A 72,089-nucleotide genomic window follows, 5' to 3' on the forward strand; every position below is an offset into this window, starting at 1 on the left:
CATACCATGGCTCATCAGAAGCATAGAGTTGCCACTCAGCATGCCAAAGAAGCTGAGTGTTTGGCAGCAACTAACTGCCAGATTAATAGCTGCTTTCTACTGCTGCTTGCCTTTTCCTCACAAGCAGAGGTAATTGATGAGGGGAGGAGAAGCTGGGCCTTCTCATCATACCTAAAATTTGGTTACAATTAAAGAAGAGTTCAAAAATTACTGACAGATGAACTGTGAGCAGATAACCTTAGTGCCTTAAAAAACCCCTTGGAGAAGAAAAGAAAAAGTTGTCATGCACAGAGACCCTAAACTGTATAGTGCAGCTGCCGCTGAAGTGATCAACCTGGCGTACATAGAGTATAATCAAGTAAAGTGTTTAAGAGTTTATAATCAGTGCTGTCTATGTCTTGTAGAAATATAGAAACAGCTTTTTTAAAGGTACTTAGAGAAGGAAGGAAAAAAAAAAAAAAGAAAAAAAAAGAAAAAGTCCATGACAAAGTAGTAGAATATAAACCAAATTATTTTGGGGAAGATGGGGAGTATGTAAACCTGTATGACAATTATCTTTACAAATTGCTCTTTCTATTGCTGTATCTTCCTCAGAACTTCTATCATGTGCCTACACTGGATGCTCATCTTCAAATCATTACAAGGTCTTTATGATATTTCTTCCCAATAAATCTAATTTCCATTTGACAGACATGGAAACAGAGGCAGCATGATTTGAATCTATGTAAGGCTGTCTTTGCAGACCACAAAAAGAACTAAACACTTCAGTCCCAGATCTGTGCTATGTTGTGTTACAGGCTACCTTGGCCAAAACACCTACCCTATATGCACTAAAGCTTTTTTTGAAATAAAAAACCTGAAAGTGTAACAAGACATTTTACATTAAGACAACGGGTAGAACAAAAACATGAGCGGGAAGGAATCAACAAACGAGAACAGATACATAGACTCTTCTAGACTAGGAACAGCTGATCTTCTTCCAACATGGTATCACTTTATAAAGCAAGGGAGCCATTTTACCTTCAGCTCTCAGTCTCCTCAGCTCCCCTCCAGTAACAATGTGAATAATTAGCCTGCCTCTTCACAGCAAAAAATACACCACTTGAAAACTCTTGTCCCCCTCCCTCCTGATCACAAAAGACAACAGTCCCAACCAGGCAAAAACAAAAGGAAAAGGCAACTGTAAAATTGCCTTTCATGTTCCACTCAATATCATGCTCCCTTGTACCGTTAGTGCACTTCTTTTCTGCAGCCAGAAGATCATCTGTGACATATTTACTAGCCCATACTACCTACCAAACAGTTTTCTGGGGAAAGCTTGAGCTTCTCTTTGGTGTCCTTTCAGTTACAGATGCCCAAGTGGGTCTTGCTCTGGCAGAAGAGCGAGCTGCCCTCTATCAGTTGCCTCAGTGAAACGGAAAAAAATGTCTTACTGAGGCCAAACACAGTGGGAGGACAGAGATAGCAAGTCCCCTTGTGAAAGAGAGGTTATATTAACAAAACTTAGCAAGAAAATGCACAAGCTTTCCTCAAACTAACTTTTACAGTATGGAAGAGTACTCTTCAATCAGGAATGTATTTGTCACGTAAACTAAACTAATGCCACTGCTTACTAGAGCTGCTCTGAAAAATGAATTTTTGATCTCAGGGAAAGACTAGAATTAAAGGGCTTTTGTTTTGCCTTTACTTTCCTTGAATTATAACTAAGCATTGCTGCTGAAGAATTTCTCATGGAATAGAAATTCCAAAGCATTTAATTCAGAGCTATCAAAATATATTGATTCAGCAGTGTCAGAACAAGTTCTGTTATGATCCCAAATAGAATTAATTACTTAAAATAAAGCATTACCATTTCCTCTATTGATGGAAGCATTTCCAGAAAAGCCAGCACATACACAACCAATCAAAAATCTGATCATCTCAAAATCTGAGTTGCAGTACCTGTTGACTGAATCTACATAGCATTGTGTAAGTGACCTTAAGATCAAAAAGTTCCATGCTATTTACCCTCAGAAACACAAGTGTAAGACCCAGTGTGAATGAATTTGTATGCACAAAGGGAAAACTCAGAGCACGCCCTGCATTTTAAAGCACATTCTGTTACCTGCCATCTAGGTAGGCTTCCAGAATGCATGATCATGTACTCCTATCCATCTTTTCTGACACCTTCATGTGATCAATATCAAGCCAAAAAAACATCCTTCATGTAAATGCCCAAACATCCTTTGCTGCGAGGGCAAGTGGGATTTCAGTCTTCTTGCAAAAGTAATACGATAGCTGGAGCTGTGTCTTGGCAGTGGGACTCTCCAGCCCAGAGACATTATAGAGATAACCAACTTGTAAGCAAACACTCACTTATGTACCATAACAGTATATTTTTTAAAAAACTACCAACTAAAATATACTTAGCCACTCTTTCTGGAACAGTGATACTTGAAACAATTATAAGGGCAGAGCAGAGAGAAACACCACATTTCAATAACCTTTCCAAGCCACGTTTCATCGTGTAAACAGAACTCATGGCGAAAGTCACCTATAGCTAATGACTTAACTGTAAAATTGATGCTACGTTTAATCCTAATTTATAAGATAGCTGCTCTCCTGAGGTACATCATAGAATGCACACACACACGAGCTTGTAGGAATTGCACACCATTTCTGAAGGGAAGGAAGGAAGAAAGGACACCATGATTCTGCACAGTTGACACAGAAGTTTTGATAGAGATTCAGAAGAAAAAAAGAGAATTGAACCTTTCACCCTTAGCCTATGGATAACCACAGTAACTGCTGCCATTGACACTGGAAGAAATTTCATCTTAGTTTTAGAAGTGAATCTTCAAGCACATTATTGCACTTCAAATCAATACCGCACAGTTGATAGTCCTTCGTATGACATAGCTTGAACTAGAGTAAAAAGAGAGCAACTTTAACAAGACCGAAAAGGAATTGCAATTGTGTTTAACAGTACCCTTTGAATTGAATACTTCTGCAGTCGCTCCTTGACGATGAACTGTCGTCCTTCATCTTGTTTCTCAAGGCCTGAATATTAATCCAGTGCACAACAGGAGGAATAACAGATGTGTTGCAGGATGACACACTGTACCCACTGAAAGTCACAGGTGACACAACCCCAGGAGCAAGTTCAGAGGGGAAACTGGAGGACCATCAAGTGTGTCCTCAAATTATACAAATCAGTGTCCACCAACTCAGAGAAATTGTCAATGTTGCATAAACTGTGGTTTCAGTGACAGAATGACTGCATCTATGTCTGACTGAAGTGGGTGAACAGGACCATAAATAAATAAATGAAACTGTTCAATTCTCAGTGTTAAATGAAAAGTGTCTTGTGAGAACTGTTTATTCCTGCAAGTTATATGAAGGACAAGGGAATATGACTAACTGGAAAACAGAAATTTGATTTTGAAAAAATTATCCATAACTTGACAACTTTTCTTCTTTTTTCTGCCTCTTTGTGAAACAGACAAGGGAAAAACACACCAAAATACCCCACACCAATCACTTACACTTTCAGGGTTGTTTTGGAGTTGTGGGTTTGGGCAATTGGGTTTGGGGGAGGATGGAAGGTATCAGAGGAAATGGAGGATGAAGGGGGGAGGGATAAAAAAAAGAAGATAAAATATTTTATTTCCACCCAAAAAAATCCTTCAATACATTATGGAAGTGGCAAACCAAGATTAAAACTTTGAATATGGCAGAACTGTTTTCTTCCACCCTGGAGCACGACTTATCCCCCACACTATTGGATTATTACAAGAGAATGAGCAATCTTTCCACATCCTTTCTGACAATATCTTTATCATGAATGACATTGCTACAGATGGTGATATTTCTCTTTATGATCATATTTAACTAGAAAGCTGATAATGTTAGAGTTAAAAGGCAAATGTTTGGCACAGAGTCAAAAAGTAAAACAGAAGTTTCAGGGCATCTGAAATGTGCTAAAGTTAATTAAAGAAAAGAAAGAGGAAAGTGGTGTATCTGACTATCATAATACAATGGCTTTGATTTCCACAACACTATTATTCTACCTTCTGCTCTGTCTCACACCACCATCACTACCTTTTTTTTCCCTCTTCTAAGTTTTTGTACTGCCTTTTAAATTGCAAGTAAGAAGGATATATATGCTGCTTCTTTAAATGCATCACAAGTCTCAGGTGGGGAGAATGAAGAGGGACTAGGGAGGAAACTCTTCTACATGGTAACAAGCAGCTTTTCAAATAATGTTACTTTCACTTGCAGAAAACACTTATCATTCTTCAACACTGAAGTGCATTGTGAAATTGTCATCACTGATTTAATGTATGTTGTATACTTGCTGCACACTTGACAGCAGTTGAGGGCTACCTTTGGACCAGATGACAATATCAACAATTCTGATAATTATACTGTAAATCTCAAAATATTTGGTGTTCTTCGTAAAAACTCAGCTCACTGAAACAGTGTTTACATGACAGTATCATTTAAAACAAAAATAAGTTTCTAGTCCTTATGCTGCAGAGAAAAGCTTCAAAACATGATTAGAATCTATTATACTACTTCAAAATAAGTTAAAAAAAAGCTCTCAAAAGCCAATATTAAAAATGTGTTCTTCAAATCTACCTTGAGATTTTATCATACCCTGCTTAGTTTCAGGTCACTAGATCTGTAGACTACTCTTGAAATTCAGTGCAACAGAAGTAGTAATTAAAAATTATAATCTAGATATTTTGTCTTACTCATTTTTATTTTTTATTTTTTATTTTTATAGGAATTTTTCCATTTGTCAGTTTTGTTTTCTCCCACGTATGCATTTCTCCCAGCAATGTCAAAAGATATTTGTGGTATTTTCATTGAAGAAGTTGGGGACCAGGAGAAGGAAAGAGACTGAAAGATGTGATGTATTATCATTCATCAGCCATTTAGAATTTAGGGGGGTGGTGGTGATGGAAATAAATTAAATCAGAAGCATTGCTACTATCCCACAGATTCACATCTTATTTATGATGGGGGAAAATCACCAATACTGTGGTATAGTCTGGTAATGGAACTCTGACATTGCAAAAGATGAAAGAAAAGGTGCCATTTGCTTCAGTTAGCAAAAAGCACTGATTTTTTTTTAACAGCATGCAAGATGCATTCTGTGAGACTGAACATAGAGTGAGCAGTACAGGAATTTGATCCATCACCTCCTTTTTATGGTGAGTCACTACTGTAAAACTGGAACCCTGTAGAAACCAAGGAGAATTAAGATATATAAATTCCTACAGAATCATGCTTTTATACTACAGATGCTTTTACAGAAGGATTTAATTAGCAGAGGACTGCCAGGACCTCTAAACACAGAGGGTGTCAGAGATTCACTGCAGGGTCAGCTTTCTTGACTCCTCATCTTAATCAAGACAAAATGCCTGATGCCATTTTGAATGACAAGCCTCTTGGTAATATCTTTGCTAATGGGGATTTATTGTGAAAGCAGCATGATGAATTGAACAATTCTGAAGTCAGTTGTAAGCACAAAGGCCAGTAATTAGTGCTTCCAACTTCTGACTCTAAGAAATTTACATAGTCATTGAGCTGGCATTCAAGCTTTCATGACTGAATTAAAATTAAACATTTACAATGAGGTTGTTTTGCATATAAGGCAAAAATTAGAGTTTCTTATAAAAATCTATTTACTTGTAAAGTGAAAAAGACCATAAAGCAATTTGGTTTAGGCTATCACTTTGCATTTTCATCAGTCATATACAATTGGCTGCTCTCCCCCAGGATAAAGGCTTTCCACAGTTACAAGCTGCCAGAAAACTACAGTAATGGCTTAACTTCCCTAGTAAAACCAGTGTGTAAAAGCTAGTGTACTAGTTACTTGAAAAATAATCTTTTCAGATTACATAAACAATTTTTTGCCTTTTTGCCATTATTACAGTATCTATTTAGGATTATCACAGTAAGTATGAACTTTAATGTAGTCTTGACATCACCTCTATGTCAGCACAAGTTTAGACCAAAACGTCAATATTAGTCTGTCATGATATCAAAATAAATGAAAAAAAGAAATTCACTCGGTCACAAGCTATGTTTAGATAGTAAAGTATATGATTAATGCAAAACTTCAGATTAATTGTTTTCAGAGGTCTTATTTGTAAGTGAGACACATTAAGATTTTTTATAGAACCAAGAACAAAACTGGCCTTGGGACAATAGTGCTGAAAAGCGAGTATTTAACAGGTCTTTACAAAATGCAGAATCATAGAAGCAGTATCAACCCAGAAGAAGTAACTAAAAAGCAAAATTGAGAAAACTCTCTGGTTTTCAGTACAGTTGTCAGACAGAACAGCCCAAGCATTACAGCCTTTGATAACAGCAAGAGAGGAGGCAATAGCCATCTTAGGGATGGATATCGGAGCAAGAGGAGAGGAACTAAACATTTCCATGACAGACATGCTTCTCTTTGGCCTTCTCACCCCTATTCTACTACAGTTTAAAAAAAAAAAAATCCAAAAAAAAGTTTCTTCAAAAGGGACTTTTAGCATGTTTTTTTTACATGTGGAAAGCTGTCAGCAACAAGACAACTAAAAAGGTTTTCACCCAACTCCAAGAGCAGACAACTGCTTATGAAAACTCCTTACAAGTACTCCCAAGGATGCTTGCAACATCTACCATTAACATGCAATCCTCAGCTGTTTTAGAGTTACAGTCTAGAAGTACTTGGCTCACTAGACAGTTTATCATGTTCATGCTACTCAGTAAAATGTATTACTTCTCCTTTTTCTAAGGCCACTATGATCCTCAAAGGAGATGGTTAAGGACACTTCAATACAAAAGTATCAAGATGCATTGAAGAAAGAACCTTCATGTAGGAATGCATGAAACCTATTTCATTAACTTCATCTGGATTTTTTTGACTGAGCGTCATTGATTTTATCCTGATGAAAACTATTTTTGAATCTCAAGCGTTGTAAGATGTTAAAGCAATTCCTCATAAACATTCACTGAAGTTGCACAAATATCTCCAAACACTTTCTGAATTTTGAATAGCAACAAAAAATACATCATCTGTTTAAAAGGCTCCCTTAGGAAATAAGCCAACAAATTCAAGAGAAGCACATATGAGTACCCTGTAAGTTATGTAGCAGAAAAGACCTTTTAGAAAAATTCTAAAGTAGTAAATTATATCAAGTAAAACAGGCAAGGATTGAATTGCCAAAGTGATAGCCTGTAACACAGTCAAATCACCCCTTCCACAAATTAATTTGACATTTTGAAGCATAGCTTACAGGTTTTTTGCTGACTACTGGTGTCTTGATAAAGACAGAAAGATAAAATATTTTCACATGTAATGGGATCCTGAACACAGTTCTCCTGTATAGATAATATGCATCACATCAACTTGATAACAACTCACATAGAATGTCCCTTTTTCTTTATTAATTTACATATATTGTATTATTCAAAATATACTCTAGATTAGAGAATTGCATATTACAAACTTGATGACACATCTACTTTAATATATATATTTCTATAACACCTGGATACCATTTTACATAAAACAACACAGTATATCAAAAAACCTGACACATTTATGTGCTAGTAGTATTGACAAGAATCAAGTAACAGCACACAAATACAGAGCACTACCTTGCCTCAAAGAGAGTAGTTCAGAAATCGGACGCAACAGCAAATTGAGGGTTCCTAATATCTGACACAAAGAAATTTGCATTTTCCTCTGCTGGCGCTCAAGTTTAATGTGTGAATGAAAAAAAGAAATTAATAGTGCCATTTTACATACACAAAACACCACAGCTGCCTACCCTCACCCAAACCACGCCAAACCAACCCATGCATCTCTTATTGCCCTGTACATGCCTTGGCTCTCATCCCCTTTGCTCTGGGGCAGATGGCCAGGCAGGTGGTGGGCCATTCCAGCTACAGAGAGAGTGCAGGGAACACTGGAAGCCGGCTGTGACCCTCCTGAACATAAAGAGCACATATTCTCTGCAAAGTGAGGTGAACAGATACAGTGCAAGCAGAGGGAGGTAACCACAGTGCAGATGAAAATGGGCGAGCTAGTAGTGAATAAATGATCCAGGTGCTTGTTCTGTCTCAACACGCAGAAAGAATTCAATTTGAGTCATCAATTACAAATGAAAAAAGATTCTTAAAATTATTTTACTTCATCCTAATGCAATTTCCCATGCACACTGGGAATTTCTGAATTGTTCCTGATGCCTCTAATTGCACTGGATCAAAAGATTCAGTCAAAAAAGGTTCTCCCTTCACTGTTCAAAATATACATCCTAATGGTGAAATGTAATATATATTATTAATTTCAACTGTAGCTGTGAATATGTGTCATAGTGGAAAGGCAGTCTTCCTGAAGATGCCACAGAACACAATTCTGTTTATTTAAAGTCTTCGGCCACTTCACCATCATGGAATAATTAGAAATATGTGATATAATTAATGCCTAAGTCAAATATGTTAAGCCATGATGAGAATGATGCATCTAGATTCAGATCACATAAATGAATGGAAGAAAACCTGCATGCCAATCTCAAGACAGCCAGAAAAAGGCATTTTTTTTAAACAAGTCTTCCAGACTGCTGAATTATCAACAAATTCTCTTCCTGGATCACATTATAAAATAAACTTTCCTAAACTGGTATGCCTGCATGATCCTAATGTTCCTCGTTAAAGAGATAATACAGACTGCTGGATATGACCTAGATGACATTTGTCTAAAGGCCTTCACAAAACTGGTATAACACAGAAAAAGTCAAGCAAAATCAGTGTTCTGTTTCACCTCTACACTCTTACTTTTGAGGGATAACCATTCTTTTTACAACACAAATTGACTGAGGGCATTTTTTTCCACTCATGTAGAAGCTGTTAGGGCCAAACTTTCCTCAAATTATTTCTATCTCCTCTAGAGACACATTTTCAGTCTCATTGTATTGCTGGATTAGGTTTCATAAAGAAAATAAAAAACAAAAGCAAAATCATATTTGCCAATCCTCTTCCTTCACCTTCCACCCTTCCCTCCAGCAGTACCCTTAAACTCCTCTTGCATTTCTTTCTCCTTGTTCTTCCAAACGCAACATAAGATGTTTTAGTTTTTCATTTAACAATTGTCAAAGCATAATTTCCCATAACTGCATGACAATGTATGAACATATACATTATCTAAGGCAAGGCAGTTATGTGCTTTATGTTACGTCATTCTTTATCACATACATAAGACCGACTAGGCACCTCCTGAAGATAAATATCTTGTAAAGCTCGTTATACTATACCTGTCTTGCTATATTAGGAAGACATTAACTGAAGCATATTATATATCTTTGCAACCAAGAATAACTTTAATATAAACCAAACTATGCTGAATAGGATGGACTCTAATGAAATAAGTCGGGACTGTTACTTGTATAGTCAGTTCCTTAAGGGATGACTGAGGTTTAAAATGGCTTCTCCTAATGTAAAAGGACTTCTAGCACCATCATGAGGTTAATGGCTTTACTGGTAAGTAACATTGTGTCATTAAAGTATCTCTGTACATGTCCCACAGGTTATATGGCATTGCTTCATTTATATGGCATCGCTTCATTTTTGGTTCATATGTTAATCTTCGGCAATCCTCCTTTTTCATCTGCCTGTATATACACTCAAACATCTGCCTGCGAATATTGCTAACTTTTTCAGACAAAGAGAATAATCACACACTTTCAATTATTTTCAAATTAAAAAAAAAAAATCACAATAAAAAAGAAATGGCATTGAAAGGGGAGAGATTTGTCTTCGTTTTCCATATATTTCTGAACCCTCATTACTATAATAGCTAAATACCTCACAGATCTTAACAAGTTTGTCTTCACAACACCACTCTAAAATAAAGCAGTGATATGATTTCTATTTAACAGCTGGGGAGCCAGGGCACAGAAACTCTACACAACTTTGCCATAGCACTGTGTCAGATTAAGAGAGGATTCAAGTCTTCATTGCCACTGGTAAACACCCTCCTGGATCTCTAGCAAACTAGTTATCTGCCTTACCAAATAGCAAGACAAGCACGTAGGTGGAATCTTAAAGCAAAGCCCACAGAATGACAAATGAGAAGTGAAACTTCACACAACAATAATTTGTTTTACAACAAAAGCTTTCTGAAAAGGTGTTTTATCCACATGGCTCCACAACTCTTACCAAAGAGGCCATGCACATATTAAATAAGCCAAAGATTGAACTTTTACTTTACCATACGTCCAGTTTATCTTATACACATGCCTTCTTTTCCTTAGTCTTGAACATATAAAGGGAACATATGGGGAAGACTGGGAAGTCTGCAGTTTTTAAAGGCATCAAGAGCAAACAAAAGGAAGCCAATTTTGTGTCTGGGTATCAATCACCAACACCCACAAATGCCACATGAACAGCTCCATATACATAGGGCCCTAAAAGCCTGCTAAGTGCCACTGAAAAAAAGATGGTAAAAATTTCTTTCTGGTAGTTTGGAGGAATAAAAATAATTAGAAAATGGCATCAGTTAAGGGAGGCTTGTTATTCAGAGCTCATAATCCTAGATTGTTTTTTTTTTTCAATCTGCATTGCAATACTGCATGCAAACAGCAACAAATCTTCCACCTACATGTGGCCAGGAGACATATGATATCGCTGTTGCAACACTGTTTTCAAGAATGAGAACAGGACTGAAAAAGATGTAAGATGTTCAAAATGCGGCACCTCGCTTATCTTCCTATGTAATCTAGGATGATTTTAGCATCCTGTCCATGACATTCTCAATGTTAACCTGTCTCTTCACTGAATACCAAGTAAAATTTAGACTTACCCATAATTTTCAGCCTCGTGACTGCTAAAACTTTCACCAATAATCCCTCTATCAAGACACATACTCAGAGAAAATATATTACTTTGTTTAGCTCTTCTGTAAGTCAATGTGACAGAGAATTAATATATCTGAAGAAGAAAAAAAATATTAATCTCTTCCTCATTCAGAAAATTCTTTTTGTGAACACTTCAAGAGCTTGCCAACAAAATAAACACTTCCTACCAAAACAATTTAGTAGAAAATCCAAATAACTTCTGAAAAAAAAAGCTTGACTGAAAATTTTGGTATTTTCCAATCTATTTGATATGAATGCTTTCATATGCTAAAGATTTAAGCCTTAAAAATTAAGAAAGGTTTTAGATTTTGAAAATGGTATCAGTGATACTTCCCCTGGAAATGGCTGAAAATCTGATATATCTTTCTGGCTGGCATAACTGATTTTAGGCAACATACAGCGTAACAAGGCACATAAAGATATCTCCAGGCTGATTTTGGAGCACTTTGTTCTAGAAAGAGACAACCTGAAGTGTAGAGTGAAGGAGAAGTTTGAAAGTGAGTTGAGGAAGTAAAAAAACAGCAAAAAGCTATCCTGGCACCTGAGCTCCTGGAGAAGAGCCCTTCTCTACAGGTTGTTGTTTCACCCATCCGGGCCTGTACACAAGTAAAGGGCACAGCTTCTGCCTCCTCGTACGTAGTAGTCCCCTCAAATGGAACTTGCATGAGCAGTACTTGAAAAGGTTAGCACATTCAAGGTTAGCCCTTATGTAGGACATATGAAAATGAAGCAAATTTCTTGGGCTTCCTTTACTTCTTACCTCCCATGAACTGACAGAGAGCAGAACCACAATCTGCTGCTCCTTTGGGAGGAAGCTTAAAAGTCAACTTCAAACTTCAGTAGTAAGCACCTGCTGTGTGTATGCTGTAAAATACTTATCACATGAAACCAGTTTCAGTAGATTGAGGTTTAAGGTGTAAGCACACTGAGTGGGAACAGATTGCTCACAGCTATGTTTATTTCTGTTTCAATGTCTTTTGATTACTTTTGCTTAATACAAAATTAGAGACTGCATTGCTCTTTGCAACAGCACCCTGAGGACCTGCTCTTTCATTCTTACTGTATTAGTCCAATTTGTTCTTTGAACCAATTGAAAGCCTAACCTTTCCATTTGTGTCAAATTATAAGCAAGATGCATCTTCTTTTACCTGTCATTGGGAAATGTTTTCTTTGGTCCTGATTCTAAAGAAGTCCTAAACTCCAAAACAGATGCTTCATTATATGACACCTGTATAATTTTTCCCATGTTGCTATGGGAAACACAGCTTCTAATACCTTTGAAATAATTAGGACTCAAGCAATAAGTTTGCTTATCATAAAGCCTGGTTGAGTAATGTTTGTTAAAAAATTTGATGAATTGTGCCATAATAATCATTTGCATGAGCTTAGGGTTGCTGGAATTCTTATTTGTTGAAGTGTGACAACCAATACAGTATCATAAAAATAGACAATTATGACAGTCTGTGGTGCAAAAGCTTAGATCAGGGAGATCAAAAGTAGGAGAAGAAAAAATAGTGCTGAGGGAGCAAGTTGCTCACTTTGTAATACAGAAAAGATCACGATAATTTTAATTTGTATGATATATTTACTGTTTTTAAGATTACACAATTTGAGTAAAAGATTACTACAAAAGGACAGATTCAAAAGTATGATGCTTAAAAAAGAAACCAGTCGCTATGGTTTTATTTATTTTTTTCAAAAGGTCTACAAGACTTAGTTCATTCCAAAGGTAAGTCAAGGGGAAAGATGCCTACCTCCTTTACTTCATCATTGAAAATGCCACCTGTACCTCAACCACAAAATCAAATGTTTCATTGCCACACAGTCATGAATCTGACCAGTGGACATTGCTGTGATTTGTCTTCTCCATTTAGGAGCTCTGAACACCCTCTTACAAAATCATGAAGTTGTGATTACACAGTCTTTGGATTTTTGTTTTTTCATTGGTGAATATTTTCTTCAGTTATCATTAATGGATTTTGATCAACATCCTTTGTTATTCTTTACCACTGTTTGGATGAAGATGATCCTTTACCTTCAGTTGCAGAAACTATAATTTGTATCAATGTAGCAAGCTACCTCTCTATAAGTTAGCCCAGCACTGGCACAGTAGCTGCCTAAGTAGAATCATAGAATCATTAAGGCTGGAAAAGACCTCTAGGATCATCAAGTCCAACCAGCAACGTGACACCGCCATGTCTCCTAAACCATGCCCTGAACTGCCACATCTACATATCTCTTAAACACCTCCAGGGATGGAGACTCAACCACCTCTCTGGGCAGCCTGTTCCAATGCCTGACCACTCTTTCAGTAAAGAAATTTTTCCTAATATCCAATATAAACCTCACCTGACGCAGCTTGAGGCCATTTCCTCTCATTCTATTGCTAGTAACTTGGGAGAAGAGACCAACAGCCACCTTGCTACAACCTCCTTTCAGGTAATTGTAGAGAGTGATAAGGTCTCCCCTTAGCCTCCTCTTCTCCAGGCTAAACAACCCCAGTTCCCTCAGCCGCTCCTCATAAGACTTGTTCTCCAGATCCTTCACCATCTTTGTTGCCCTTCTCTGGACACGGTCCAGCAACAGAATGTCCTTCCTGTACTGAGAGGCTCAAAACGGAACACAGTACTTCAGGTGTGGCCTCAGCAGTGCCAAGTACAGGGGCACTATCACCTCCCTGCTCCTGCTGGCCCCACTATTCCTGACACAAGCCAGGATGCTGTTGGCCTTCTTGACCACCTGGACATGCTGCTGGCTCATGTTCAGCTGGCTGTCAACCAGTACCCCCAGGTCCTTTTCCTCCAGGCAGCTCGCCAGCCACTCCTCCCCAAGCCTGTAGCGTTGCATGGGGTTGTTGTGACCCAAGTGCAGGACCTGGCACTTAGCCTTGTTGAATCTCATACCGTTGGCTCTGGCCCATTGATGTAGCCTGTCCAGGTCCCTCTGTAGGGGCTTTCTACCATTAAGCAGATCAACACCCCTGCCCAGCTTGGTGTCATCTGCAAACTTACTGAGGGTGCACTCAATCCCCTCATCCAGATCATTGATAAAGATATTAAACAAGACTGGGCTCAAAACTGAGCCCTGGGGAACCCCACTCATGACCAGCTGCCAACTGGATTTAGCTCCATTCACCACAACTCTCTGGGCTCGGCCCCCTAGACATTTTTTTACCCAGCGAAGAGTATGCCCATTGAAGACATGAGCTGCCAACTTCTCTAGGAGGATGCTGTGGGAGACAGTGTCAAAGTCTTTACTAAAGTCCAAGTAGACAACATGCACAGCCTTTTCCTCATCCACCAGGTGGGTCATCCTGTCATAGAAGGTGATCAGGTTGGTCAGGCAAGACCTGCCTTTCATGAAGCCATGCTGGCTGGCTGAATCCCCTTGTTGTCCTGCTCTTGCCTGGTGATCTCACTCAAGATGTATTGCTCCATAATTTTCCCCGGCACTGAGGTCAGGCTGCCTGGCCTGTAGTTTTCCAGATCACCCTTCTGGCCCTTCTTGTAGATGGGCATCACATTGGCAAGCCTCCTGTTGTCTAGGACCTCCCCTTTAACCTGCTGATTAATGATAGAGAGTGGCTTGGTAAGCTCCTCTGCCAGTTCCCTCAGTACTCTTGGGTGGATCCCATCCAGCCCCATAGACTTGTGAGTGTCCAGGTGCTCAGCAGGTTGTAAACTGATCCTTCCTGGATTATGGGGGGCTTATTCTGCTTCCTGTCCCTGCCTTCCAGCTCAGGGAGATGAACACCCTGGGGATAACTGGTCTGACTGTTAAAGACTGAGGCAAAGAAGGCATTAAGTACCTCAGGCTTTTCCTCATCCTCGGTGGCAATGCTCCTCTCCGCATCAAATAGAGGATGGACATTCTCTTTGGTTCTTTTTTTGCTGTTAATGTATTTGTAAAACCATTTTTTTTTTGTTATCCCTTACAGCAGTGTCCAGGTTTAGTTCTAGTTGGGCTTTTTCTTGCTTGCCTGATTTTCTCTCTGCAATAGTGGCTCAGGATACCAGGAAGATTTTGTTACCTGGGTCAATCCCAATTGGATTCCATATCAAGATACAGATTCAATCCCTGGGTTTTCCACAGATTTCTTCTGCGAAACCAAGTAAGCAATTTCATTCTGACTGTTCAACTGTTCTTCATCAGCAGATGGGAGGGATAATAACCTCCTAGTATCAGTTGACTGCTTATTTCTTATTATACTACATCTAGAGCAATTGAACACATATGGCTGATACACATATAAGCTTACAATAGTATTAATGACATTATTGACATTATTAGAGTAACTGCATTGGAGGACTTCATTCTCTGGAACTGTCAATCAAGAACTTTTCATCAACATTAAATTAATGTTGAAAAAACCCCTAAATATAGCAAGAACACTGATTTTGTTCTTGAAGGAAACATGAATCTAGGCTCTTTTCTTTCACTAGGGCTACTGAAAGTAGCACAGACATTTATCATCAGCCCTGACAATATCTCAGGGAAAAATCAATGTATCTGTAATCTTGTTTTTGAACAACTGAGAAGGATTTTTATGAAAAGCAAATGGTGAACATGCTTCAAATCTTGAAAGATTTCCAAAGATGACAACACTAGCTTATTTACTACTCAACTAATTGATTTTCTGTAAGGATTCTAAATAGACTTAAAACTAATGTTAAAATCCAATATAGATAACAAACTTGAGTGGAGGAAAAAGACATAGACTAAAGCATAAAAATCTATGGAGGAATATAAAGGAAGGCTTATGCAATTAATATCATAGAAGACAAAACCCCCAAGACCCCCCGAACATCAAAGAAACAGCAAAGGGACCCTTTTGAGACCAAATTTTGTAACCAGTTTTGTGGGTTGACAGCTGTATGAGAGGAGTATTGAATACCTATTGTATTGAATAAAGCAGTCTAATAAAGCAATCAAATAAAGCAGCAATAGAATAATATTAAGAAACAAGAATGCAGTCTGGTAGTTCACCCTTCTCCTTCCTCTTGATCAGTAGAGGAAATGATGAGTCTTTCTCATTTTGACCTTAAAAGTTGGGTAGGCCGTGCAGATTGTTTTCCCTCATACATCAGACTGCATCAAAAGAAATGATGTTCAAAGTCACATTTTTTTCTCTAGGTATAGTTGAACCTTAATCCTGGATATTACACTTCTTGTTTCTGCAGTTTAAAAATTTCCATTGCCATTTACTGATACAAAGTACAAAGAGAAAAATTACTCTGGCTTCACAATTCTTCCTAAGTGTTTACACATGGTATTCATTTGCATGTAAATAATATTTTATCAATTACCAGGAGATTAGGAATCCTAAAGGCTTCCTTATACAAAAAAACCCCACCCCTAACCCTCCCCCACCAAAAAAACCCACAACCAAATGACAAAAAAGGTGAATAAAGACTGAAAAACTGGATTGATAGCTAAGCATCAAGACAAATTAGCGAGCTAAAAGGATAAAGGTGTTTTTAGTGTCAATTTAATTTGTATGAATTTACACTGAATCATTCAGGACATAGATTTTAAGTGTTGTCGACTAATTTGTAAGCTGAATCACAAGTTTATGTCATGATTTTTTTAATTATTACTGTTAGACGTGCATTGTAGTTTTTATATTTCTCTGGGAATTTTAATCCATTTTTCTTTTTAGCTTTATTCAATGGGTACTAAATGCTTCTTGGAAAAATGAACATACGCTCTAAGAATTAATTTTATATAGTTACTAATTTGATCCTTTCATTGCACCTACTTAAATAACAGAAAAAGTTGTGGAATAAAAGATTATTTATTTTTTCTTCTTTACTCACGTATGGATTACAGGTATCTAATTACACCACTTCAACTTGTCTCAGGTTTTTCCTTAAAGAATATAAACAGAACAATATAGTTCACTTAAAAAAGAGAAGCAGAATATGAAAAAAATGTTTACAGACTAATGAAAAATAAAGTTAATTAACTTGAAAATGGCTCATGCTAAAAATAACAGAGAACATAAAAAGCACTCTACCAGTTATCCCAAGTAACAGGGACATATTCTGAGTGGGCAAATTAAAAAAAAAAAAATCCTCTAATCAAACTCAGTTTTAATAATATCTAAAAACTTTTGCCTTATTTTGATCTTCCTTTTCATTGCTGCTTTGGTTTCAGTCTTTTTCATAGAAATGTATGTCTGGTTAATGAGGCTGGGTAATGTTTTTGCATTAAAAGCATCTTTCTGCTTCCTGGAATATAGCTCTTCAAGATATTGGTTTATAATTGCACATGAATTTTTTTTAATTTAAGTTTGCACTTTCATTCCTGGTAGGAGTGTGTTTTTCTAATGTGGCTAATGTCTGTTTATCTGTTGCTCTTATGCTGGCCTATTGCTGATGAGATTTTCTGTTTTCATTTCTTGTGGCTTTCTTTCAATGTAGAATGCACTCTTCTTAAAAAATATACATTTAGAAATTCTTATACTGAATAAATACTTGCAGGTCAAATCCTCAAAAATGCTGTGGTCTTAGAGAAGAAACTCGTGAAGGGGAGCTTTTTCCCAGTATGCTCACTTTTCAGGGCAATTAATGCCAGGAAAGTAAAGTGAAAGCTCTTCAGGCACAACATTGCCTGAAACCATGAAGGCTCAAAAACCTGAGCATGCTAAAGCTACTTTTGCAAAACATAACTGGAAAATGTACAGTTTCCCCTTTAAAATTTCCCAAGTTGTCCTACTTGAAAGGTTTTACTTTTCTATGAAAAGGAATAACATAATGAATCAATGAAATTTGGAAGTACTACTTAGAAGTACATTGTGGTTCCTTGTAAGAAGTGAAACTAGGATCCCTCCTGACTTCATACTTCATAAAATCCCATTCTTAATCACATTTATTTCCCATAATGCATCCTGATCTGGCCATTGAAAAGATGAAGCAGCAGATATTTTTCACAGTTTTTCCTTATATATTAAAAAAGAGAGGCTCAAAAAAACATTTAGATTTCTTAAAAAAAAACTCATGCAAACATGTATTTTTTAAAAGCAGCAATCTCACCTATTTCCTGTAGTTTAAACCTTAAGAAGATTCAACCCCAAAGTGGCATCCCTCTTTCAAAAATAATTGGAGGTACAGATTACAGTCCAGGCGAGAGAAATGCAAATTCTTTCTAGGAAATAAACTACTTTCCAAAATAAGCAATTGTGAACATTATACAGCTAGTTCATTCAGTTATTGGAGACTTCTGAGATACAAATCCAAATTGTACCTTTCCAAACAAAGTAATGTCATATTTCTAAATTGAGGTTTGGTGTATGAGATACCACCATTCCCTTGTCTTAGATACAGTTGTACTTTTCATGAAATACTCTAATATTTTCATCAGAGATCAGACTCTACAATCTAATGAATAAGCTGTTTACCTACCTGGAGATCTGAACTGCATGTCCTGATTTAAAGTGATAGTTAAGTGTCCCATTAAATATACAATTTCAACCAAATAAAGGGTGAGCATCCCTGTTCCAAAATACTGCTCTACAAACAGTTGGCTGAAGTCTCACAATCTATAGCTCCTGTTCTCGTGGGACACTTCAACTTACCAGATATTTGCTGGAAATACAACACAGCAGAGAGAAAGCACTCTCGGAGGTTCCTGGAGTGTGTGGGAGATAAATTCCTGATGCAACTGGTAAGCGAGCCAACCAGGGGAGGTGCCCCGCTGGACCTGCTATTTACAGAGAAGGCCTGGTGGGTGATGTGGTGGTTGGAGGCTGTCTTGGGCTCAGCGACCATGACATGATAGAGTTCTCAATTCTTGGAGAAGTACGGAAGAGGGTCAGCAAAACCGCTACCCTGAACTTCAGAAGGGCAGACCTTGGATTGTTAAGGCGTCTGGTTAACAGAGTCCCTTGGGAGGCAGCCCTGAAGGGCAAAGGGGTCCAGGAAGGATGGATGTTATTAAAGAAGGAAGTCTCAAAGACGCAGGAGCAGGCCGTCCCTGTGTGCCGTAAGTCGAGCAGGCAGGGGAGAAGAACGTCTTGGCTGAACAGTGAGCTTTGGCTGGAACTCAAGAAAAAAAGGAGAGCTTACTGCCTTTGGAAGAAGGGGCAGGTGACTCAGGAGGACTGCAAGGATGTTGTGAGTTTACGCAGGGAAAAGATAAGAAGGTGAAGGCCCAGCTGGAAGTTAAACTGGCCGCCACCGTTAAAGATAACAAAAAATATTTTTATAAATACATCAGTGACAAAAGGAGGGCCAGGGAGAATCTCCCTCCTTTCTTGGATGCGGAAGGTAAGCTTGGCAGGAAAGATGAGAAGGCGGCTGAGGTACTTAATACTTACTTTGCCTCAGCCTTTAATAGTCAGATTAGTCATCCTCAGGGTTGTCAGGCCCCTGTGCTGGGAAACTGAGCTAGTATGCAGAATGAAGTCCCAGTTCTTGAAGAGGTGGCAGTCACTGACTTACTCCTCCACCTGGATGTTCACAAGTCCATGGGGCTGGATGGGATCCACCCAAGGATACTGAGGGAGCTGGTAGAGGAGCTTGCCAAGCCACTGTCCATCATTTATCAGCAGTCCTGGTCAACCGGGGAGGTCCCAGATGACTGGAAACTAGCGAATGTGACACCCCTATACAAGAAGGGTTGGAAGGAGGATCTGGGGATCTACAGGCCTCTCAGCCTGACCTCGGTGCCAGGAAAGGTCATGGAGCAGATCATCATGAATGCCATTGCTTTCCACATGCGGGACACCCAGGGGATCGGGCTCAGCCAGCATGGGTTTATGAAAGAGAGGTCCTGCCTCACTAACCTGGCCTCCTATGATAGGGTGACACGCTTAGTGGATGAGGTGAAGGCTGTGGACATTTCTTATGTGGACTTTAGTAAGGCCTTTGACACTGTCTCCCACAGCATTCTCCTGGAGAAGCTGGCTGCTCACAGCTTGGACAAGTGCACTCTGCACTGGGTTAAAAACTGGCTGGACAGCCGAGCCTAGAGAGTAGTACTCAATGGAGTCAAATACAGTTGGCAGCTGGTCATGAATGATGTTCCCCAGGGCTCAGTGTTGGGTCCGGTCCTGTTCAGTATCTTCACTGATGATCTGGATGAAGGGATTGAGTGCACCCTCAGTAAGTTTGCAGATGACACCAAGCTGGGTGGAGGTGTCAGTCTGCTGGAGGGCAGGAAGGCCCTACAGAGGGACCTGGACAGGCTACATCAATGGGCCAGAGCCAACGGTATGAGGTTTAACAAGGCTAAGTGCCAGGTCCTGCACTTGGGTCACAACAACCCCATGCAACGCTACAGGCTTGGGGAGGAGTGGCTGGCGAGCTGCCTGGAGGAAAAGGACCTGGGGGTACTGGTTGACAGCCAGCTGAACATGAGCCAGCAGCATGTCCAGGTGGTCAAGAAGGCCAACAGCATCCTGGCTTGTGTCAGGAATAGTGGGGCCAGCAGGAGCAGGGAGGTGATAGTGCCCCTGTACTTGGCACTGCTGAGGCCACACCTGAAGTACTGTGTTCCGTTTTGAGCCTCTCAGTACAGGAAGGACATTCTGTTGCTGGACCGTGTCCAGAGAAGGGCAACAAAGATGGTGAAGGATCTGGAGAACAAGTCTTATGAGGAGCGGCTGAGGGAACTGGGGTTGTTTAGCCTGGAGAAGAGGAGGCTAAGGGGAGACCTTATCACTCTCTACAATTACCTGAAAGGAGGTTGTAGCAAGGTGGCTGTTGGTCTCTTCTCCCAAGTTACTAGCAATAGAATGAGAGGAAATGGCCTCAAGCTGCGTCAGGTGAGGTTTATGTTGGATATTAGGAAAAACTTCTTCACCGAAAGGGTTGTCAGGCATTGGAACAGGCTGTCCAGAGAGGTGGTTGAGTCTCCATCCCTGGAGGTATTTAAAAGAAGGGTAGATGTAGTGCTTGAGGATATGGTTTAGTGGTGGACTTGGCAGTGATAGGTTACCGGTTGGACTTGATGATCCTAGAGGTCTTTTCCAGCCTTAACAACTCTATGATTCTATAATTCAGACACACAATGGGTTTGAAAGGTGTCTTCCACAACATGAGTTACCGAACTACTAGACTAATAGGAAAAAGCCAGAAATTTATTATAGAGCAAACAAAGTTTAGGCTCCTCATTTCCACCGTCTGTCTTCTACTGAAAGTGCCTTAAATAAAATGCATAAGCTTGTTTCATGTTAAATAAAGCCTATTTGCAGTATGAAGTTAATTTATTAATGTATCCATTTCAGTAGGGGCACTCCTTTCCCGCCCAGATTCTTCCCTTCAGCTCACAATCTCATAGAAAACTGGTATCCATCCCATAATCCTAGTTAGAGGCACCAGAACTGAGGGTGGTTTTGTAGCTGTTCAGAAACTGTCAAGGTGAAACTGTTTTACAGCTTGCTGCTGCTTTGTGTCCAAGCTCGCTTGATTTTGTTCTTTGCCAGCTTATAGCATGTTGAACAACATGGCTTAACATGTTATACTCAGCATTTGTGTCTGTTTCTCCTGTTCATTTTCACTCCCTTACTGTCTCCTCATGCTGCAGTGTCCCATTTCTCATACAGCTCAATCTACACGGCTGTGGACACAATATATTTTCATGTGCAGTAGTACACTCCAGTGCTGCATCAGCAATAAGATCACACAAACATGCATTATAGTATTATTTTATCTTCACAGGTTTCTGATCATTATTTCACAAGAAGAACATACAATGAAAATAGGATACTCAGCTGAGGAGGGATTCCAGACAAAATGGATATGCAACAGTCTACACCAAAATTTGAGTACTGAGTTGAGACAAAGTGTTATTTATTTTTTTCTTTTTCAACAAAAGGATGGGTAGAGAACCAAAAAGCTCATCCCATCTGTGCTGTTCTTTCTTCTTCTGTGTTCCTAGTGAATGGAATTGAATGTCACAGTACTGTCAGAGGTTCTTAGGATTCAGGGACCTTGTTTTTCCTTCCTAGTCAACATCATTTTAGATGTTAATTTTGTACAACTTTTTAATAAAAACTTTTGTGTTCCCTAGCAAACATAGATGTTCCATACTAAAAGTACAAATTCAAAGAAATGAGTTAAATACCTTCACTTTTCTTCTTCTCTCCAAAAGAGATGCCTCTTAAATTGGCAGTGATAGGTTGATGGCACAACACATGCATACATTTATTCGGTGAAAAGATCTGGCATAGCATTTGGCGAGAAAGTAATTACAAACTGTGTTAACAAAATATGCATGGTATGCTACTGATTGAACACTGAGTTATGTTTGATGTCAGTCATTTCTGGATTTTTTTCCTCCTTCACTGACTGCATATATTACAAAAATGTTGGGGGGAGTGTGGGGTGGCACGGGGAAAGAAAGGAAAAGAAGATGGTCAGGAATTTTTTTATATAGATAGCAGAAGTTTTGTGGTTCTTTTCTTCAGATTACCCATTTAAGGCAGGGATAAAAAGTATTGTTAAAAGTGGTAGTATGTTAAGTAATATTTAACTATTTTGTCTGGAAGATTTATTCAACAAATGCAATCCCAAGACATTATCCTAATGGAGGAGGCATCCCATTGTGAGTCACTCTAATACTTTTTTGTTTCCCAACCTCACATGTAGCAAGGGCTTGTAGCTGGAACACTTTGCAATAATTCTCTAAATCCTGGGACCAAGGTTGCAGGGGTACCATTTCTAGCACTTCAGAATGCAATATGAGATTTTCTTGGAATCGTTACCTTCATACTCGTTCCTTTAAGATTTTAATTATTAACAGATTTCAAACAATGTCTTTTTACTAGTAGGCACACTTCTGGCAGCACCCATTTATTTTATCCAGATTATTTTATCTGGTTGTTTCATGATGAAAAAAACATCATACACACCCACTATTTTGACATTGAATAAGTTTTCAAAGTGACAATTTCAAATGATGGGGAAAAAATCACCAAAACTAAAGCATCTGTCAGTTTATTTCAACTGAGTCCTGGTTCATATTTGTTCATAACAGATGAGGATGTTTAATACTATGTACCTTTTCAAGTTTCATATTGTTTAGACCAACTAAGTCTCTTCAGAGGTTTCAGGGTTACAGTTGCTTTCTTAACTATTATCAATACCTTTGTGGCCAGCTCATTCTCTAAGGATGTGTGATGACCTAAGAGTGGATATACTGAAAGCTAATGCCTTTTTTTATGACTGAGATGGTGACATGGTTTATGGTAACATTAACAAAACATCTCTGAAATCTGATATTATTGGAAAAAATTTTTTTTTCTTACATAAAGAGATGTGGGATTTTTCTCCTATAAACCTCTTTTTAATAAAAATATCCTTTGGAAACTAAGTGTCTGAAACACACTACAAAATCCTTAATTCTTTTTGTACTCCCAATAATGTGGCTTTTAAGCAACCAGGTCCAATCCCCTACCACTTGAAAAGTCCTTCAAGACTCCTTGGCCAGTTACCATTGCTATTTTTCCCATATAATGGGATTTCTTGTGTATCACTAAACTCCATATCCCTTAAGACAGTCTCATGGGACACAGGGTTCTTTCTGCATTTTTTTGCTATAACCAGGCATTTCTCCAAATATTTAGCAGAGAAGATTTTCAGACTTTCAGGAAAACAACTACTGAGCATACTTTCATAACAGTCCTGAGCATGTGCAGAACATACAGTGAAACTGACTGCACATTCTCACTTTTCACATAACATATAGTTCATCCACCCTATGCAGAGAACAGAAGTCCCAATGCTGTGCCCAGGACATCCAAAAGTCTTCAGATAAATTTGTTTCATTTTCAACAATTAAGATTTATGATTATTCCTGGTTCTCAAAATAAATCATGTGTAATTCAACAGAAAATAGACATATCTGTATAAATGCAGAACTTCTAGGATGCTCCTAAAAGGTGAGTTATTTCTCAGATTATTCATCTTTGGTAACAGCACATTGTCTAGAGTTATATACATACACTGGGGTTTGAGGTCACTGCTAGGAGATATGGAACACGGATTTGTGTTGTCTTCCGAATACTTGTGCATGAAGACTGAAGTGTACTGTGGTTGACTGTTAATTGATCTTATCAGCAACATTACTGTTCAAAAACTCAGTGCCTCTGATCTTGCAGTTCCATTTGTTGGAAAGATGGGTGGAGAAGGGTAGTAGATTTGGCTATTCAAGCATAGTAATAAGCAGCTTTTTCTGGCACACTGCATTAACGTTTTTTCTGGACAGTTTATTTCCTTCCATTTCCTGCATTTCCTGTACATACACTGCTACTATGTTGTAGCCTGTCACAGTAATTCTTCTGTCTTGTAGAACAGAATGCATTTCAGAAATGTGTATCAGAACACTACAAATGCCGAGAGCTATACAATTTTGTTTTTCTTGGACCAAGCATTGTATCTCTACTACAATTGTACTTGCCTCCCTCACTCTGAGACCAGTATGACACATGGCTGTTTTTCTCAGACTTACCTTTTCCTTCACACTATTTTTCTTACTGTTTACTCATCATTTGGCTATGACTTTAAAAAGATGGAGCCTCAGCTGTTGTTGAAGGCCATATTCAAGCTGACCCCTTGAAAATACTTGATTTTAAACTCTGAATATTCTATTTTGGGATGTGATGAAATTCCAAGGATAATTACAAGACACCTAGCAAGAAACTAAGTACTTTATCTGAATGACCACTGTCTGGAGCTTCACAAATCTTTTTTCTACCATAGATAGAGTAGCTCTTTATTATGCTTAGAAATACTACTGATTGAGAAATTATTCTGCTTCTTGAGAGACTAATACATATCCGTACTGATCAGAAACTGTTGAGATTTGGATACCTTTGCACAGCATGATACCAAATTGGCACAATGTTTAAAAAAAGGATATATTTGTTTAGCCTACTATCAATTTCTGTACTAACAGTAGTGGAACAGTCCATAACTCAAAAAGTGGCTGTAATGCTATTAATGACTTGTGTTTTAGGTGAACTTAAGAACTTTCATGTTTCATTCTTTCATTGTCTAACAACAGAGCGCTGTGGAATAAAGAATGGCAAATAGGGGTTTGAAAGTTCTAGTGAAAATCATGTCAATAGACTATTTTTAACGCAAAGCTTTAGCTCACACATCTTTATATGCTTTTCTATTGTTTAGTGTTTTAAATATTTTAAATTTATGATATGGTTTTCATACCTTCATCTCTATTTTTTAACAAAACATACATATATTATCGTCAGCAAGGACATTCTGAAACATCACTGCTTATGTAGTTGTCACTGCTATAGAGATCATGAACTTCTATCAACAAGGATTATTTGATCCATTAGGATCAAAGGGTTCAGATTCGAGAGAGCTCCCAAAAAGCCAAAGGTAGTGTCTGTGTTACCTATTAAATTTGAATCTTAACTTGTTTAAACACAACAAAAAGTAAATAAGAAGCTAAGCCACTACATTTTATCTCAAGCCTCCATGAAAGTCTCAGCTTCTTCAGCAGCCCCAGGTCATTGTTCATGAATGATGCTGAGACATTTCTACCTGCAGCAAAACCTAAGCTGTTAACAGTGAGTTTAGACACATATTCATCTTTTCATGTTTTCCAGATATATAAAATGTGGATAGGAAGGACAAATTGTGGAAAGGAGGTAAGAACATAAAAAAAAGGGACACGGAATTAATAACTGAGTAGAAATAAATGCTACAGAAGACAGATTTTGGATCATCAAGACTTATTGAGAGTGTAAGAGAGAAAAAGAACATGTGGAAGGAAAGAAATTTATAATGGACAGGGATGCGTTGTTGAAATATAATTTCAATTCAGTTTGACTTCAGAGAGTCTGGTCCAATGGTACCTTATCTCACTCTGTTTTCTTGCATTCAAAAATATAAAATACATCAAAACACCCAGCTAAATATTTCTAATGGATAGGTTCATTACTATAAATCCTATCCCCAATTGTGCATATATTTGGGTTTGTGTTCTGTACTGTTATAATAAAATTAATATGAGAATTTTATGCACAAAAGAAACACACACAAATCTTCATACTGAAGATGGAAAGCATTGGAAATAAGGACCCAATTTGCCTAGACGGGGATTAACTTTATACTTGTATGCTGTGCAAAAGAGCCGTCCTCACCTTCAAGGTGTTGACTATAATTTGTATTGTGTAGGAACTTTTAAGTGCACATGCATGTGTCTTAGAAACATGTGTACATACTTAATTATAGATATGTATGGAAGACAGGAAGCAAGTGTGGTTGCGTAAATACCCAGAAGTGGTAATGGCATTATGGTGTTATGTTTACCATCTATTTTAAAAGATTCATCTAGGCTTCCCTGTGTCACTTCAATGCATGGTGCAAGAATGTACACGCATATAAACAATATTAAAGGTGAAAGTGCTGAGGCGAGCAGCTCTGGTGCTGGCACAATTCACAGGGGAGTGCTCCGGTGCAGTTCACAGGGCTTTTCCTGAACTGGGGGAAGCTTCAGGGGGAGCAGAAAGATCTACCAGGGTCCTGCAGCTTGCATGAGAGCAGGCGATGAGACCTGGGTGGGGCCAGGAGCAATGGCAGCCAAACCACACCCCACATATTAAAGAAACCCCTGAGGAGCACTAGTGACCAGGAGTGCTGCGACAAGGATGGGCAAACAGGGTGAGGGTGTGTGTATAAGCAAGGGAGAGGCACAACAGTTTGCATGGCAGTTTGCATGGAAGGACGTGCAGGAAGGGTGCTGAAGCTCTGCCAGCTCAACCAGGGAGCAATGGTATCCACCCAGCAGAAGGCCACGTCTTCTCTAAATTCTGCACCTGCCATGACTGATGCAGCTTCCCAGACAGAGCTCCAATAAGAACATGCTGCCACCCAGGTGTCAGGATGCAGGGGGTGCCCTGCTTTTATGCCAGGACCTGACGGCAACAGTGAGCACACCTGTGGGAGGTGCGCCCAGGTAGAGGAACTCCTCAGCTTAGTGTCAGAGCTCTGGGAGGAGGTGAGTAGGCTGAGGAGTACCAGGGAGTGTGAGAGAGAGACAGACTGGGGCAGGCCCAGCAGGCAGACAGGACACATGATGCAGACGACTCCCAGTCCTTTCTCTGCCTGGTGGAACCCAGTAACTTAAGGGATAGGGGACAACGGCAACAAGTTCCTGCCCGGTGCAGCAGGCAAATCTTGTCCATGACTACCCCACCTTCATGGGTGCCCTTGCCTAACAGTTATGAAGCTCTGCAAGTGGAACAGAACAATGGCAAGGACAATGGTTCATCTAGGTTGGAGGTGTTGCTGAAGTTAAGTTGGCCTGCACCCTGCACCAAAACCACTTCCATAAAGAAAAAAAGACGGGTCACTGTCATAGGAGGACTCTTTTCTGAGGGGAACAGAAGGCCCAATGTGCAGACTGGACCTGCTTCTTAGGGAGATCTGCGCCCTTCCTGGGGCCTGGGTTAAAGATGTGAAAAGAAAGCTTCCTACTTTAGTATGGCCCTCAGATTATTATCCGTTATTGATTTTTCAGGTAGGCAGCAATGAAGTTGCAATAAGACATACAAGGTCAATCAAGAGAAATTTCAGGGCCTTGGGATGACTGGTTAAGGGATCAGGAGCACAAGTAGCATTCTCTACTCTTCCAGTTGCAGGGAATGGTGACAGAGAAACAGGAAGAGCTAGTAGATCAACACCTGGCTCCAAGCCTGGTGTCACTGGCAGAATTTTGGTTTTTTTTGATTATGGGTTGGTCTACATGACACCAGGCCTGCTGGTGACAGAGAGGGTACATGTATCTCAAAGGGGGAAAAGGATTTTTGCACAGGAGTTAGCAGGGCTCATCGAAAGAGCTTTGAAATAGATTTGAAGGGGGAAAAGGATAAATCCAGATTCACTAGAGATAAGCGTGGGAGCAGCATGCCAATATTTGAGGGACAGTGTGCTAGCAAGGTCCTTCGTTCTGCCATCTCAGTGGAGGGGATGGAGATCCATGTGGCAGCAAAGATGCAGTGGTTATTGATGTGTTAGAAAACATGGAAGCACATGAGAATGGTCACATAGGAATTAGGGCTTCTTCTCCCAAAAGGGTGGCAGGGTCAATAGGCCAACTGAAGTGTATTTACACTAATGCACACAGCATGGGCAACAAATGGGAGGAGCTGGAAGCCATTTTGCAGCTGGAAAACTATTATATAGTTGCTATCACAGAAACCTGGTGGGATGAGTAGCACAACTGGAGTGCTGCAATGGATGTCTATAAACTCTTCAGAAGGGATAGCCAAAGAAGGAGAGGTGGTGGAGAAGCCCTGTATGTTAAGGAGTGTTTTGATTGTCTAAAGCTTAATGATGGTGACAATAGTGTTGAGTATTTATAGGTAAGAATCAGGGTGAATGCCAACAAGGCAGATATCATGGTTGGAATTTGTTATAGAACACTAAATCAGGATGAAAAGGCAGATGAAATATTCTATAAGCAGCTGGTAGAAGTCTCAAAATTGTTAGCCCTTGTTCTCGTGGGGGACTTCAATTTACGAGATGTATGCTGGAAATATAATACAGCAGAGAGGGAACAGTCCAGGAGGTTCCTGGAGTGTGTGGAAGATGACTTTCTGACACAGTTGATGAGTGAAGCAAGTAGGGAAAGCACACTGCTGGACCTGTTGCTTGCAAACAGAGAAGGACTTGGTGGTGGTATGGTGGTTGGAGGCCATCTTGAGCATGGTGATCACAAAATGATAGTTTTCGATTCTTGGAGAAGTAAGAAGGGGGTCAGCAGAACTGCTACCTTAAAATTCCAGAGGGCAGACTTTGGCCTGTTTAGGAGACTGGTTGACAGAGTCCTTTGGGAAGCAGTCCTGAAGGGAAAAGGAGTCCACGAATGCTGGACATTCTTCAAGAATGAAATCTTAAAAGTGGAGGAGGAGGCTGTCCCCGTGTGCTGAAAGGCAAGCCGGTGGGGAAGAAGACTGGCCTGGCTGAATAAAGAGTTTTGGCTGGAACTCAGGAAAAAAAAGAGTTTATGACCTTTGGAGGAAGGGTGCAGGCCATTCAGGAGGACTACAAATATGTCATGAGATTATACAGGGAGAAAATTAGAAGGGCCAAAGCCCAGATAGAACTTAATCTGGCTACTGCTGTAAAAGATGATTAAAAAATGTTTCTATAAATACAATAACAACAAAAGGAGGGCTGAGGAGAGTCTCCATCCTTTATTGGATGTGGGGGCAAACATAGTGACAAAAGGATGAGGAAAAGGCTGAAGTACTTCATGCCTTCTTTGCCTCAGCCTTTAAGAGTAAGACAACTTGTTCTCAAGGTACCCAGCCCCTTGAGCTGAAAGAGAGGGATGGGGAGCAGAATGCAGCCCCCATGATCCAAAGGGAAATGGTTAGTGACCTGCTACACCACTTAGACACACACAAGTCTATAGGGCTGGATGGGATCCTCCCAAGGGTACTGAGGGAACTGGTACAAGTGCTTACCAAGCCACTTTCAATCATTTATCAGAAGTCTTGGCTAACCTGGGAGGTCCCAGATGACTGGAAACTAGCGAATGTGACACCCCTATACAAGAAGGGCCAGAAGAAGGGTCTGGGGAACTACAGGCCAGTCAGCCTGACCTTGGTGCTGGGCAAGATTATGGAGCAGATTGTCCTGAGTGCCATCACATGGCATGTACAGGACAACCAGCTGATCAGGCCCAGCCAGCACGGGTTCATGAAAGACAGGTCCTTCTTGACTAACCTGATCTCCTATGATGAGGTGACCCGCCTAGTGGATAAGGCAAAAGCTGTGGATGATATCTACGTGGACTTCAGTAAACCCTTTGTCATCAGTTCCCAAAGCATCCTCCTGGAGAAACTGGCTGTTCAAGGCTTGGATGGGTGTAGTCTTCGCTGGGTAAAACACCGTCTGGGTGGCCGAGCCCAGAGAGTTGTGGTGAATGGAGCTAAATCCAGTTGGCAGCTGGTCATGAGTGGGGTTCCCCAGGGCTCAGTTTTGAGCCCAGTCTTGTTTAATATCTTTATCAATGATCTGGATGAGGGGATTGAGTGCACCCTCAGTAAGTTTGCAGATGACACCAAGCTGGGCAGGGGTGTTGATCTGCTTAATGGTAGAAAGCCCCTACAGAGGGATCTGGACAGGCTACATCAATGGGCCAGAGCCAACAGTATGAGGTTTAACAAGGCTAAGTGCCAGGTCCTGCACTTGGGTCACAACAACTGCATGCAATGCTACAGGCTTGGGGAGGAGTGGCTGGCGAGCTGCCTGGAGGAAAAGGACCTGGGGGTGCTGGTTGACAGCCAGCTGAACATGAGCCAGCAGCGTGTCCAGGTGGCCAAGGAGGCCAACAGCATCCTGGCTTGTATCAGGAATAGTGGGGCCAGCAGGAGCAGGGAGGTGATAGTGCCCCTGTAGTCAGCATTGGTGAGGCCACACCTTGAATACTGTGTTCCGTTTTGGGCCCCTCACTACAAGAAAGACATTGAGATGCTAGAACATGTCCAAAGAAGAGCAACAAAGATGGTGAAGGGTCTAGAGCACGTGTCTTGTAAGGAGTGGTTGAGGAAACTGAGGTTGTTTAGTCTGGAGAAGAGGAGGCTGAGGGGAGACCTTATTGCTCTCTACAACTACCTGAAAGGAAGTTGTAGTGGGACGGGTGTCGGTCTTTTCCCAAATAACTAGTAATAGGACGAGAGGAAATGGCCTCAAGCTGTGTCAGGATAGACTGGATATTAGGAAAAATTTCTTCACCAGAAGGGTTGTCAATCAGTGGAACAGGCTGTCCAGAGAGGTGGTGGAGTCACCATCCCTGGAGTTATTTAAAAGTTGTGTAAATGTGGCACTCAGGGACATGGTTTAGCGGTGGACTTGGCAGTACTAGGTTAATAGTTGGACTAAATGATTGTATGATTCTACAACTCTAATTTGATCTAAACTGTTTGCTGGACAAGCCAAAGCAAACTAGGTGCACCTGTAAACAGTAAAACAATGTTTTTCCTTTTGTGTTTTGAGCAGTATGACTATGTCAATACAGTTTGATCAGTATGTTGCTGACTCTGATTACTTTAGTCATTCAGAAGAAAACAGCTAACATTGAGAACAAAATCAAAAGCAGCTAAAATCAAAGATTTTGCCTTCTACCTCATTCAATGCCTATATTTGTGCAAAGTGTTAAAAATTTTCGAGCTGAGAGCATTGATACCTTCACAAGCTACAAGACAATGAAACGGTTCTCTGATATTTTCCTTGTTGTTCAAAAATAAAGATGGGGGAAGGGCAGGGCAACATGGATATGATATTTGAAATTTTTGTCATATTCAGATATTATCCACCCATTCCTGTCAAAAGTTTGATTGTCTCAGCTAGTGCTCAGCTAATTTAACCACAGTGTTAAAGCTGTCAGTGGTACCCTTTGTGCAGTAATTGAATGGTGCTAAGGAGCTTCATGACCTTTGAAAATGCCAGCTCCCAGCCAGGACCTGACGGAAAGTCTTTGCAAGCACACACATCCTTCTACAAGATGTAACTGCTGCAGCTGTCACACTCATTTTTTTCTAACGTCAAACTCAGTTTCTCTTGTGTTTGGCATATTGAATTCTGTGCATAGTGGCAGATGACAAGTCTTTTTTTTTTCTTTTATTTAATGGTTTTTAGAGACATAATCAAAACCATAGTGTTGAAAAGCATTTGTCCAAAGGGTGAAGGATAATGTCTTCCTTCTGACTGCCTCCTAAGTATTAGTGGTCATCACATGAAATGTCTAATGTCTAATGTCTAATGTCCACTTTCTTTTAGAATATTACTTCACCTGAAGAATTTCAGCATTTTTTTCACAACATGTAATGGAATAGGTTATTTGCCTCCTAAAATGGTGTATGTTCCTATTATAATGAAGTTCATGAGGGCTTTTTATGATGAAGAGGTGCTATAGTGAAGAAGATCTATTCACGATCCTATTTTATTAGTATGATATGCATATGTTTCTCTGCATTAGTATATAATAAACAATATTTCCACGCGGAGGGTAAAACACAAGGTTAGAAAAGAATATGAATCACAGGTAAAGGAGGTGGTATTTCACACTTCAAATCCTGAGCTCAGTGAGAATTGGTTTAGGTAGTTCTTAGGAACACCAAAGACACACATCTGACACCTCTGACAAATAGTATAATTCATCCTTAAAAAAGAATGAAAATAAGTATGTGTATTTAACAGCAAAATACATTATCAAGAAAAATCTGGCAGCATGGGAGAGAAACTGCAATGGAAGACAGAAAAATATACAAATGTAAACACAGTTAGAGAAAAAGAACTACTATTTTTCAAAATTATTTAAATAATAGTTTTTTGGGGTCTAGCTGCTGCATCCAGAAGTAGTAAAAATAATATTAATAAAAAACAAATTTAATGACACTTTTCCAATTATTTGAGGTTTTTTGTTTCCTGGCTGAAAACAATGAAATACCATCTATTAACAATAAGAATATTAAAAATTCAATTTCTTCCCGTCAGGAGGTAATATTTCCACAAGAGTATCTTACCAGACTTTGGGTATTCAGAATGGACTCTCTATTAACCTCTTCTGTTGGAGCTATGTTATATTACCTGAAGTATTTCCATTCAGGTGAGAGAAAGATAGAGAACTATAGCCATAGAATTAGTATAATAGTTTGAAGATAGGATATTTCAATTTCAGATTGTGATGCAATAATAATTCTACAGGCATGAATATGATACCTCATCTGGAATCCAATGTTGTATGTGTCTTTACATAAAACATTTTGTTATATATACCTATTATAATATAATATTTAGACTATATCTTATTAATATAGTATATATGTATATTCTATATATACTATATATATAGTGGTATAGTGTATATAATACTATAATATAATACATATTATAAAAGCATACAAGGTGTTTAGCACACTTTCCCTAGAAAGTGGGAGCCATGGGCTCAGATTTCCTGAAGAGAGGTGAGAAGTTTCAAAATCTTGGAGTAGAGAGGAAGGAATGGCACTGAATTATGTTTGTCGCAAAGACCAAACTATGGAGAAGAAATGTTTTCCTCTAGCAGTATTATTCTGTATTTTTTTCCATACCTGTAATGATTTCTAGGAAAATCTATTTTACATAAAAAAATTTGCGTTTATAATTTCAACAAGTTGATATATTCAGGTTCATCAGCTGACTTCGAAATATTTGATGATTTCTATTAGGACAAGGATCTAAAGCAGACCAACACTAATATTTTTACCTTAGGACTGAATTAGAAGATTAACAATTAATATTATAAAATAAAAATATGATGTCCTTCAAAAATCTCAATATATTTGATATCCTAAATGGAATTAAGTGGAAAATTAGACAAGTACAAGGAAATTTCCCCCTCTATTCTCTCCACATAATGTCTTCTCCAAGCAAGAGCATAAGTACTTTACATACGGGATGTTCAGCATTCCTAAGACTGAGTAGGATCTCTGTTTTTGTTATGACCACAACCTAGAACGTCAACAGCATTTCACAAGACCTTAAAATACCTTACCATCTATGCAAAAGTTTCTTAATTTTTTTCCACCCTAGCTCTGCTCAATTATATCTGTTTAATTCTAATCTTGAAAACTACAGAACGGGTCTTGCATACTATTACTACTTTTTATTTGTATAAGATATTGATAGATTTACTCTTTAAAATTAAACAGATTCATGTTCACCTTTCTTCTTTACTGACAGAGCTTGAGTCTTTGAATTACACTACCCATCAATGACCTAACCATGTTCGTCCAAATTTTATTGACATCAGTACTGTTTCTTAAAAGTATTAGCATCCTCTATTGAGCTGTTCTGCAGACTGTTTTCAACCTAAAAAAATGAAATCATGGAGTCTTTTTCAGTTTGAACAAAACCAACAAAGACTGAAAAATATTTAGATAAATGCTTGTAAGTTAGGAAACTATGTGACTTTTATCTAAGCAATCCACGCCACTCTGTAGTAGTAAGAGATTTCTTCAGACAAGCAGGATTTGGCTGAGATTTCACAGTCCCTTTGTCCTCACCTGGGTTAGAAATTCCTGCTTAAAGTTTCCTTGAGGAACCAACTTGTATATCTTCTGTCTTCCACATATATTTTCCTAAATTACATGAATGATAGATACAGGTAAGAATGCCAACTATGTTTATTTGTTCAGTTTGAAGCTAAAAGACAAATTTAGTATTATTATTATTATTATTTTGCCAGATTGCCTGTACTATGTTCACATGTCATAGTATCTTAGTCATGGTATAAAAAGTGTATTATGCTGTGGTCAAAAGAAGGGATGGCTAATGTAAACTCTGGAACCATGCACTGTACAAGAACGTCATTCAGCCTCTGATGGAAACTGAAACCTAGGTAATTAGCACCTTCTGGTTCCTTACACTTGTATTTTCCTTTATGCAACATGGGTGTGGAAGAACCTTCCTATTAGAGGTACTGTACTGTACACACTGTAAATCTTAATTCCTAACTCAAATACTCTGTCTTCAAAACAAAACCAACACAGAAAGGGTTCAGAAGCCAGTTAAAATTTGCTCAGCTAAAATAGAGCAAATCTGAAGCACCATCAACGCAGAGAGAGAAGGAATGGTGCAAGGTCACCTGCACAGGCAGAAAGGCAAGCAGAAGAGACCTGGCTTTGGAGTTTTATTTATTGCATTTTCTGGCAAGAAACCACATATATGATGTACATATAGGCTTTTGGTCTGTACTGATCTCACAAGAGAAACAGTACATATACTAAAACCATGCAGTACTATGATGGCACGTATCCGAACTTCTGGCCTGAATTCCATGTTCTTAATATTCCCCTAGTTTCTTCTCCATACCACTCAGGGCTGGAGAACAAATAAAAGCATAAATCTCCAGTGCAGAACTTGAATACTGAGAAGAACTTTTTCTGATTTATTCTGACCTGTTATGGGCCCAATAATCTTTCTAATGTTAATAATAAGAACATGAATGTAGGCCAAATCCAAGATCCACAATGATGCAAATCATTCTTATTTTCCATTAGGAAGTTCTTTGGAGTTATTTTTTAGTTTCATCTATATGAAAAGCCAAAAAGAAAAAGTTAGCCGCTTTATATACAAACACTTGTATAAAGATCTCCTAGAACAAAAAAGATTAAAAATCCAGAATAAAAATCAACAGTCTGAAGCACAGAAGTTGTCATGGAGCACACTAGTTTCTAGTGACTTTATAACACAACTTCGTGAACTAACATTGAAGCAAAAATTATTTATATCTCTAACAGTACAGGCCTGATCAAAAACCCAATAAAGTTAATCAAAAGGCAGCCATTGATTTGAGTGGGGTTTGGGTCAGTCCCTTTGTTTATGTAAGTAATGCTCTCATAGTTTTGCTGCTAGTCTTTGAAAGGTACTTTGCATGTTTATTTACCAGGAAGGTAGTTCTATCAAAATTACTACTTTCTGACATTGTAATTTAGTTTGTAAGATTTTATGAACAGTAAAATGTTGTGTCACAGCTACTTCTTCATAAATGTCACACTTCATACAAGATTTTCCTGCAATAACATGCAAATTATACTTTCTGGGGCTGTATATTTTCATAGTGACATTTGGAAATTTAGTTAACTGTAGAATGGAATTTTGCTTCTGTGGTTTTGCCAAAAGGCCATTGTATTGGTATTTCCCACAGCAGTGCTTGAATTCTTTTGTGCTGGACATTAGACACCGCCTCTGGGAAAAAAAAAGTATTTCTAAGAAAAGACTTCTATGTTTCAGAGCATTTTAGAAAGACATTTTCATTCCTCCATCACCTCAGTGACCACTTTCTGTAAAACATACCTGGCAATCAAGAATGTCCTCTGAACACAGTCGCATTGCACTGCTAGTGGTCTGAAAGCCATAGAGCTGAAAGTGGAAGTATAAATTATCTGATTAAAGGGATTCTGCCTGCGGAGCATGTAGGTAAACATCATACCCCTGAGGATTTCTTCAGAGGTGACTGCCAATGTAAACTGCCTGCCATTGAGGACTTAGTTTCCTTGAACTTGAATTTCCTTGAAATATTGTTTCTCCTTCACAAGCTTAGATTGGTACAATTTTACAGTGATCCCTACTTCAGTCCCTGTTTTACAGACCTGATCTAGCTTTAAACTGTTAAAGAAAAATGTCTGGCCTTCTGTAAGTACATCTGCAAGTAGCTTTAAACCCAGTATATTCAAGCTGTGTAACAATCAGAAGTTGCTGGGTCTGGGCCCCCAGGTCACATTAACTGATGTAAGAGTACTGGCTGGTATTGAGCTCCCTAGTTCTCCTCTTTTGCAGGGGAGTTAGGGAAAAAACAATCCAAAGCTTCCAAAGCCGCACCTGAAAAGATGACAGAGAAAATCCCGTGTCAGTGATAGAAGGCATATAGGATAATTACCTCATGTTGCATAACTAAAATTCTAGACAACAAACCATACCTTTTTTGAATAATAAAGCACAAGATTTCTAAATTTTAGGAGTGTTTTGAGTATGTCATGTTTTCAGTCATTCTAAATTAGAAATATTGTGATTGTCACAGGCAGCATCCATTGTATTTTTTGTAGACTTTTTCTATATGTAGTTTTCCAAAATAAGGTAGCTTTCTTGACTATTATACTAAGTAATTGTAACTGTAACAGTTGAGTGTCATATAAATCATTGCTGACTTTTGCACGGGGCTCCAAGAGGTTTGAGCAATTCTTTGCTGTCTCAGCAAACTATTTCAAAATTGAGTTCTGCACAGAGAGTTGCACATCTAGATCAAAACAATTCTTCCAACTCTAGCTTTAAACGGCCAGTTTCCTGGAGCAGCCACCCCCCATCCCTGAATAAGCTAAAGGCCAGTGCTAATCTGAGTTAATTAATATGAGATGAAGATGCAGCAAAAAACCAAACCAAGCACACTAAAACAGGCATTGTAACTTTCAGAATACGAAAATGTTACCGAGGTAAAATCTTCAGTCACCTATATGGTGATTAAACTTCACATCTGTTAAAAAGGCACATAGATGAGCTGTCAACAGTGATGATAAACTTGATTCTCATGTTCTTTCCTTACAGTGCCTCATTACCTTCACATTTACTGTATGTGACCTGATACTGTCTGCTAAGAATTAATCTTGCTCCATTTCAGAAAGTCATTTGGGGCCACTGATCTTCACAAGATAGTGTTAATCAACAGCATAGGTACACCAGATTCATCAGTGTTCATATTAAGCTGCAGAAAACATCATCAGATATTTGTCTACAGCTAAAGAATTTTTTTTTCCCCAGCTCTTTATTTGTATTTATTTTTCTGCACCCTTAAGACATAAAGTTTTATGAGTTCTGAATAAAATCATACTCTTTTGTTTTGGAATGACACGTGGCTGGTTGAATTAGCATTTGTATATGTCAGGTAGAGCTTGTATATTAGTAGCATCCAACTCAAATTCCTAAATTGTTTTGTACAGTCCATTATGAAGGGGGGGGGCATAATCAAGTTACACTCCCATTCTAAGGCATAAACAGAAAGCAACAAAGGTTACACAAGGATTGACTGAAAGTAGCTAAGTAACATAAACTCCACAGCTTTTAAAACTTTCCTGGAAGTCCAGACAACATTGCTCCTACGGGATTGTATCTTGCTTTCCATAAAGGTAAAAGAACATGAATATTTGTGTGATTATTCAAAGTGCAAACCTCCTTATACTGCTCTGTTAATGGCCCTTAGCTGAGATATAGGATTGAAAGCACAGTCAGACATCCAAACCAATTTGTTTACAAACAGCTCCACTGAGCAAGCCAGAGGTAAACCATCAGTAAGAATATTAATTTTCTGTTGTAGAGACACTGGTCATAGAATCATAGAATCATTAAGGTTGGAAAAGATCTCTAGGATCATCAAGTCCAACCAGCCACCTGGCACCACCATGTCTCCTAAGCCATGCCTTGAAGTGCCATGTCTACATGTCTTTTAAATACCTCCAGGGATGGTGACTCCACCACCTCTCTGGGCAGCCTGTTCCAATGCCTGACCACTCTTTCAGTTAAGAAATTTTTCCTAACATCCAATCTAAACCTCCCCTGATGCAACTTGAGGCCAGAGCTCATACTCTATTAGAGGAATTTGCTGGTCTACTGGGAAAGAGGAGGAAATGAAAGTGAAAATGACAGAGGAAGGAAAAAAAAAGCCATTTAGCTGCCCCTCTTTTTCCATTTAAAAGAATGAAGAAAAAAATTGCCAACATAGAGAGTAATTAGTATAAAGCCATGTCCACAAAGTCATTGTACCTCAAAACCTAACTTGGAAGGACAAGATTCCAAAATTAAAGGATGGCTGGACTGATGACTATTTAAGCTTTAAGCGTATTCTCACAGGTATAGTTCCTGATTTTGAAAGAGACTACTTTCAGGTTGTCTGATGAAAAACATCAGCAGCATGGCATAGGTCACCACCTGTATGACCTATATTCAAACTTAATGACCTGGAGGTAAGTAGATCTTATCTCTCATCACAATCTTCAGCAGCAGAGAGAAATCTGGCAAACTGGCTTCCTGTCTTTCCGCTTTTAACTGTCAAAATTTGTAAGACAATTGCAAAATCTATAGAAACAATAAATGACTAGACAGTATTTCCAGTAACTATCCTATCCAGTATTTCAAAAATTATTTATTTTCCTGAAAGTCAGTCAAGTCAAAGTGTTTATACACTACTTTATATTCACACAGAAAGGCAAGTGTACACACACACAAATACACTACAATAAGTAGTTAGAGGGCTACAGACAGTTCTTAGGCTCTTTGGTTTTTTTTTTTTTATGAATTTAAAACACAAACAGGAGAGAGCTAGAAGGCTCTGCCAGGCTTGGCTTTGTCTCCAGTGACAAGTGATATGCAAAAAACCCGCTAAGCAGTTTTAATTATGTTTAAATATTTTCTATTTCTTGCCAAACATCATAGTCTACCATACTTCTACTCTTTATAATCAGTTTTTATTATTTATTCTAATGCACATGAACAAAGCTTTGTTGGTGCTTGATTTAAAGCACTTATAAATTTCCTGAGCTATATGTATGTACATATGTTGCACAAGTCTGAAATTACAGAATTATTCACATATCAGCCCTAAAAAATACTTCCTTAATTTGAAAAGTAAATTAAATAACTTTTTTATGAGTTGGAAAGGAAGGAATAAAAATAAAAAAGTATCATAGTTTGTCAATTCTTTTAATGATTTTTATTCCTTCAATAAAGAGTGAACAATTTGTCTTGTCTGAATTTAAAAAAAAATGCTTACTAAAAGAGTTGGCACTGAATTAACTGTAATGTAACAGAGAATATAACAGCTTCTGTACTAGTGTGTTTAACATGCACCAGCGAAATACTGCAATAAAATTTCATTTGTCGTTTAGCACTGCACTGGTCCCAGGCTGTCTGAATGATTTTTATGTGAACACATATTGATAAAGGGGATTGGAAGAAATACCTTTTTTTTATTAGATGGTTTTCTTAACTATTGCATAGAAAAAAAATGCTGATTTTGTTAACTGTAAGGTCTCACTAGAATAGGTTTTCTATGGTTATATGAACAGCAGATGAAAAGAATATGCATCTTTTAGCTGAAAATAGATAAATCACCCTAAAATATGTGAAATTAAAATATATCATTAATTATTTATTTACAGAAAGCCTTCATAATCAGTTTAAAAGCCCTAAAACAAAGGAACATAAAAAACAAAGGAAAAATTAAATGGAAGAGTAAGAATACATTAACAATTATTTCCAAACTCTTAGAAATGTGTTCAATTGCTTACAGTGAAGATGTGAAAACTGACTTTATGATACTGGTAGGAGTGTAAAGCTGGGACATACAAGTCGTAACTGCAAATGTCAACCTTTAACCTTCTCGGCTGAAATGACTTCAAAGTAAGTATTCACTTGACCGATGCATAACCTGAAAGCTAAATGGGTTGAGATCGTTCTGTCTCTGATGACCTAAAAGGGACATGCAGGTCATGCTTCAGCACTCATTTGTTAGTAAAGCTTCTTAGCACACATGAAACTCTGGGCATTGAAATCTTCATCTCAAAAAGAATTTTTAAAGCTCCATAAACTGGCTGAGTTTAGGCTAAATGGTTCATTTACTCTGCTTCCTTGCTCTATGCACAGAGAGAAAGATAAGTAGAATTCATGCAGAACTGTGCTACGCTATCAAGGAAAAAGTGACTCCCTGGGACAGACAGAATACTTTCCTTTATGGTTGTAAAAGCCAACTGCATTTTTACATTCAATAAAGATCCCTTGCCACAGCATAGACCCCATTAACCCCTCTATTTGGCAGAGCATTTATGCGTGGGGGGAGGAGGGCCTGAAAGGGAGATCGGAGTATGACCTAAGGCAAGTGAGATTATTTGCCTTCTTGTATGAGACTGTTCTGCTGTTGGCTTCATATGTTACTGATACTTTGAGCTGCATTAAATTATATTGTTTGACCCCTGACCTCTTAAGGGAAGCTGGTGGAAGTAAGAGGCTGAGAAATGGATGGGGTAGCAGCATAGAGAAATCCCAGTTTGTAGGTGCAAGCCTGCAGGAATTCTGGTGTCATGTTCTGTGTAACATCAATATATGGGTGCCTGAGACCACATATTTAAAGCCATTTGCACATCTAATGTAACATTTCTCCTTCCTGGGGAAGCAAGTGTGGTTTTGGTTTTTTAAAGGCTCTTCAGGAAGCAGTGGTGTAACCCTTCCCAGAAGTTTAACTGTATTTGAGTTAAGTTCTGGTTTTGATACAGCATAGCTAGGTAACTTTGGCTCAGCCTTCTGAGGAAATGCTAAGTTGTGAGAAAGAGCTGTTAAGTCTACGGATCAGAGATACCCAAATAAGAAAGTTAAGACTGCAGAAAGAGATAAGACTGTTGAGACAGCAATAGTTAACTGCACAAGGATTCAAGAGGAAAAGCATTGACATGAACAGGTGTAAAATCCTAAGGAAAAAAGCAGGGAGTCATAAGGTGGCAACTCAGCAACATGGAGGATGAGCCCATTCCAAAGAGTAATGGAAGCTGACCCTTCCCATCAGTCTGATGATTGCTTGGACAGCACTCACTCATCTTTAATATTAATGGTTAGTGTAATAGCTCATTAGCACTAACTACTTATTCTGTGATTTAGCCATTAAATAACTGCATTACCATTTAAGCTGCGCATATCCTGTTTGCAGAAGTACTTTGCTCATGTTAAATGTTTTCTGAACAAAGTGACTCAGAGAGGAAGTGTTACAGTGGTCATACATAAGCCTAAGTTGGGAGAGCAAAAAGGGACACAGACCTCACAGTGGCCCTGATTTATGAAAATCTGACATAGCCAAAACCAGCCCATTAGAAAAGTATCATATATACTCTGTATGTATGCAGTACCTAGCACTCATTTACCCAATTGGTCCTCATGCACCTGGCCTGAGCAGATGGAAAACAGACATAAAACCAGGATAACTGACAGTTCATCTCATCTTCGTCCTCAGCTTGTGCTCATGTAAGTGGCAATTCAATCTGCAAGGCAGGAGAGAACAAGATACAATACACCAAATCCTCCCACTGGAACCCTGAGCTGAATTCAGAAAGAATGTCTGCATGCTTAGGAGTATTGAAGAATCTGTCAAGGATTCAGAATTCTTACTTGAGCCTTGAAAAGACACTTTGGATCTAGATGACACTGAAGTAAGAAGGAATTGTATGCTCTCAACTGTAAGTGCCATGAGAAAGTGGGGGTGTGGGGGGGGAAGGAAAACAAAAATAAAGACTTTCTGTTTGAAATTGTCATGTTTGTTTCCTTCAGGTAAATGTTTTGAAAAGTAAGAAATTAACTGCTTTTATCCAGTCATTTTACCACTTCATGGATTTTAGGATAACAATTCCTGAGGAAAACTCAGGAAGCTTACCTCTGATGCTTGTATATTGTTTGAGACCCACTTTATGGTATAATAGCACGAGGTTTAAATGACCCTTATTTAACACGTAACAAAATTTTGCAAATTCTTTGGACTGCTTATTGAATGTATTCTAATTTCTTCAGAAAAATGTGATCCACTGATTTTTCGTATAAATAGGAGATAACTTTTACTCTAACCCCAAGAGTTGATCTTAACCTCTCTCAAAAAGCCTCCCTCTTGCCCCGTCTAAAATAACTGCAAACATTAGTTACCTGAGATACCTAATGAACTGAAGTGCAGAAAGGGAGCACAAAGTGGAAATGCAGACAGGCCACAAAAGGGAACCCTAATAGCATTCTTTGGACAGTTAGGCACGATTGGTCAGGCATTGGAACAGGCTGCCCAGAGAGGTAGTGGAGTCACCATCCCTGGAGGTATTTAAAAGACATGTAGACATGGCACTTCAAGGCATGGTTTAGGAGACATGGTGGTGTCGGGTTGATGGTTGGACTTGATGATCCTAGAGGTCTTTTCCAACCTTAATGATTCTATGATTCTATGACAGCAGGAAGGCCTAAGACAGAATCTGTGACCCGACCTGTGATGAATGTTACAGAAAAAGCTGAAGTACTTATCGTATGGTTTTTGCTTCAGAATTCCATGAGGTCCTGGCATGAACTGCGAAGGAGAGTAACACCCAAAGTGGGAGAATTGACAGTTTAGAACTACTTAGAGAGGTGAGCACATTAGAATTCATGGGAACAGATGAGGTTTATCTAAGGGTGCTGAAAGATAGTGATAATGAAGTTGCTGTTTCTTATCTACCAAATCTTGTGACAATTGAGGGAGGATCCTGATCTCTGGAAGAAAGCTGAAGTTATACCCATCTTCAAAAAAGTTAAAAAGCAAGACTTTGTGAAACTATCACTCACTCAGCCTCACTTTACTACCTGGAAAGATCATGGAGCAGGTCCTCGTGGAATCCATTTCTAAGAAAATATAAAGGGTAAAAAGGTAATCCGGAACAGTCAGCATGGGTTTACCAGAGGGAAATCATGCCTGACCAATCTGATTGCTTTCCATGGTGAAATGACTAGCTAGGTCAATGAGAGCAGACAATGTAATACATTTTGACACTACTAAGGATTTTGACTCTCTCCCACACCATTCTCATTTGGAAGCTGAGACTGTATAGGCTGGACTAAGATGGTTAGGTGGGCTGAAAACTGACTAGACTCCAAGATGCAAAGAAGAAGAAATAGTAACTTGACTATCAGTTACTGATAAACTGAACACTCCAGGGGTCAATAATGGGGCCCATGCTGCGTGGTATCCTCATCAATGACCTGAATTATGTTACAGAATGCATTCTCATCAAATCTTTGGATGACACTAAACAGTAGAGATTCTGTCCAGAAGGGCCTTGAGAAACTTTTGGGTCAAGGTAGAATAAAATTCATTAAGTTCAAAATGAAGAAGTGGAAAGTTCTGCATCTGGGTCAGAGTAACCCTATGCATTAGTACAGGCTGCGAAACAACTGCAGAAGTTGTGATGAAGAGCTTGCAAAGAGTGTGTTCTTGCAAGCAAGACAAACCACGCTCTGGGCTACACTAAGAAGAGGTATCAGCAGATCAAGGCAAGTTACTATATCCCTCTTTGCAGCACCAGTGAGGGCCACACCTGGAACAATGTGTCCAGTTTCACCCACCCGAGTTCTACAAGAAAGTTGAGAAAATGGAAAGAGTTGAGAGAAGGGCTTTTAATATGGTCGGGAGCTAAGAGTTCTTGTTATATAAAGAGGGTTTGAAAGACTGGGACTTGTTGTTTTTTTTCTTCTGGCAAAGAAGGCAATTTAATAATAAGCTTATTGAAGGAGGGGTAGAAAAATGACATAACAAAATACCTCACAGTAGTATGGCACAGTGTTACAAAGGGCTATATCTATTCTGGCTTAGGAGGTTTGTCTTGGATATTAGGACAAAATCTCTGCCTTCTCCACTGAGAGAGTAGTGCAGTGCTGTAACAGGCTATGCACAGAAGCTGCAGGATCACCATCCCTGGAGGTTTTCAGGATTTGCCTAGACAAAGTCTTGCCTGACCTGACCTAGTGCTGGCCATAGGCCCACTTTGAGAGGGAGGTCAGACAAGATGTCCTCCAAGATCCCTTCTCACCAACATGTCCATGAAATACTACAAAACTCTACAGGTAAATTGAGTGACAAATATCAGTTGCCTGTTGTACAAAATGCAGAAAGGAGGGCAGACTGTAAGCAGTGTTACTGTTCTTTTACTTATTTCCAACTGTATTTTGAAGTTGATTGCTGTCTATCACCTTGCAGATCAGAATGAAAGTTTGGTAATGACACTGTTGGAACTAACCTTTCCTGATCTGAATCTCTCCTTCCAACAGTCAGGATTTCACAGCAGGTATATTAGATTTAGCCTTTCTACCCCACCCTCTTTTTTATAATAACGTCCTTCATGTCTTAATCCTTTCTGACTTTATTCCGTCCTTCCAAATCAAATAATGACAGTAGAAGGTTAGCTTTGAAGCACACTGATTTCTAAACTATTTCCTCACCAGAGAATCTTAACCTGAATGTCACAGTGTAACTCTGCAGTTAAAAAATAATCTATATGTGTGTATATATATGAAACTTGTTTTACAACAGTGAAAGCTCTATCAAGTATCCAGAAGAGCATTTAGATTTTCTCCTTTAATATGGCAGAAAGAAAAAAAATCTAGAATACCTATCATCCCCAAGTCTTTCAAAGTGCCGAACACGTGAACTTGATTCTGCAAAGCCTGACCTGTAACCTAAAGAGGCACAAATCTGCAAGTAAATCACACCACAAAGTGACAATATAGTTGTCGGGCCCACGCTCCACAGTATCATTGGTTACAAGCTGAAACCAGCTTGCTCTGTGAGAATTCAAAGAGCTTTTGAATAGTTTCAATACTGCATTGTTAGTGCACTTTACAGAACAGTTTGCTATGTTGTAATATTTTCTCCCAAATTAGATAAAATTTACACAGTGATGCCTAATCCACTAGTTCTCAGACTGTTGATATGAACTAAGAGTGATCTATGGAGAGACAAGAGGTCACAAGCTGCCTGCCTTTCCTTTTTTTTTTTTTTTAAATAATAAACGTATTTTTTTCTTTATTATATATCTTCCCTTTAGGAATGTCTCCAGTAACTGAGGGAATATTATGAGGCAAATTCTTCCAGACATGATTCACAATTCAAAATAAAATTTTTCATACACTAATATCAAGTTATCATTTAGTACCATCACATTTTTATTTGGCCGTGAACAATAAACTGAATGGTTAATAGCACTATCCTTCTTTCCTTATGCTAGTACAAATACTCAAGTGCTCAGCTCAAAAGCCCTAGTGAAGAAGACCATGATGGATAAATTAAGAATTTGCTTACTATAAAAGGAGCAGGACATAGGAGTTTGTTATAAGGGATATGAAATTGAGGAACTTGGGGGGAGGGCGACAAACTGGCAATGCTAATGCCATCACATACAATGGGGGAATAAGACAGGACAACCTGAGCAGTGATAAAGGTGCTGTGGTGGCCTCATGTGATGGCAACCAGGAGAACAACCACCTCCAGGGTTTGCATAGCTGTAGTGGGTCTTCGTATGCCCCTCTGGGGAAACCTGTATGCTCAAGCACATTTCTGAAATGCCTGTACACCAATGCACGCAGCATGGGGAATAAACGGGAGGAACTAGAGGTCGTGTGGGGTCACAGGGTCGTGGTCTCACTGCAATCACAGAGACATGGTGCGATAGCTCACATGACTGGAATGTGGTCATGGATGGCTACAGGCTTTTCAGGAAAGACAGACCAGCAAGGCGAGGTGGGGGAGTTGCTCTTTTTGTGAGGGAGCAGCTGGAATGTATCGAACTCTGCCTTGGAGTGGAAGGACAACAAGTTGAGAGCTTGTGGGTAAAAATTAAGGGACAGCCAAATATGAGCGACACTGTTGTGGGCATTTACTACAGGCCACCTGATCAAGAAGAGGAAGTTGATGAAGCCTTCTACGGACAGCTGGAAGTAGCCCCACAATCACAGGCCCTGGTCCTCATGGGGGAATTCAACCACCCTGATATTTGCTGGAAAAGCAACACGGAGAGCCATGCACGATCCAGAAGGTTCATGCAGAGCATCGAGGACAACTTTTTGATGCAAGTGGTGGAGGAGCCAACAAGGCAAGGTGTGCTGCTCGACCTTATCCCAACAAACAAGGAAGGGCTGGTTGAGGATGTGAGAGTTGGGGGTACCCTTGGCTGCAGTGAACATGAGATGGTTGAGTTTAAGATGCTGCAAGGTAGAAGCAGGGCTATGAGTTGGGTTACAACCCTGGACTTCAGGAGGGCCAACTTTGGCCTTTTCAAATACCTGCTAGGAGGAATCCCATGGGCTAGGGCTCTGGAAGGCAGGGGGGTCCAAGAGAGCTGGACAGTATTCAAGGACCACTTACTCCAAGCTCAAGATCGGTGCATCCCCAGGAGGAAGAAATCAGGCAGAGGAGCCAGGAGACCTGCATGGCTGACCAAAGAGCTACTAGACAAACTCAAATGGAAGAGGGAGGTTCACAGTTTGTGGAAGAAAAGGACTGGCCACTTGGGAGGAATATAGGAATGTTGTCAGGGTGTGCAGAGATGCGACGAGGAAGGCCAAGGCCCACTTGGAACTAAATCTGGCAATGCATGTCAAAGATAACAGGAAGGGTTTATTTAAATACATCAGCAGTAAAATGAAGACTGGGGATACAGTGGGCCCACTGCTGAACAAGGAAGGGGCCCTGATGACACAGGATGCAGAGAAGGTGGAGTTACTGAATGCCTTCTTTGCCTCGGTCTTTCCTGCTAAGGCTGGCCCTCAGGCATCTCAGCCCCCAGAGGAGTAAGGATATATCTGGAGAAAGGAAGACTTACCATCGGTTGAGAAAGACTGGGTCAGAGATCACCTATGCAAACTGGATCCTCACAAATCCATGGGCCCTCATGGGATGCACCAGCGAGTACTGAGGGAGCTGGCGGATATTCTTGTTGAGCCACTCTCCATCATCTTTGAAAGGTCGTGGAGGACAGGGGAGGAGCCCGAGGACTGGAGGAGAGCAAATGTCACTCCCACCTTCAAAAGGGCAAGAAGGAAGACCTGGGGAACTATAGGCCAGTCAGCCTCACCTCATTCCCTGGAATGGTGAAAGAGCAGTTCACCCTGGAGGTCATCTCCAGGCATGTAGAGGATAAGAAGGTTATCAGAAGTAGTCAACATGGATTCACCAAGGGGAGATCATGCTTGACCAACCTGATAGCCTTCTACGATGGCGTGACTGTCTGGGTCAATGAAGAGAGAGCAGTGGATGTTGTCTGTCTTGACTTCAGCAAGGCGTTTGACACTGTCTCGCATACCATCCTCACAGGCAAGCTAAGGAAGTGTGGGTTAGATGAGTGGACAGTGAGGTGGACAGAGAACTGGCTCAACAACAGAGCTCAGAGGGTTGTGATCAATGGGGCAGAGTCTGGATGGAGGCATGTAATTATCAGTGATCCCCAGGGGTCTGTGCTGGGTCCAGTTCTGTACAATATATTTGTCAATGACCTGGATGATGGAATAGAGTGTAACCTTAGCAAGTTTGCTGATGATACCAAGCTGGGAGGAGTGGCTGATACACCAGAAGGCTGTGCTGCCATCCAGCGAGACCTGGACAGGCTGGAGAGCTGGGCCAAGGGGAACCTCATAAAATTCAGCAAGAGCAAATGCACCTGGGGAGGAACAACCCCATGCACCAGTACAGGCTGGGGGTTGAACTGCAGGAAAGCAGCTCTGTTGAGAAGGAGCTGGGAGTGCTGGTGGACAACAGGTTGACCCTGAGCCAGCACTGTGCCCTTGTGGCCAAGAAGGCCAGTGGTATCCTGGGGTGCATTGAAAGGATTGTGGCCAGCAGGTCGAGAGAGGTTATCCTCCCCCTCTACTCTGCCCTAGTGAGACCACATTTGGAGTGCTGTGTCCAGTTCTGGGCTCCCCTGTTCAAGAAAGACAGGGAACTTCTGGAGAGAGTCCAGCGGAGAGCTACGAGGATGATCAGGGGACTGGAGCATCTCCCATATGACAAAAGGCCGAGACACCTGCGTCTGTTCAGCCTGGAGAAGAGAAGACTGAGGGGGGATTTCATCAACATCTGTAAATATCTAAAGGGTGGGTGTCAGGAGACACACTGGAGAGTAGCTTTTGAAAGGAATATTTTATCAGCTGGTGATTACTTGAAAGAGAAAAAATAGCTCCTCATAAGAAGAAGTCAAAGGAATTAGTTTCTGACTTAGATTAGTTGCCAGAGGACGGGGAGAGTAAAAAATACTTGTCTTCACTTTCATTTGTGAAGTAGCACATCTCACTAACACAGCAACTCCTTTCACAGAATCACAGAATGGTAGGGGTTGGAAGTGACCTCTGGAGATCACCTCATCCAACTGCCCCTGCTTGAGCAGGCACACCTAGAGCAGGGGGCACAGGACTGCATCCAGGTGGGTTTTGAATGTCTCCAGGGAAGGAGACTCCACAACCTCCCTGGGCAACTAATCTAAGTCAGAAACTAATTCCTTTGACTTCTTGGCCCAGCTCTCCAGCCTGTCCAGGTCTTGTTGGATGGCAGCACAGCCTTCTGGTGTATCAGCCACTCCTCCCAGCTTGGTATCATCAGCAAACTTGCTGAGGGTACACTCTATTCCATCATCCATTTATGTGATGAACATAAATGCTTCCTTTAAGTAATTTTTTCAATACTGACTAGAATTATTCCAATTCCTTTTAAAACAAAACAAAACAAAACAAAACAGAAAAAAAAATAAACAAAACAACAAAAAAAACCCAAAAAAACTACATGCTTACATGCAGACAAGGGTCCTCATCAGTACTGGATGAAAACCAAGGTATGTTTCTGAGCTAAAGAATACTGTCTCCTAAGGCACAGGGAAAATAAACATAATATATTAAAGGATAGTTACTCCCATTGGGTAAAGAGGACAACTAGCAGCTGCAGCTGTGTAATGGTTAAGACCGCATGTGATTGGTTCTGTCAGAATTCAATGGCTGAATCCAGAAATACAAACAAAAAGTTTAAAAAAAAATCCAAAGGAGAGTATTGCAGCAGAGAGAGCAAGTAGTCAACAAAGGAATGTGTTCCTGGTAAAAGGGCTGCCCTATATCGTTGTGTGCTGCCACACAGTCTTTTGACATCAGTCTTCTCACCCAATGTGGCTCACAGGTGCACTCATAATCCCCAAGGAAATAGTCTTGTCCCTAGGGCTGGAGAAACTTGTACATCTTAATCACATAATTAGAGAAAGGACTTATTAAGAACTAAAAACTAAAAGGCTGATTCAAGGCATATTGTGTGGCAGTCATTGTGCATACAAATATTGTGGTTCTTTGAGGAGCTGACTGGTAGTATCAACTCAGGAGGTGTTCAGAAACCTGGTCACGGTTCACCAGTCTGTTCAGCACTGGATAGTTAGATTAATCCCCACAGAAGAGGAAAATCTCAGCTTCTTTTTCAGAATATTTCCTGAGATATATTTTTTTTTCCTTAACTAGTTCTAGCCTGAACGTTTGAAAGTGTACTGGGTGCGGGTGATCAGGGCAGGGCACGGCACGGCTGAGCCCCTCAGCCCCGGGCGGGCACAGCCGGGGCACGGAGGGAGGCAGGGACGGGGGGAAAAGGGCTGCCCGGCAGCCAGGGCTGAGGGAAAGGGGGTGAGAAAGAGCCCCGCCAGCCCCGAGGGGAGGAGAGCAGCAGGAGGGGAGGAGGCGCTCCCGGCGCCCCGGCACAGATTCCCCGGCGGCCCCGGGAGGGACCCCGGCGGGGTGGGTGTTTCCCTGCAGCCCCTGGGAAGGCCCCGGGCTGGAGCAGGGGGAAGGGTGAGGAGGGAGGAGCGGCAGAGAGGGGCTGCTGGGGGCTGGCCGCAGCCCAGGCGGCCCCCACCCCGCCCCCACCCCCACCCCGTTCCCTATCCCCGTGGAGGTGATGAGGTAGAGGAGTCAGGGATGAAGGAGTGTAGCTGGGCTGAGGAACAAGGGGGTGGGGGAAAGCTGGTTTAGTTCTTGTCTTTTTTTTTTTTTTCCTCACCATCCAACTGTATTTTTAATTGGCAATACAGTAAATTAATATTTCCTCAAGACATGTCTGTTTTGCCCACGAGTGGCACCGAATACTACTGCAAACTCCTTTCAGGCATCCTCTAATGTCACTGAAACAATGTCAGAACCACCTCAGCTAGCAGATAAATACTGGAATCCACGCAAATGTTGAAAGACAAAGCTAAATAGATAAAAACAGAAAATGCAAAAGGGAAAACTTTATGACTAGTCCTGTTCTTGGGATCGGATGTTGGGCAGCTGTAATTCTTGTGCCCCAATGATGATTTCTGTTGTGCTGAAGTACTGTCTACATCAGTTCTGAGGATGCAGAAAGCATTACTTTGTTTGGGTACTGGTCAGCCACCGAGAGCAAGAGAGTTCTTAGTAGGCAGAATGGGGAGTGTTTGAGAATACAGCCAAAGAAAAAAGGGTGAGTGAAGGGTGAGCTCCATAGGGAACAGAAAGTTACAGGAAACCCATCAGGATATCACAGTTCAGACATGACATTTCTGTAACTGAAGTCATGCAAGGGAGCAATACTACTGGGAATGTATCTTTCCACTTCTGGTATTGAAGTGGCCATATTCCCATTTCTGTGCAGCTAGTTGGAGAAAGTGGAGGCTGGAAGAACTCTTTAGCTTAAGACTGGCAAGACATTCAAACTCATCACCTGGGTTTGTGCCAAGCTGCCTGACAATACTTTGTGATCACATCCCCTAAAACACATTCATGAATATATATAACATTTTCAGACAAAATGTTTCAAAGTTTTTCAATTCTTCTACTGTAGAAAACAAAATAATCCTATTAAATGTTTCTGTCTGCCCTTATTGTTGCACAGCAACACAGTTCTCAAGCAATGCCATTTTCTCCAAACTCTGTAATGAGCCATTACCAGCTTTTGTGCAGCTGCCACTGCTGCTGACTGGCTTTTGTATGAAAGAGTCATTGGCAATTTACTGTTTTGCCCTGTATTTCCCAGGGCAAGAGCCCTTACAATGAAAAGATTCTGAAGCTGGTCACCTCAGCTGTCCCAGGTTATCTTAGAAGCTGGCCTATTTGCAAGAAATTACTACAGCATCTGAGAATCCATTACCAGCTTATGGAAACTTTGGGGAGTTAAGAGAGCTGGATTCAGGCCTGGACAAAATCAGAGGAAAAGAAGTCACAGAGCCTGACGAATTGGTTGCTTTATGTATTTGTGAGACCTGAAAGTGCAGGATGAGAAGAGAGTGCCCTGTAAATCCAAAGGAACTCTTGAGTATCTCAATCACTTCCCCTCAGTCCTTCACCTTTCACCACTACTCGTCATGCCTTAACTGCTTCTCCATCTTACTAGCCTGCTCCCTCCTTTTTATGGGATTGGACAACTGGTAACATATTTTGAAAGACCCCTTGCCAACTTGCCTTATGCTTTAAATTAGAAGCAACCCCAGTGTTTATCTATGGCACTCTATAATTCAGCTTTGGTGTTACCATTCATGTTCTTGTTACATTATGTGCATTATGAATGACATTTGTATTGGTGGAATTAGGGCATCTGATAGTAGAGAGACTATGCAGCAACACAGCAAAAATTATACCTGAAAATAAAATACAACTACAATTGGATTTGTATTCATGATTTTAAAAAGCACATTTCAAGCATCTAGATGTTACAACTCAGTGGGAATGTAGTTACTTGATTTAGGGAGCTAAGACTCTGACTTGTTGCAATTATGGCAGCACAGGCCATTTTATTCTTTTATTTTTAAGCAAAACAACTGCAGTGCTTGAGGCTTTCAGCAGACAACTAGAAAATTTACAGGTAACCAGAAAATAATGGAGGGCTTGATCTGACATGGTTGTGGTTTGCAGGAGGGAAGAGGGAACAGAAAAACCTGATGATGCATTAATGACAGCTCCACTGCACAGCCTCTAAATGTCCTATCAGCCAAAATAAGATCCACAAGACAGGAGCAGAAGGTAAACACATCATTTGTGATTTTTGTTTATCTTTAAATCCTTAGGAGGAGCTGAGTTCATACTGTGATGAAGGTTTAGACAAGGACAGTATTTCCACAATGAACACTGCAAATATGCAGGGAGTTCTATATGTGTATTAACTCTAAATGAACCTGCTCAGGACTAGAAGCAGACTAACTGTAGAAGCCCTGAGCATTGATCAGGCAAATTTACCTTGCTTCTTGAGTAACTAAGCTCCTTCATAGCAAGTCAGAAATCTAAGCTGTAAACATGTGTAGAGATAGTATTCTCAGGAGATCATAACTTGATCCATACCTTTTATTCTTAGCTAACTTACTCCTCCCCTTTTCTTGCCCTGTTACTCAGACAGAGGATCTATAAAACAGACTTATTTCTGTTCAGCATATACTGCAGTGCTGAGGTATGACCATGTACATGACCGTTTCTAATGTAATTTTCTTAATATAATGCACAAAAACTCTCAGGGTAGAGCAATGTTGCCCAGGGGATGCATCTAATTTTTAACAATTCCATTTAATAGTAGCTAAGCACATGTTAAATGGAACACTTTCACCCATATCTTTTGCCTTTATTTCTATAGGCAAGATAATATTAGTCATTAAGATTCTGAAGTGCTGGGATTGAACATAATTCTATTTTCACATAATGTATCAGGCATCAAATTTGGTATTTAGACCAAAGCAATATCTGATTTTACTTGTTTCTAGGCCTTCTGAAGTTTATCTTATCCTAGATATTCTGATGTGTATTTTAGTTTTATGCCACTTACCAGTGAATTTCTTCAGTTGTGGAAGAGCGGTCAAAGACATCAGTTAGACTGCTTATTTGGCATGATCAAAGATGGTGAAATATTTTGGTTTTCTTATGACTGATAATAGGTGTGGTCCTAAAAAATCTGTAGCTAGTGAGAATTCAAATGTAAGTTAAGACAGTCTAAAACAGATTTCTTTTGCGTTCAGGCAACATATGTCTAAAATGCTATCTGATATACTGATGGCATGCCTGATCATTAAATGTAAGAAAAATGAAATGGAAAATATAATGGAAGATGTATACTCAAGGGAATAACTAATATCCACAACCACTTCAACAAACACATGGTCATATATAGAATGAATTATCATAACTGTGACCAATGTTAGTCAGAAGATCAAAAACTGAACTATGATTTCTCCTCTCATTTAGATTCTTCTTCATGATGCACCAGTGGCTCAGGATATTACAATCACTGTATTACAATCACTATATTGAGGAGGTATACATCCTCTGCATGAATGGGTATATCTGTGCTTTCAGTTGTTCTCTCATTCACACAGTCACTCAAAATCAGGGTCACCCAGGAGTGAAAATGGTGCAAGCTACATATGGTATTCTGGCTTTTCATTAGGTTCTTCTGCACTTTTGAAAAGTGCATTTGCCATCCATTATCCCAAATTGCTTTTAATATCCAGTAGAATTTAATCAGGACTGTGAATCTAGAAGTTACTTTTTCAAAATGTGGTGATAGGTTCTTTATTTCTGAGTTGTTCTATTACATAGTAACTTTCACTTACATCAAAGTAAAAAGCTGAAGTGGCAATTTCACACTTTTTAAAAAAATCACTGAGATTTGTTTAGCTGTTGTATTCTTTTTCTGTAATTATTTCAATATTCCTTAAATACCTGGTATTTAGAAGGTTGATTTTTATATTTTTTAATTACAGTTTCCTTTAGGAGAGGTGAAAAAAAACATTTGGAAGAGAAAGACAGCATTGACCATTTAAACATTTTAGCAAGTCTCATAACACAAGTAAAAAGAAAATGGATTCTTTAGAGGTCTGTCTTGTGGGGAATAGAACAATTATGATTCCTCTTTGAATAAAAGAAGGCACTGCATTTTTGTTAGCTGAATAATGAGACAATGAAGTCTTGGTATGGATTAATCTGTTGGAATACAGTTGTTTCTGCTTGGAGGACATTTTGATAAAATTTTTATTAGGTCAGGTTGTTCTGGCAGAAAGGGTTTTAATAGTAAGGGATGGAAAATGGAGAAACTAAAGCAGCTTCCACTGAGAAAGAGAGAGCAAGAAGAAAGAGATTAAAGAGAAAAAGGAAAAAAGGGAATCATACTGTATTATGGAAGACAAAAATAATAGAAATGATGTGCAGAGAGATAAAGATGAGGGAATGAGTTATAAGAAGTGAGTAAAGGATAGGGAAAACCAGCAAGGGATAAGGATATGAAATTTAATTGAGTTAACATAGTATACATTGAAGCAGCAACTCTGAAGGCGGTATGAACAAATATATAACGTGGGTTTTTCCTCACAGTTTTCTGGTCTTTGATGTGAAAGAGTTCTGTAAGTGAAAGGAAATGTGATGTTAGAAATCATCAGTTTGTCAAAACAAGTTTCAAAGAAAAAAAAAAAAGGATAAAAAAGTCAAGACATAAAACATTTAATTATACAGAAGATCAGCCATACCTGTGGGAAAAAAGCCAAAGAGAGTAGTGAACTGAAAGAAATCACCAGTACTACTGTATCAAAACCAAAGAACAGTGACAAAGCAAATGCAATGGAAGTCTGTGTAAAATGATCTCTTAAATGTGTAGGGGAGAGGGTTTCACAGTAGTGTTTCCATTTTGACAAGTGCCACACTGGCACCTTTTAGTAAAAGGAAAGGCTACAAATGAAATTATGTGACTTTTTAAGCTTGGATTAAAACATTTTTTGATAACCTGATTTTTGTTTTCCTCGGCAAAAGCTTTTAAAAATGTTACTGAAAAAAAAATTTAGTGATTCAAAAGATGATTCAGTGGTTAATGGAGAAAGAACTTAACCGAAATCCAGAAGGACCAAGCAATGTTTAATGTAGATAAGATAAGTGTTGGAGTGTAAGAAAGCTAAAAGAAGACAGGAAGTACACAACTAATGATGCTACCATATAGAAAGTGAACTGATTGTATACCAGGTTGAGTAAAGAATAAAAAATGCATGAGAGAGTGTAGAGTCTATATGAAGCAGACAGGGGACTGGAGGAGGAAAAGGGTGAATGTAGTACGTTTTACAAGAGGAGAAGGCAGAGTGGAAAGGAAGAAAGTGAAATAAATTCAAGGAAACAGGAACAAGACAAAGGGCAACGAGAGTGAAAACCAAAGATCTTAGTAAAGAAGAGCAACTATTGCCTTGTTTGCATTTGCTCTCTTATGATTTCATTGGATTTTGACAAGTGGAACTTGTCAAAAGGCTACAGCTTGGGTGACATTTCAAAAGCAGGAAACTGGCAGTCAGATATCGGTCCTGCTACAAATTCCACCATACTCTTCCTGTGTGACTTTAAGCAAGTAATTTCACTGTTGAGACTCCATATGAAATGCAGTTAAATTTTATGAAGTGCTGTAAGATTCTCAGATCAAGGATGAAATAAGAGTGCAATATTATTTATTGTATTTTGCTGTTTCACTGAGGCTGTGAAGAGCTGTTTAACAGTATTATTTCTTGCTTGGAAAAGAGTTTGTTCATAGGCTTCATAATATGTAAACAGAAGAAGCAGGTGAGAGAAGCTGGCAGTAGGGTTAGCCACATGGAACAATTATCACATTTTAAGGTGTAAACATAAGATAATTAAAGTCAGCACAAATTTTACCAGACACTATAATTATTTATTGGAAATCACCAATTATATTCTTGTCCATAAAAGGAAAAATTAGTTAATTAGCAATAGAGGTATTGCAAAGCAGATACTCCTAAAGAACTAAAGCAGATACTCCTAAAGAACTAAGGGCCAAATTTTGCTCATATTTATATTACCATGATACTGAAGACAAAAGTAAAACCCAATTTTAACTTAGTGTAACTAAGCCAGGATTTACTATCCTGTTCACCCTTTCCTTTTCTCACAGCCACAAATGTCTCAGGAATTTTGAGAACTGGCAATTGACTATCTTCATTGAATTTTTGAAGATGGCTATCCCACAAAGAGATTTAGTATCAAATTCCACAAGAATGGGGAGGATACTTCCACACTATCTTTGGCTGAAATGAGACAGTGTAAAGTTGACCGCATTTTCCGTGTGTTTAACACACTGTTTTAAAATCAGCAGTTAATAACAAGGTAAAAAAAAATCTTTCTAAATGCATGTCTTCACTTTGCAGCTGGGAAACCATAATATATCATACATGCATGACCTAAAAGCTGCAGGTTTTGTGCCCCTTTGTCTTATCACTGACCTTATAAATATGTATGCATATCTCTTCAGCACTAAGCACTTGTGATTAGAATTAGTGCATATTTAGAACTCATTAAGCAAGTGCAAAAATTAGAGATGTTTGTTATAAGGACTATAGCTTTACAGTGACTTCAGTTGTAAGGCAGAAATATTATGGGGCGTGGGGTGAAAACCTGCAACTTGTAGGTATTTTTATAATTATGTTAATTTGACAGCCATTTTTCCTGCATCTATAATTTAATAATGTTTTAAATTTAGTAAGTGAACATTCTTATGAGAAATATATAATGATCTACATCTCCTCACAGTTTCAGAATTTCATTCTTTAGTGTGATTATTAAACAACTACATATTGGTGAAAGACTGTTAGAAGGATACATACCTAGTCAAGATGACACAGTCAGGTTGACACCAAATGCGTAGAAGACAGAGTTAAAAATGACCAAGCCAAAACTTGCTTTCATCCACTTTTCTACAAATATACATGTATAAAATAAGTGAAAATGTACTTTTGTGCTAATTTAACTAAGAAGGAAAATCCTATTTCTGCCTGTGATGTGTAGGTATAAGAAAAGGCAGAAAGTCAAAATACATGTTTTCTTCTTACACACTTTTGTGAAATATAGTGACTAATATTATTGTAAGGATTTTACCTTAGATTCTTAGCTAGGTAGTTAGTTAAAATAAGAGGACATTCCTTTATTCCATACAGTCAAGCTTACTTATCTGCTTGCTTCTGCTAGTTATGAAGCAAAGGAGAAGGTATGAGGTATACCCTGTACAGAAGAAGCAAAAATCCTGTTGCACACTTTCACCTGTGGAGAAGTCACATAGTTCACTACAAAATAAATCAACTAATTCACCTAGCTTTTTGCGAATCAATTAAATTCATCTGAACCTTTTTCTTAACTTTAAACAAATGATAAACCATCTGACAGGTCAACTGTGCCCTGTAGGCTGTTTGCAACTAATTTGTTATGGCTTTTGGCTAATCATTACTCATGCTGTGATTACTCATTGGAATGTACACTTCCGTGGCTGTACCTGGATCACTCAGGCTGCTCAGACTGGGGAGTAGAAGTTAGAAATAATTTCTGAAATTTTAGCAATCAGTGCTAAAATCTCACCTGATTTCAGATTCAAAAACACTTTTAAAAATATATCCTTCATCATCTTAACATAGAAGCATATCAAATAGTAGAGATTTATAAAGAGCAGAATATAAAGCATATAAAATCATCTGTGCATAAAGATGATTTGCTATTTCATTTCCCCTTAGCCTATAATTCCTTATCAGTAATACAACTATTCACATGCTGCGTAATATCGACAGCTGTATAGGTATATAATTATTATGTGATTTTGAGTAGGGCATTCTTCATCTGCTCAGATGCTTGCAGCTAATGAGCTGTAGTGATCTTCTTTAGCAAAGGGTTTGGAGCTAACCCTCCTACCAAGTAATTTTCTCTCCCACCCTAATATTAAATAGCACATAACAGCTTAGTTATGAGTGCTACTCATGGGACTGTCACAACTGAATAGTGTCCATTATGGAATTCTTCTACAAACATCTAAGACAGGGCACTAATGTTGAAGACTACAAACACTAGAATGAAGACGGCTTGTAGTATAATCTTTCCTTTAAAAATAATATCAAACATAAATTACAATCATAGAATCATAGAATGTCCTGGGTTGGAAGGGACGCACAAGGATCATCAAGCCCAGCTCCTGTCCCTGCATAGGACAACCCTGAAATTTACACCATGTCTCTGAGGGCGTTGTCCAAGTGCTTCTTGAATAGCGTCAGGCTTGGTGCCATGACAGCCTCCCCGGGAGCCTGTTCGAGTGCTCCACCACCCTCTGGGTGAAGAACCTTTTCCTAATACCCAACCTAAACCTCCCCTGGAACATCTTCCTGCCATTCCTTCGGGCCCTGTCACTGGTCACCAGAGAGAAGAGATCAGCACCTGCTCCTCCTCCTCCCCTTGTGAGGAAGCTGTAGACTGCAAGAAGTCTCCGCTCAGTCTCCTCTTCAGGCTGAACAAACCAAGTGACTTTAGCTGCTCCTCATATGGTTTCCCCTCTCAACCCTTTACCAACTTCGTGGCCCTTCTCTGGACACTCTCTAGTAGCTTTATGTCCTTAATATACTGTAGTGCCCCAAACAGCACACGATACTCAAGGTGAGGCTGCACCAATGCAGAGTAGACCGGGACAATCACCTCCCTCGACCAGTTAGCAATGCAGCGCTTGATGCACCCCAGGACTCGGTTGGCCCTCTTGGCTGCCAGCGCACACTGTTGACTCATGTTCAACTGGAACATTGACTGGAACCCCCAGGTCCCTCTCTGCAGAGCTGCCCTCCAGCCTCTTGTTCCCCAGGCCGTATGTACATCCAGGGCTGCCGTGCCCCAGGTGCAAAGTCCGGCACTTGCCCTTGTTATACTTCATATGGTTGGTGACTGCCCAGATCTCTAATTGGTCTAGACCTCTCTGCAGGGCTCCTCTGCCCTCCAGAGTGTCCACACCTCCCCCAGTTTTGTGTCACCAGCAAACTTAATTAGTATTCTTTCAAGTCCTGCATCCAAGTCATTTATGAAGACATTAAAGATTACCAGCCCTAAGATGGATCCCTGCAGAACCCCACTAGTGACTGGCCACCAGCCTGGTGTAACCCCATTTACTATGACTCTTTGAGCTTGACCCATCAGCCGATTGCTCACCCATTGCATTATGTGTTTGCGCAGCTGCATGCTGGACATTTTGTCCAGGAGGATACTGTGAGAGACAGTATGGAAAGCTCTACTGAAAGCCAAAAAGATTACATTGACTGTCTTTCCTTTGTCAACTAGGTGGGTGACCTTGTCGTAGAAGGAAATCAAATTCATTAGGGAGGACTTACGCCTTGGGAACCTGTGCTGGCTAGGACCAATGACCGTGTTGTCTTTCAGGTGTTTTCCCAAAACTCCCAGAATAATCCTCTCCGTAATTTTGCCAGGCACAGAAGTGAGGCTGACAGCCTGTCATTACCAGGTACATCCCTTTCATGAAGACTGGGACAATGTTTGCCAGCTTTCAGTCAACTGGGACCTCTCCAGATTCCCAAGAGCATTGAAAAATCATTGAGAGAGGTCTCACTATGATATCAGCCAGCTCTTTAAGTACCCTTGGACGAATTCCATTGGGCCTCATCAACCTGTAGGGGTCCAGCTGGAGCAGCAAGTCCTGCACAAGTTTGGGGTTGATTGGGAGTTTATCATTCCCACAGCCACAGTTCTCTAGCCGTCCCATAACTGACAAAGCCAAAGATATGCTGATGACACCAGCCTTGGAGCCCCATGTTGATCAGCTGGCCTGCCTGTTCCGTTCAGTATTCTTCCCTGATACTGAAAGGATTGAGGAAAATACTACTTGAGCACCTGATCCTTCAACCATCTGCCTCATGTCTCTGAAATTCCTTTTGATAGCCTTTGGGCTTATCCTTGCTACCTCTTCTCTGCCAACATGGAGAACAAATTGCAGGTAATAGTCTGAAGAACTTACCAAACTAGGGAGTTTCCTGGTGATATCTCTTACCGTGGCCCGAGGGAGGCAATAGACTTCCCTGTGGGTTGGGTCTGATGGGCATATTGGGCCCTCTGTTCCCCTCAGAGGGGAGCCACCTTTGACAACTAGCCTTCTTTTTTCCTTAACATGAGTGGTTGTGATGTGGAGGTTGGGCTGCCTAGATGACCCCTCCATCCCAGAATGGCCTTTGTCCACATCATCAGCTGCCTGTCCTTCCAATTCCAGGGCCTCATACCTATTGTGTACAGACACCTGGGAAGGTAAGACAGGCTGAGAGTGGATTTGCCTGCCACCCCAAGCAGTAACCTCCTTCCATTCTCCCCAGTCTCCTGTGTTTCCTCCTTCTGCCTGGTGGTGAGGGGGTAGTGGAACCTTTGTCACTTGTGCCATGGTTGGCTGGTGCTGGTCCCTCTGAGAGTGGGATGGTAGGAGTACTTATCCAGCAGTCAATCTCCTCCTCTGACTCCCTGATACTCCTCAGCCTGGACACCTCCTCCTGAAGCTCTGTCAACAGGCTGAGCAGCTCCTTTACCTGGGTGCACCTCCCACAGGTGAGCTCACTACTGTCATCAGATACTGGCCTGATACTCAGGCATGCCCTGCAACCCAGGACCTGGACAGCTGCATGTTGTTGCGAAGGCTGTTTGGGTGGCTGCATCAGTTCTTGTAGCTGGAGGGGCCACGCAAGACACTGAGGGCACAACTTTTTGCCAGGTGGATACCATGGCTCCTGCTGTTCTCAGCTCCTTGCAAGTGGGACATTCACAAGTTGTGTGAATGTACAAGGGCAGAGCAACACCTTGTTTGCACTATTACAGTTACTACACATTGTTGGTATTTTTCATGTACCTCTGTAAAGATGAAAAGTTACTAACTGTTGTGTCATTGAATCCACACTGACAGAATCAAAAAGAAGATCAGCTAGGGAAGCAGAATTTAGAAAAACTTTTATGAGAAGTTGGAAGTGATGCTATTGTATCTTAAGGCTTCTATGTTTATTGAAGTTTGATTTGTTTTCACCTAAATACCTCTCTCATTGTAAATATAACATCAGCATGATTTCTGACTTTACCTACTCATGGATAGTTGCATCCTTGAAGGCATTATTAAAAACATTCAAGGCTGCTTGGTACATATTTACCATGGCATACCCTTCAGGAGCTTCCATTTGTCTTTTAATGTCTTTTTAAGGTATTAACTTGAAAGCCATTTTCCTCTCTTAGCAAAAGGATCTTATTTGGGTGTTATTCCCTTGTCATTATCGAAGCAGTTCACAGAAATGTTGCTGTGACATTTACTGTTGAGTCAGTTGTGTTGTCAGTGTGTTGAGCACAGCTGTGCTGCATTTTTTTGTTTGGCTGGCAGGAGTATCTACAAACACAAATCAATACATCAGTCTGAGAAAAAAAAAATCTTTTAAGATCAGTTTCAAATCAGTCAGGTTGAGAACTGCCCTTAGTCCTTCTGGGCCCTGCGTTGTCTAGGGCCTGTGGGGGCTGTGCCAGAGCTGCCTGGGTGCTGCAGAGGCACTGGGTGCTATAAAGGGCTTTGGAGGAGACAAGGGGTGGCCCACATTGGTCAGTCTGTGACCAGGGGACTGGATCTAACTTCCTTGTGGGGCCTCTGCTCTGCTGAGTTTTCTGACCTTTCCAGGGACGCCACTCTTTCTTTTGGGTGGGATGCCAAGCACGGCATTTTTTGAGCAGAGGTTTCTGCTTGAGGCACATGCTGCTCTGTGTGTGCCTGCATGTGTGCAGCACAGGCCACAGTTTCCTGGCATGCCCTGGGGGGGAGATAGGAGAAAGGCTGTCCTGAGCCCAGACTTGCAACTCCTTCCCTTGGCTGCAGGATGGAGAAGACAAGGCAGAGGATGAGGCCAGAAAAGGTGTCCCCACAGTCAGAGGTAGATGGCATGTAGCCTGCAGGGGAACAAGCCTGGTCTTGCGAAGGAAAATGGGAGAAAGAAGCTCCCAGGGAGAAGGAGTCATCATCTGAGCCCACGGGGCAATGGCCCTGGGATACAGCTGTGCAAGCAGGACCCTGCCAAGGCTGGAAGCTTGGTACCAGGTGATCTGGGACTGCTTCACTATGGATATCTCCAGGAAGCAGAACTCTTGATCCCATCTGCAGCTCCATGAAGTGAAAGTACTGTGTCCACCTCAAGACATGAGGCAGGTGTTCTACCTCTAGAAAGAGCAGGGTCTCCAACCTTTTGTTTCCTGCCACCCCAGGAGGGGACAGCAGCTCCTTGTCCTGTGGCGATGAAGCAGTACAGGCCATCAGCCCCACGTCCAGCTGTGTCCAGGAGGCAGTTAACACTAGTACCCCCATGTCAAGACCTGCAGCTCCAGCCCTGTCCAAGAAGCACTTGCTCTGTGGGGGCACAGAGGACTGGGGCAAGAGCCGCACTTCCAGGTATGCCCAGGAGGTAGAAGATATGAGTACTTCCATGCCCTGTGAGGAGGCAGAGGCCCATGTGTAGAACTGCCAGCAAGGGCTTTGGCCTGGACAGTGCCCACACTGCTCAGGGTCAGGGCAGCTCCAAAGCAGCCTGACCATCTTTGCTTCCCATAGCACTTGGCCTCAATTTCCTCTCTGTCCAGGGAAACTGGGGACATTTAGAAATGGTTTCAAGGACTAGTTGCTACACCAGCTTCCCAGAGATGGCAGTGAGATTGGCCAGCATGTAGTTCTCTAGATCTTCCTTCTTGCCTTTCCTAAGATAAGAGTGATTTTCGCTCTCTTGCAGACCTCAGGAATTTTTCCAAGTCACCATGACTTTTCAAACGTTATTGAGATGGCCTTGCAATAACATAGTCATCTCCCTTGTGGTGCACCCCAGCAGATCCCATGGCCTCATGCATGTCAAGTTAATTTAAAAGTTCCCCAGTGTTCCTGTATAGAGAAAGACAGAAGGATAAAAAAATGTGCTAGAAGAAAATAGCCTCATTTCACAAAATTTCTAAAGCAATTTTTGAACTTATTCCTAGAAAAATATGAGTAGCAGTTGGAATTGGCACTTTTCCTTTTAAAATGGGATGAAAATAAGATCTGAGATTGCAAATTTTTTTTTTTGTGCAGGTTTTTCTGGTACCTGTTATCTCCCACAGAAGTCAATAGTTGCTAGCGGACATTTTTAAATCAGACTGTTTGTGTATATATTTAAACATGTTTTTAATTTCATCATATCTTCTTAATAGAATTGACAAAATAAAATGTCTTTGGTTATTGCAGTAGAAAACCAAATAATCAAACCATAAGAGAATACATTTGTTTTGCAGGTTTTTGTATCATAATTCTTTTTATTTATCTTGCCTACATGGAAAAGAAATCCATGTGATATTAGATTTTAAAGCACTAATACTTCCAAGCACACCAGAAAAGACAAGGAGAACAGTAAGTATATATATGTTACATTAGTCCCAATTTTAATCCATTGCATTACAGCCTATATCTGTGCTAATCATGAGACTATCACCATTCAGGTGCGTCTATAAATATATGACCTTAATGTCTTCAGAAAGCTGTGAACATATGATCAAAAAGCAAGAATAGACTACTGGCCGACATTAAGGCTAAATAAAATAAGCTAATTGTAAAGATGGAGAGACTACAATGTAGATAGCCACTGGAACAAGGATGCTGTTTCAGGTATAGGAGCCGGCAGAAATGAAGTAAAATTAGTATAGAGTTAACAGGATACGTACACCCTTCTTCCAGTCCAACTTCCCCTATATGCTTGATATTACCAGGTACTTACATCAGACTGACAAATGAAAGTCTTTTTTTAAGATCTGTTAGAAAAATCATATATCTCAAAGAACAGCTGTGTTTCAAAAGATAACCTACTTACCCAAAGCATTTTCTTTCTCAGATATCTAAGTGTGTAAACTTTCGAATGTATGAATTACCAATTAAGATTAAATATTTCAATTTCACATAGCAAAAGTGAGTTTCAGTAACAAAAAAGACTGACTCTGTGAAAGTGCAAAATGACTAAAAACCAACACGGAAATAGGTTTTAACAATGAATTGTAGACATAACACACTTTGGCGCTTAAAAAAAAAAAAGATCACATTTCATGTGTGGTACTATGATTTTCGTTTTACCATGATCTTTTTACAAAAGCTGAAGTTAACATCTTTGAAAGCCAGTTTAATAAATCAGTGTATTTCTATGTTAAAATTATTATTAAATATAATTGGTTAATATAACTTATTAAATACTATAATTCTAATTTTGTGTAGTTTACAGTAATTAGCTAACACTATATTGACATGCTTTTCTTAAATGAATCTGTTGCTGACTTGCATAAATTGTATATCTATTAATATAATTTTTATATATAATACTAAAACATAATGTAATTATTATAATGTGTGTGTGTATATATATATGTAAATATATGAATGCAACACTCAGAATATTCAAAATAAGATGTTCTTAGCCTTGACCTCCTAGGGCAGAAAAAATGAGGCTTGTAATTGAGTGTTATTGTTTTGTTTTGTTTCTTTCCAACAGTTGACCTTGAAACAGATTGCAGGTGACTAACATTCAAGCAGAGCAACTAAACAGTAATTATCTTCTTGAAGGACTAGTGGAAAATATTATGTGACTGGTTCCAAGTAATGTTGATAACAATTTAGTTGGATTTGGGGAGAAAATGTGTTTTTTCAAGTATCACTTCTAAACATAAGAATTTTTAAATGCAAATATGAATATAGTTGTTTTATAGCAAAATAGTTTTCTTAATAATATTTTAAGTAAAAAAAAGCAAACCCCAAATATACTCCTTACTAATCGTGCTTTTCATCCTTTCAGTACAATTTTTTATATGCAATCCTACATTATAACAATAAACTCTCCTGAAAGTCCTTCTCACAAGGAAACGGCAAAGAGGAAAGTAGAGAAGATATTTGTTTTAATTAGTGATATAGTTATTGAGTTTTGGCTCCTCAGTAATTTGAATCTTCAATATTTTCTGTAACTGAACTAATGGTTTTGTGATATCAAGATATTTCCTCTAGCAGGAGGGTTAACTATTTTAATTATAAAATATATATTTAATGTTTCATTTTCATAGAAGACTACATCAAATAAGTGGAACAGCATAAGCTGGATGCAATACAAAATTTTTACAGGTTGGTTTCTTTTTTTTCAGTTACTCGGTGTGCAGCCCCTTACTAAGTACACTGCAGGCACTGCCTTAAGTGGAGCAGGTCCTTGCAGCTGCCAGCTATAGAGATGGACCACGGCTACAGTCATTAAGCTGAAAGTACACGCTTGTCCAGCAGGTCTAATGGATATCATCAGCTGGGGAGAGTCCTTGTTCAAATCGAGTCGTTCTGATAATCTCCATCTGAAGATACAGAGTGATTGGTTGGCTAGAAATACACCTTTAAAAGCATCACAGCAGTGATTCTAATGGATTTGTCATAGAAAGTTTTAGAGAGAGGTTAAAATTGGCTGTCATTCCACAGCATTTGAAAAAGGAATGAAATCCTTTGGTAGGATGATATGGTTTTGTTTAAAAATAACACTCAGCTTTTAAAAATGTATGCCTGCAGCATTTAACTGGTTTTATTCATATTAAACTTTCCAACATTTAATCTTAAGGAGGGGAAAAATTAGAAGGTAGCATATGATTTTTTTTTTTTAATAATTTGTGTTATACTATTTACTTGATCAACATCCACTCAGTGAAATGAAGGCATACCTGTAGAAGGAGGAACTAGGACAACACTAAACTTACCAAACACAACAGGTGTGCAAATTTTTTATGGAAATGTAAAAACGCTTAAACCAATAAAAATGTTGTAAGCCTTGAAACAGAAACAAAATTAATAGCTTTTGGCCAGTTTTGAATAGGTTTGTTTTGTTTTCAACTATACCAAAGGAGTCTACTTCGGAAACATATTTTCCTATTATGTTAGATTTAATAAAATGGCTTAAAAATCTATGCAATATAGCAGAAAATAATTATCCTTCCACCAGGGGTATTCTGAACTTCCCTGTGTGACAACCTTCCCAGCTGGGATTCCAGGTGGATATAAGTATGCCATAGTGGTAATAATGCAGGCTGCATTTACCCACACAAACTCTGATCTGAAGCACATATTTAAAACTCTAATTTTTAAAACATTAAATGCTATGTTGGATTGCTGTCTTTAAATGTACACATATCTTCTTTTACACACAAGAAGAGCTACGCTAATATCTACAGGGATTATTCACTTGAATTCTGTTAAACCTCAATGTAAAGCCTGGGTACAATGGTTCTCTAAAAAGCAACCCATCAATAAAAGATGGCTTTCTACAAAAGCCAAATCAAATGAAAACTCTGTCCTGCTACCGAAAGCATGTTATTCTTTATTAACTAGTTTAAATTATCAGTTTCTACCCATATTCCACAAAATTTCATTCAGATAAAAACTCTACCTTGTTTTTGTTGCAAAATTCAAGACAGTTAACCTTCTAAATTTATTGTCACTTTCATTAAGGATAGGTATGACTTTCTTAAATAAGAGCTGCCTTCTGTCAAATCTACAGGAAAAAAAAGTTGAATAGGATATATATTTCTAAATGAAGTTAGAGTAATTTTATTTTCCAAGCAATTATGTAAAAACTAAAATTAATCATTCCATGTAATACAAAAAGTTATCACAAATCACATCCTCTGTGTACGAGGAAAAAATGAAGTAAAACAGGCCATAATTTGTTTTAATAATTTGTCCCAGCAGGTTGAAATAAGCTTTCTTCTGAAATCAGAAGGATCCCTAATATAGATAAAATGTATTATCACAAGGAAAAGTAGTACTAAAATATAAAGTAGTTGTTTGTTTTAAGTACAGGATTGTGGCACAAAAACATGTCAGAACTGAACCACTATGTAGTGTTGTATGAAGTTTTCATTCTAATCTGATGATTGTCATAAATGTTGGTTCTCTGCAGATATCACTGAAATATAGCAACTTTGGTAGCAGGTTCTATTATGATATTAATGTATCTCTTCTTAAACACAAGTATTTATCTCAATTGTGCCTGAAAGTACTTATTTCTCCTTAGTAATGATTTATGTGAACTCAAAATTATCATACTGCAGAAGATTAATAGACTTACAAGGTACATTAAGTCTTTAGTGAAATACTTAAAACACTTTGCTAGTGCTAAAATATTTTGAACATTTTTATTTCATCCAAAGATGAGAAACTGAGCCAAAAGTTGCCTACTTACACTTTTTTCCTAAACTTTTCATGCTAGTGTTTTACAGTTCAATTTCATTCAAAATATTGCCACTAAAAGCCATGTCAACTTTACTCCTCTCTTGCTATTTTCTTTTTTTGTTGTTGTTTCAGTATTTTAGTTATACAACCTCTTATGGCTTAAGGCTAAATAGAGCAGTTAACAGAAGTTGTGCACAGAAAGTTAAATGGATAGAAAGGAAAATTGTAATAAAATATTAAGAGGATATAGCTGAGTCAAAAATGTCTAAGTTCTTCAGAAATTAATTTCTCAAAATAAGGAGCTAATCTCTTTCTTATCCATATTTCACTTGTTCATCCAAATGAAAATAATGCTAACATCTGGAGAGTTCTGCTCCTCCACTGGACAGAAACTTTGTTGCTGAACTGCATTGCTCACTGTTAAGTTAAAAATATATACTATGTTTAAGACTTTCTTCTTCCCATATTATGATCTTACAGAAATATTCTGTGTCCTCATACCTTAATTTCCTGAGCTGGGACTGTCATGATCCATTGTTGGGTTGAACAATTTGGCAGAACTTAAACCCCCTTGCTTTCCAACCAACCTCAGGTACCTCTGGGTGGTTGGGGCAGCTGGGCTTGATTAACCCAAATGTTTTATCGTGACTAGGTTTCTTTTACATTCTCGGAAACACAATTAAGTCTCAAAATGGAATCAAGTGCCAAGTCACTTTATTTAGCCAACAAAAAGTATGCAAGAGAAAAGGAGAGGAAGAGAGAAAAGAGTGAGAAAGGGAGAGAGAGAGAGTTGTGATTGCTATTACCATGGATCTGTGGCATCTTGTTGGTCCGATGTATCTTCAAATCCGGTGGGAGAACATTGTTTTTCTTTCTTCCTTCTTTCTTCTTTCTTCCCTTCCCTCCTGTCGGTCTCTACTGGTTTCATCTTTTATAGCGTTGTTCTCAGAACCTGTTTGCATACCCATGCCTCCCATTCAGTGATGGGTACACATGCCCAGTACCATCACTGCAGGGTCCAGAGGGTGCAAGCCCCCCGTATGTGGTCAGTCAGCCCTGGGCCCAGGCGCATGCACAGAGGACTCCCGAGTCCTCTCAGGACTGTGCCCTGTGCCCTGAGGCAACAGGATGCATATGTGTTCCTGTCTGGTCAAACTGTCCTGGTCGCTGTGGTGATGAGGTTTTGGTGGTTAAACTGTCCTGCTTGGTTGCCATGGTGGTTGAACTGTCCTAGTTGCCGTGGTGGCTAAAACTGTCCTGCCAACAATGTTGAGACAAGTTTCTAGGCCCTTACAGGGACTGATACAGCCAATTCTGTTTCTGTTCCCAAGTATACTCACTCCTATTTGTAGAATAAGATAAATGAGGATTTCATGAGGACTCTTTCAATATTTCAGAGGGTCTTTTTTTTTAGAAATGAGTCTAAGAAACACTGTATTTCAGATAAACTCCTACTTGTTTCCAGTTAGTAGATTTATACACAATTTTATACACAAATATGAGCCAAATGAACAAATATGACAAATATGAACAATATTTGTCACCTTACAGATGAGGGGTCACTTCAAATGACAAGTCAATTTTCAGTAACTGGACTGCTTCTGAGAAAAGATTTTGACCTTCTAAATTATTAATGGTTTTGCATACACCAAACCAAAGGCATGGTCCCTCTGAAAATCAGATCCTATTAAGCCTTCTCAAAGACAATATCTTCAAAATATTTGTCATTTTCCAAAACTCTGATTTTTTCAGTTTACTTGTCATTTAGTGACACTGGGGTGGAAAATAGCAATGAAAATATGAGAAAATTCTCAGGTAGCAGAAACAGAGAGCATATCTGTAGTGATATAGCACAGACATTCTCACCTTTGTTTACAATTATAGCAACATACCTGCCTAAGTGACACACTAAATGGTTTTAGTTCAAAGCCTAAACTAATATCTTTGCTTGGGGCTGTGCAGACACAGCATATAACCTAGGTATAGATTTACTAGGAAGGTTAGGTGAGGCTTTTGTTTCCAAGACATCAGAGCTATGGGCTAGATATAGGAAAAATAAAGCCATGCTGCTGTGCAGGGACTGAAAATTATGTTACTCTCCTACTAAAATTCATCCTGCAAGTCCACCCCCTCATTTGACTCAAAACAGGGACACGACCCTATTGTCACTTGCGTCACAACTGAAGTCTCCTGCGATGCAGCTGTACCAGCCTGCTACAAGCTCGTGAAAGAATCTCTGACACCGAAGTACACTGTGTCAAAAAGATGTGCTCTGAATTTCAATTTCCAGGTTATTTTGGAATACATGAAATTTCAAAAAAGACTTTAAGCACATTGCAAAGGATAAAAGCTGTAAGAACTGCAAATTGCAGTTACCCCATTAAATCTGCGGTTCTCTATCACACAAGTAAATCTCCAATTATATATTGGTATAAAGTTCTATTTACTGTTATAGTTAATTGTCCTAATTAAAATGACAGCTCTGCTGGTATTTCACATTAAAATTAATAGTGAGAGAATAAAGCACACCAAATAAAAGTTAGTGAATAAACAATACCAAATAGAAAAGTGCACTCCCATTTTAGTGAAACTGCAGTCAAGATCAAACGGGATTACAAAATTTTGCTCTGCACTCTGCAGTCAGGCTAAGTCACTGAAAGTGATGTGACTGAAGACATGCGGTGACCATCAGAATCCTCTGGAATCCCTGTATTGGGTACGCTGGCTTTTTTTTTTTTTCCCTCCTTTCTTTCTATGTCTACTTTTGAGTCTCTGACTGTCATGCTATTTTCTTTTCTCTTCCATTGGCTGCGCTGGGTACTTGCCAAGTTCCGGCACAGAAATAAGATCAGACCTCTACTGCTCTTCGTAAGGTACATGTCTGCAGTACTTTCCTCACATTTCCCCTTTTTTCCCATGTGACAACGGCTTATGTCTCCATAGCAGATGCAGTTCTGCTGTGAGAGTCACACATTATCCCAGGAGGGGGTTAATCAGCTGTCTGTATGCTGGTAAATTTCTAGTTCTATGTGCCTGCCAGCCAGATTATACTGGGGAGAAGAGGAAGAAAATAAAGGAGAGAGACAGAATACAAGAAGAAAGAACAGCTGAGAGAAACTTGTTTATCAGCCTGTGACAGCTTTTGGCTTCTTTAGCCTATGGAATGGCACATGATAGGCAGTCCTAAGAATATTTGGAGGATCAACAGATATACACAGGCAAAAGTTGAAATTTTAAGCTTACATGACAAAATTTGGCCTAGCAAGTGTCACAGTGTGTTTCCAGTGCAATGGCTTAAATAGAGAATAGGATGGGAAGCCATTAACATAGAAACATTGGTCAAGATTGTTGTTCTGGGTCTGGCTGGGATGGAGTTAAGTTTTCTTGTCAGCAGCGTATATGGTGCCATGCTCTAGACTGGTGACCAAAAGAGTGTTGATATTGCTGAGTAGGGTTTACAGAGCGTCAAGGCCTCCTTTGTTTCTCCCTCTGTCCCCACAGCAAATAGGCTGGGGGCAAGAGTTAGGGCTGGGACACAGCTGGGACAGCTGACCCAAACTGCCTAAAGCAATATTCCCAACCATACAACATCATGCTCAGTGGGGAAGTTTTCCTGAGGTAGCCATTGCTGGAGGACAGGCTGGGCCTCAGTCCGCTGGGGGTGAGTGATTGCTTTGCATCACTTGTTTCTTTTTGTTCTTTTCCCTTCAGTTATTAAACTGGTTTTATCTCAACCTGCCAGCTTTGTTTTCTTACTTTTGTGAGAAAAACCTTCTGATTCTCTCTGCCATCCCACTGAGGGGGAGTGAGCAAGTGACTGGGAGGGTGCTTGCCTGCCAGCCAGGGTCAACCCACAATTATTCAAATGATCTCTACTGTAGCTGAGGAATCAAAAGTAACAGGTTATAATCTCAACTCTTCCAATGTTTCAGGACTTTTCATAATCTAGTCAATAAAGCTTTCACTGCCTCTGTTTCCTACCTGCAGAGGTTTCCTTCCTAATAGGCAGATTTCAAGCCCATCTTTAAGGAGTGCAAGAAGGGCAATCCAAGGAACTGGAGGCTGCTAGTCAGCCTTACCCCAGCAGTACAGGCCTTCAACAAAGAAAACTAAGTACATACTGGACTGTCCTAGCAGCAAGTCAAAGAAAATCACCCTCTTCTCTCTCTTTGGCCCTTATGAGACCACAGGTAGAATATTATGGTTAATTTTGGGCTTCCATCTACAAGACACATGGACATATTGGTGTAAGACCAGCAAAGGGTGAGTAACGTGGCCAGTGCTCAAGCACATGACATAGAAGGAGAGGGTGAGAGAACTGTATTTGTCCAGACTTGAGATTATGGGAGCATCCCTTGCTGTCCACAACTACTGCAATTTGCAGTTTTTTCAGCTTGCCCCTCTGTGACAGGGCAAAAGGCAACAGATACTACTTACAACAAGGAAAATTTTGTCTAGGTATTAGGGAAAAATTTAGACAGTGAGGGTGGTCAAACACTGAAACAGCTGCCCAGAAAGACTGTGGAAGATCCAAACTTGATTAGACAATACTCTAAGCAGCTTCATTGATGGTGGCTTCACTGTAAGTCAAGGATCAGACTGCATGCCTTCCAGAATTCCCTTCCAACCTATATTATTCTAGAATTCTAATAGCATACATTAATATCCAAGTGGTGTAATGCATTACAAAAGTAAAATTAAACGTTGTATTGAAAGTAGTTAGGAATTTCTGAATGTGAGTTACAGACCAGTGGAAGAAGAATTCTAAGAATAGTTGGAAACAAATCTCAGAAGCACCTACACATACTGAAAAAGGACTGAATTACTTTCTTGAAGACTTTAGTTAAGGGCTTTAACTAAGATGTCATTTCATTTAATCTGAACAGTTTATCATGATTTTGTCTAGAGAAGATTAAAAAATGAACATCTAGCATGTATATAGTTACACTACATGATATTTCTTAATATGGGCTCCATATATTTTCTTGGGGCTGAAAGAAACATGTTCTAAATAATTTGTCTTAGTTTAGCAAATTAAGAGTATGCAAAGATTATTTGTAGATGTGAAAAGGCAAAATCGGAATACTTTTTAACAAAGTGCCAGAGAAATAAATACCTTTTTCATTA

The sequence above is a fragment of the Phalacrocorax aristotelis genome, chromosome 2, assembly GCF_949628215.1.
Source record: "Phalacrocorax aristotelis chromosome 2, bGulAri2.1, whole genome shotgun sequence".
Taxonomy (NCBI): domain Eukaryota; kingdom Metazoa; phylum Chordata; class Aves; order Suliformes; family Phalacrocoracidae; genus Phalacrocorax; species Phalacrocorax aristotelis.